At 38.2% G+C, this 72089-nt stretch overlaps 1 non-coding gene across 1 annotated transcript; it reads left to right on the forward strand.

The window, feature by feature from the left end:
• The first annotated feature begins 23108 nt into the window (after window positions 1-23108).
• Window positions 23109-23211, forward strand: LOC123462567. Its single transcript, XR_006638368.1, has one exon. It is a non-coding gene; the product is annotated as a U6 spliceosomal RNA (small nuclear RNA).
• The last annotated feature ends 48878 nt before the right edge of the window (window positions 23212-72089 follow it).

Here is a 72089-nt window from a genome sequence, read left to right on the forward strand (position 1 = left end):
GGAATTGTGTTAAATCTATATATTGCCTTTGGTAGGATTGTCATCTTCACAATGTTAATTCTGCCTATCCAGGAGCATGGGAGGTCTTTCCATCTTTTCAAGTCCTCCTCAATTTCTTTTTTGAGAGTTTTTATATTTTCATTGTATAGATCTTTTACTTCCTTGGTTAACGTTATTCCAAGGTATTTTATTTTTTTTTGTTGCTATTGAAAATGGGACTATGTCCTTTATTTCTTTTTCTGTGTCTTGGTCATTTGCATACAGAAATGCTACCGATTTTTGTGCATTGATTTCGTATCCTGCTACTTTGCTATAGGAGTTAATCACCTTCAGGAGTTTTGGGATGGAGTCTCTCGGGTCTCTTACATATACAATCATGTCATCAGCGAATAGAGCTAACTTAACTTCTTCCTTTCCAAATTGTATCCCTTTTATTTCCTTCTCCTGCCTTATTGCTTGGGCTAGGACTTCCAGAACTATATTGAAAAGCAGAGGTGAGAGAGGACATCCCTGTCTTGTTCCTGATCTCAATGGGAATTCCTCCAGTCTCTCTCCATTAACTATTATTTGGGCCTTTGGAGCTTTGTATATTGCCTTTATTATGGTAAGATGTGGACCGGCCATGCCGATTCTCTCCAATGTTTTGATCATGAAGTGATGCTGTATCTTGTCAAAGACCTTTTCTGCATCTATTGAAATGATCATGTGATTTTTATGTTTAAGTTTGTTTATGTGGTGTATTACATTGACAAATTTTTGTATGTTGAACCAGTCTTGTGTTCCTGGAATAAATCCCATTTGGTCAAGGTGGATAATACTTTGGATGTAATGTTGGATTCGGTTTGCGAGTATTTTGTTGAGGATCTTTGGGTCTATGTTCATTAGGGAAATAGGCTGATAGTTTTCTTTTCTTGTGGCATCTCTGCCTGGTTTTGGGATTAGGGTGATACTAGCTTCATAGAAGGAGTTGGGTAGCTTTCCCTGTTCTTCAATTGTGCGGCACAGTTTTAGGAAGATTGGTTTGAGTTCTCCCATGAAGGTTTGATAAAAGAAATACCTCTGGTTGCATCACCATACCCAATATAAAGCTATATTACAAAGCCATAGTAATAAAAACAGCATGGTACTGGCATAAAAACAGGAGTATAGACCAATGGAATAAACTTGAGGACCTGGATTTTGGGCCAAGCAACTATAGCTACTTGATATTCGACAAAGACCCAAACAATATAGACTGGAAAAAAGATAGCATCTTCAACAAATGGTGCTGGACAAACTGGATAACCACATGCAGGAAACTAAAACTTGATCCACACATTTCACCATGCACGACACTCAAATCCAAATGGATCAAAGACCTCAACATAAGACCAGAAACTTGAAAACTACTGGAAGAAAATTTAGGAAGTACTTTCCATGATATAGGAATGTAAAAAGACTTCCTGAATAAAACCCCAGTGGCTCAAGTTCTTAAACAGTCATTCAACCATTGGGATCATATGAAGCTGAAGAGTTTCTTTACAGACAAGCATATAATAAGCAAAGCCAATAGAATACCCACAGAATGGGAAAAAAATATTTGCAGGTTACCCAACTGATAGAGGCCTTAACTCTAGAATTTGCAAAGAACTCAACAGTCTAAACAATAAGAAGACAAATACCCCACTCACAAAATGGGGCACAGAGTTAAACAGGCAATTCATAGAGGAAGAGATACAAATGGCAAACACACACTTAAGAAAATGGTCATCATCCCTAATCATCAGAGAAATGCAACTTAAAACAACTATGAGATTCCACCTTACCCCAATAAGGATAGCCAACATCCAAAGGTCAAAAGAAAATAAATGCTGGCGAGGATGTGGAGAACCAGGGACACTCATTCACTGTTGGTGGGAATGCATGATGGTACAACCACTTTGGAAAGCAATATGGAGACTCCTGAAAAAGCTGACTATAGAAATACCAACAGACCCAGTTATACCATTACTGGGCATGTACCCTAAGACCTTCAAACCAAAAGCCAGAGAGATTTGCTCAACCATGTTTGTAGCAGCTCAATTCGTAATAGCTAAAAGCTGGAATCAACCCAGATGCCCATCATTAGAAGAATGGATAACAAAGATGTGGTATATCTACACAATGGAATTCTATACAGCAGTAAGAAAAAACAACATAAATAAATTTCAGGAAAAATGGTCGAACCTGGAACAGATCATTCTCAGCAAACTTACCCAATCACAGAAAAAAAATCGACACATAGTCTCACTCATCTGCAACACCTAACCTGAATCTGCCCAAGATGCCTTAAATACTCAGCAAGCACCTCATGGACTAGACAATAAGATGGATGGGAGGGCAGGGAGGGAATCAAAGGGTGGAAAACAGTAATCCAGACCCAAACGGCAATGGTACCATAAAATTCTACTTCCTAAAAGACAGACCAAATGGCTGAAACTTCACTAGACCCTTACAGGAAACACCTAAACCACAAGGCACTGGAGAGGGTAGGATCAAGACTGACCTAAATCTCCTACATCTTCCCTCCCTCCTTCTCCCCCTTTCCCCTCTATCTCTCTCCTCTCTAACTCTTGTACATTAGTTATGTTCTTCCTCAGTTTCTTAGTGGACACTGACCTGTAACCCCCACTTCCAGCTTGGGCCTACCATCCACAATGAGCTTTTGATCAGAGAAACCTACAAGGTTTCCCAAAACAATGAGACTTCTGTCAGAGTACTTGATGATCCACCAAAGGCCAGTGGTAAGACCCTATTGCTGAAGACTCCATACGCAGCTGACGTGTAAAATGGAATGACATGGCTGGAAGCCAGGAGAGAGTCAGTTCCCAGACAGTCAGCGTGTCTAGTGCCAGAAGGCGCTACATAGGCGACTGGGGGAATTGACCAAGATCTGTCCAAGCAACACATTGCTTAACCTAATTAGCAACAAATAACCTGATGTGATGCCCACACAAGTGCAATAGTGGTACACAGCCATGGTGAGGAATCAATTGCTCTTTATTTGGCTAACTGATCCACTCAGTGGTACTAGACCCATAGCTGGAGCTGGGAAACAAGTCAGAACCATACCCAAACACAAGCCCACTCTACAATATCAAGCTATCATCAATCATGGGGCATAAGAGGGCCTACACCTATCATACTGTCTATCAAAAAAGTAAGTGTTATCTCAATTTTCCGGGTGCTAACTTACTCTCTGTTGGAGAACCTGCTTCTCTTTTCCAGCTAGATGCAGATCCTAAGAAGAGAGCTGCCCCAACATACCTCACAAGGGGCCCAACTGAAACTAAGGACAACTGGTGAAATAAGCAAGGGTGATGTTTTCCTGTGAACCGAATACCAGCACAAAGGGGAAGGAGATCAACGCAGAGAAAAATCAACTCCTACCAAATCAGAGAGCCAGAGCCTCAGAGGCCCCCAACACCTCAGCACTGAAGCAGACCAAAAATGAACCCAACATGGCTCAGGGAAATTTTGTGGAAGAGGGGGCGGAAAGAATGTCAGAGTCACATGTTGGGTCATGATTTGCAGAGACATTTATCATACCAATAACTGTGGGCTAACTCCACAATGCAAGACCCATTTTCATTAACAAGGAGGGTCTAATGGTAGGGGGTCGATCACAGATGAGTCTAAATAATGGTACCAAACTGCCTGTATTTACTGAAAAGAAAACTAATAAATTAAATTAAAAAAAAAAAAAAGAAGTCTTGTGCGTAAGCTCCAGGAGATCAGAAGGTGGGGGTAAGCATAGCATTCATTGTTAGTTGGTGCTTGAGGTGACTTACTTGCAAGTGGGGACCCACACCTGTGCTGAGAGCTAGGTGATGGCCAAATACACAGAGATCAATGGGAAGCCAGGACAGGCAGAGTGCTGAAGTGTAAAAAGGAAACTCAATGACCCTGTCCATCTCCATTGACCTTAATGTAGAAGCTAGGTGAGGTGAGTGGTTTCTTTTTGTTCTGATTTCAACCAACCCTTCATCATGAAGTGTTAACAGAAACATCTAGCCTAATGCCTCAAACTGTATTCAACACAGAAAGCCTTGAAAATATTAAATGCTTATAATAATTTTCCCAATCTACTGAAACATCTTGCACAAAAAATGTCTTTCTGCTGAAGTGCTTTCTGAAATATTAGCTTCCATGTTTGCTTTTTGCTCCCAGGACAACTATTCTGCTGAACTGAAACATCTTTATTTTTATATATATTTTTTTCTTCTATTTTTTTAAGTTCTGAAATAACCCATTCCAAAGACATAAACAACTTGCAGTGATGTCTGGCCAAGACAATGTCCTGCCACAGATCTCCTCCTACTCTTCTCTTCTTTCTCTAAGGAGCAGTAAACATGAATCTGCACCCACAGTACAGCTCTAGAACAGAGAAGAGACTCACAGCAGTGAGCAGGAAGATAGAAATAAAAACAAAGCCTCAATTCAACAATATTAAATGTGCTGGGAAGACAGTTTCCAAGAGAGAAGATAAATAACCTACATAATGAAGAATTAGTTAACAGTGTTATGTAAATATTTTAGCAGCATCAATGAGGAGGTAAGAAGAAGTATTTTAAGACACTATATTATACAATGCACTGTGCACTGTTTCCTGGTGATAAGGTTTTTAAAGCATCTTTATAAGCTCTTCTTCTCTGTTGTGACAGGATTATTTTTGCACCTTTGGAAAGCAACTGAGAAAGTAAGCCAGGAAAAAAAAAAAAATCCTGCCTAACAAAGAAGCCATACTCAAATAATTTAAACTCCCCCCCCAAAAAAACTGATTCAAAATATAAAAACTGATTTAAGATATAAGATTAAACATAAGTATAAATGATATCTTCATCTTTTATTTCAATGCTGCATATCCTATCAGTGCAGTGAAATGTTAAAATGACAAAGGATGAATTTTGGGAGTTGTTATTGTACTGAATTTTAAACAGTCACTGAAGCAAGTATTTCATATAATAACATCCAGAAACAGTAACATATATAATAGATGGAATTGAGTGACTGGATAATGGAGTGTGTAAATTACCTAAAGGAAAACCATACAAGCTCAAGGAAATATTGTGGTAACTATCATCACGAAAGTGAACTATCCCATCAGACGTTTGCAAAAATAGTGACAATGAATTTCTCCTTACTTCTCCTCTGTAAATTGAACTTTGAGAATGAGAAAAAGTCAAATATCATGCAATTATATACATATTTTGTGTTTCCACAAGGGGTGCTATGTTTTGAGTGATAATGGTACAAAAATCACTGATATGCACAAATTCTAAGATCATGTTAGTCATCTGTCTATGAGATGTTAATGTTTCATTAATGTTAATGTACCATTTAGTGAAATTGTAAAATGTAAATACTAGAAAAAAGGAAAATAGAGGTATCTCAGATTATAAACAAAGTTAATAATAAGGTATAATTAATCCATTATATTAATACAATGAACTGTTGATGGTCTAGGTTTTTTTCTTAAATGTTATCTGGGAAGAATAATGAAAGATACATTGTTCTGATTACCAACAAGAATTGCATTTTCAAGAGAGGCAGGTAATGTTCAATAAGAGCTATCCTTTTGGCCAAGAGGCTGCTAGAGCAGGTGTGTATAAGGGAAGATAAGTTTGAGGAGTAAAATTGATGAATATTTGGAAATAAATAATGACATAAAGAAAATATTTAGATTGCAAGCACTTTAAAAGGCAGAGGATCACTATGTGTTGAAGGCCAGCCTGAGACTATATACTGAATTCCAAGTCAGTCTAGCTTGAGTAAGACCATACCTTGTAAAACCAAAGGAAAAAAGTCAGAGAGATAGCTCAGTAGTTAAGGCACTTGCCTTCAAAGCCTAAGGACCAGGGTTCTAGTCTCCAGTACCCACATAAAGCCAGATGCACAAGGTGTTGCATACATATGGAGTTCATTTACAGTGGCTCCTCAGGTCCTGACATGCCCATTATTTCTCTCTCTATATATATCTCACAAATCAATCAATCAATAAAGAAGAGTTTTTTTTTAAAGTCAGAGCAAGTGAAAATGCAGAAACATCATAGGTACAGTGTCAAAGCTAGGAGTTGTATCACATCCAATGGGGACATATGGATGCAGAATATATCGAGAAGCTAAGACTTGGTGTATGAAAAGTAATCAAATCTCTATAGGCTAGGACAACAAGGTAAAGGTAACAGTTTTATTGGGAAAAATCCTCCATATTATAAAATTCCTACTTCAGATGTTATGTATAAACCCAAACCAAAAAGCTATGGGATTTGATTGCTCATGTAGACAGCTAGTATGTATCAGGGCAGTCTCTCTGCAAGTACTCCTTGGCTATTTGCAGCTGGCTCTTGTTTCTTGTTCTGTGGTGGTCAAACCAGTGCAGAAGATTCCACATAAGTGGAAGCATTAGCTAAGTTCTCCATATTCCTCTATCAGCAAGATATTTGCCAAACTAACTTCAGAGTAAGTAACACAGTGGTTTAGTGCATTTCAGACAAATTTAAGTAGAGGAAGAGGTGGAATTACAGTGGGGCTAGGGAAGGCGTAGCTGAAGCCTGAAATGCACGGCCAGCTCATTGCTTGCTAGAGCTGGGACAGGATGGATAATTGGAATTGGCAGCAAGATCCACAGATTTGTTTTCTGGTGTCATGAACTAGGATTTGTTAGACATTTATGAAGAACACTGCCCTTCAAATCTTTGGGAAATCATTGCATTTTGGGTTAATTTTACCTAACAACTGCTCTTGCCTTGTAGAGTGGAACCTAATTTAACAGCAGACATTATCAAGAAAAGGCTGACGCAATCAATATTTCTAGGAAAGAAAAGACTCCAGGGAACATTTGGAAATAGCCATTCTAAAGAAACTGGGTTTGGTTAAAATCTAAGTATTTACTATAGTGTTGGGTTTAGAATTGTCAACATAGAACAAAAATGATTAATTTGGGCAAGGTGTCATATCTAAGATATGATATCCATGACATCTTAAATGTGAACAAATATTATCTATGGAATGCAATGTAACTATTAAATTCTTCCGTTTAGTTTCCCTCTCTACAATGGGAAACATTTTGTTTTGTTAACATTGTAAATATTTTTTAAACTATTTTTTATTTGAGAGAGAGACAGAGAGGCAGACAGACAGAGAGAGAGAGAGAGACAGACAGACAGCTAGAGAGAGAGAGAGGGAGTGACAGCATGGGTACACCAGGGCCTCCTGCCACTGCAAACAAACTCGAGATACCATATCTCCAGTCCCAGCCCTGGAAATATTTTAATATAAAGTTAGTATTCTAAAAATCTAACCCATGGTCACTTGTAATTGAAACCAGAGTTGGAGCTCTAGAGATCTGGTGTAGTCTCGTATATAAAGGAAGGCCTCTTGTTCTTTCCTCTTGTGTGCTTAATCTATTTTTTTGTGAGTCTGGGGTCATCTGCTCTACAGACTTAACTCCGTTTTTTGGCAAGAATGAAATCCTGAGTTGAAGATATACCTCAGTGGTACAGCACTTGCCCTGGGTTTATACCCAGCAATAATAACAACACATCTGTATATACACACACCCTCAAGAGGGAGAAAACAGTAAAAACCAGAGAGTAAAAGAAGAAGAGCTGTGAGGAGGGAGTCTAAAGAAGACAGATATCTAAGAGTGTTGAGAGTGTTAGTAATGCTGTTTTTTTATAAAATTTGCGCTACATTAATTTAAGTTTGAGATCAATTATTTGAATAGGGTGTCAAAATACAAAATATATTGTTTTTTAAAAATATTTTTATTTACTTATTTAAGAGGGAGAGGGGGGATAAAATGGGTGCATCAGTGCCTCTAAGCACTGCAAATGAACTCCAGATGCATGTGCCACCATGGGCATTTGGCTTATGTGGGTACTGGGGAATTGAATCTGGTCCATAGACTTCACAGACAAATACCTTAACCACTGAGCACTCTTTCCAGCCCACAAAGTACACTTTTTAAAGAGAGTTTTTCTACTATTAATTATGCCTAGATTTGTCTCCATCTATCAGTTCCTAACATTTAATTTAAAAGCTCTTAGATGTTAATGGTTGGCTTGACTTAAAATCTGTGCTTTTAAGGAATTGATTGAAACAAATAATGGTGTTGACAATATATAAAGTTTAACTTATTTAAGGTCACTATTATGGGATTTCTGGATTGCAACCAATCAAAAGAATACATTAAGACAATTATCTACATTTACATAAGTTTATGACCTCCCAAATTGATGTAAGAATGGTTTGTTTTAACATTTAAACATAAAAACACAATAAAAATAAAATATAGTTAGGATTATAAATATTGTGTTATTTTCAAAATTATACTTAAAAAACTATTTGATGTTAATTCTTCATTTTGATATGCTTCTTATGTGCTTGAAAGAAGTACATACACATGCTAAAACAGAAGTTTATAATAGGCTACCTTTCAGGTCAGCTTTAGATTCATAGCTATTGAACTATTTTTTCTTGGGGAAACACACCCCAAAATATATTCATTCAAGCAAGGCCACCAATGATAGACTGAAGTATGGTCACACCAAAAAGAATTCACAATATCATTTAACATACTGACAGTAGTGGCCTCCCCACTGGGACCTATGATCTCCACAGCAATGGGCTATTGCTTTAGTTTACAGTCCCAGATGTGAGTTCCCTCCTGTGGAGCAGGATTTAAATCCAGTTGGGAATTTGTTGGTTGTAGCCATTACAGTTTTACTATTGCATTTTATATTATATTAATTATATATGTATGTATTATATTTATATTACACTAGTTTGTCTGGCATGTTGGTGCTCTAGCACACAAGAGCCATAGCTGAAGAATTCTCTCCCAGTAGCCTGCATGGCGCCTGCTAGCATGCTGAAAGCCAGGCATTAGGGAGGGAGCTCCAAATTCAACCTCAGCTTAACTTTTCCATTTCCTTGCAACCAAAGCATCTGGAGCATCTTTAGCAACTAGCTCTGGAATGCAAATAACAACAGTGACAATGGCCTTTATCATTTTGAAGATTCCGGGGCTCCCTTGCACAGGAGCTCAATGGGCAGTGACTCACCTCTGGCACAAAGATTTCTGTGTGTGCCATTTTCCTACTCACAAAAGCTATCTTGTTTCAAAGTTTTTTATTTTATTTTATTTTATTTATTTGAGAGCGATAGACACAGAGAGAAAGACAGATAGACGGAGAGAGACAGAATGGGCGCGCCAGGGCTTCCAGCCTCTGCAGACGAACTCCAGATGCGTGCGCCCCCTTGTGCATCTGGCTAACGTGGGACCTGGGGAACCGAGCCTCGAACCGGGGTCCTTAGGCTTCACAGGCAAGCGCTTAACCGCTAAGCCATCTCTCCAGCCCTTGTTTTGTTTTTTGAGGTAGTGGCTCTCTCCCTCTAGCCCAGACTGTCCTGTAAGTCAATCAGTGGTCTCAAACTCACAGTGATCCTCCTATCTCTGCCTCTTATGGGCTGGGGTTAAAGGCATGTGCCTCCATGTCTAGCCCTTGTTTCAAATTTTTAACTACTGGTATTACTGTTTTTCACATGGTTATTCATACTTATGAAACACTCAAACATTTGCATTATATAAAGAGATCAGTTTACAGAGGTGAGCAGCACCTCTGAAAGCTCACTCCCTCCATTGGTCATTCCAAAGCAGTGCCAGTGCCAGTTGGGCACAAGTCAGAAGTCAAAGGAATACTAAAGGGAAATGTCAGTGGGGTCCAACGCAGCATGAAAAGATTTCATCACTTATGTCAGCTCCTTCAAAAATGAGCAATGTTAAGGGTAGCATTATGAATGAGCACTACTTCCTGTAGCCCTATGTGATTCACAGCCAGGAACCCTTCTGCTTCCTTGCCTTGAGGCACTTCCATCTGGATTCTGTAATCTCCCCATCCAAGATGTTTGGAGGAAGAATTAGGTTACTATTCAGTCTAATACTATATCTGCCACTCAGGTTGACTGCCCTGGCTGACACTGTGTCTGCAGCAATGGCCAGTAACCTCTTTCAACCGACGTGGTTGGTATGACAGCCTAGGCATACTTCCTTTATGTAGGAGAGAAATGAACAGAGTTCATTCAGAGAGCATAAATGACCACCCAGAACAAGCTTAGCCCTTTTCTTTTAACCTGCCCTGCTTTATTATCTATCCTAAGAACTGTTAATCTAGCTTTCCTTTCAGAGGCTATCACAGCATTTGGCTTTATAGTGATTGTTTTTCCCTTAGGAACCCTAGTTCCACACAAACATTGCTAGATTTGCGTTTGAATGTCCCAGGCCAACTCAGTTGCCAGCTTTTCTTTCTTTCTTCTAGAATGCCTTGCCCCTTCATGGAACCCATATCTGAGTCTGGGTCCCTTGGATCTGCAACAGCATGTGTTACTTTTGAAGAGATCATATGTCACCAAGGCACTCAGAAAAGCCATAAAACTCCATATTAAGTTCTTTCTTAATTCTGTGGTGAGTTACATTCAGCTTGGTGAACTGGAAATCAAGTACTATCTCTCACATGCCAAGTTCCCTCAGTACTGTCTGGCGCTCCTCTGCTGCTTGAAATCCCAGACATTCACAATGAATTCAGCAGAAAATGACTAGTGGCTACTGGGAGCCAGTGCCTCAGAGACTGGCTATAGTTGTATTGTCTCAAGCTATGCAGCTTTTGTGTCAAGGAAGCATGAGTAGTTACATACTCAGTTTCTCCACTTCCACATCACTTAAACAGTTCCCTTCTGTTCCCATGTCCCATAGCCTCGGGAGGCAATCTGTGGGAAGCACTTCTATTTCTCACTTAAAAGTTCTTACAACTTGGGCTGGATAGCTGGTTTAGTGGTTAAGGTGCTTGCCTTCAAAGCCAAAGGACCCATGTTCGACTCCACAGTACCCTTGTTAAGCCAGATTCACAAGGTGGAACATGCATATTGAGTTAGTCTGCAGTGCCTAGAGGCCTTGGCACACCCATTCTTCCTCTCTATCTGCCTCGTTCTCTCTCCCTCACAAATCAACCAATCAATAAATAGATGAAGGAAAAGTAGAGGGTCATTGCCAAGAACATCCCAAATAAAGAAAAACAAAAAACAAAAAACATTCTTCCCAATTGAAGCACATGAGAGACAAAATACTCCCTAACATTCATGATCTTGAGTACCAGACCATTATTAAAGCTCTTGTTTACCTTGGGAATTAGGGATTTTCCTTTCCTTTTAATACAAAAGCATTAAAAGTTGGGCATAAAAGATGTCTTCTATCTCCTTGTTTACTCCCTGCTCACTGACTGATTTTTCAATGGTTTCAAGCTTTTGGCTCTCAGAAAGGATTCTTTAGCACTAGTATAATTTGCACTCTTGTTTTCTGGCCTCTCAGGTAAGAAATGCAAGTCAGCACACATGTATCATCATCTTTATCACCGAATTCATCTGTCAAATAAGAGGCCAATTAAATGCAAAGATGTCTAAAAGACATGAAGATACACTCTGTAGGTTTGTGAGCTAAAGTTCCCAGAAAAGAACTGTATCTGTTGCATCCACTTCCAACAATGCTGAATGGACTAACAGAACTCCCATGGACTCAGAAAGATGGAATGTGGCAAAATCAGAGCCAAATTACCTTGTACTACCTTTATCCCCTAATAGTCATTTATCGTCCAACTCTGTATCTGACCTAATATCCTAGTGACATCAGTTGATCATGTGTGACCTTTCTGGAATGCAGGAACAGACAACCCAAGAACTAAGAATCTTCAGATCACATCTGAAGACTATGCTGGAGATTTCCCTACTTTCTTCTACTAGACCTTCCTGATGGTCAATGTATTTGAAAATTGCCTTGATTTATTTTCTTGTGTGCTGTACCTATAAAACCTTCATGAAATTCTTAACATGTTGGAACATGGAACTGGGGAAACCTAAATCTATGTTTCTAGGCCATGGCTATTCATATCTGGCTCCAGAATTATCTTATTCCCTTTGAGGTCAGAGCTGTATATTTTTCATGGATAGCTTCCTAAAAAATATTCTCCTATTATTTAGGAATAGAACACAGGATAACTAAATACTCTATATTTTATCTCTTTCCCTTCATACAGTTTTGGTTAATAAGACAGACTAGAAATATGTGTGTATTGTAGGACTATCTTAAAGTGAACAGGCCTATTTACTTCTTTGTTGTTTTGTCTTTTACATTTTATTCTCTAACCTTACTGTATGCAACACCAATAGTTTTGTAAATACAGTAGTCAGTCATCTTTTGGTATGAATAAAAAGAAAAAACTGAAGAAAAAAAGGAAGACCCACAAGAGTTTCTTGTGCAGTTTAATCATACTTGAATTTCATTTTTATGTATAATAATTGCATGAACAAAGTCATTCCGTGCTTCAGTAAACTATTCCTAATTCAGACATCTTCCTTTGTCTCCAGGGAGAATCCTTTGCATGTTGTTAGCAGCATTGCACCTGCTATTTTCAAACTAAGATATACATTAATAGGAAATTTTGTGTGGAGCATAGCACTGGAGCTATATTCTCACCAATGCTGGCTGCTGGCTGAATCAGTGCTGTCTTAGTTGGCATGTGTGGCCTCTGTGAAATAACATTAGTAACATCATTCATTCATGTAAATCAACATAAAATCAGTGCTCATTGGTTGATAACTTTATGTTCCTACATTATTTAGAAGCTTCTTTAATGGAAGGGTTTTTCTGGGACTGGTATATGATTTACCTCTATTTGAGAACTTACTAGACATGTGGTAAAGCTAGCATTTTAATGCAACCCATGTCGTACACATGACTTCTTATTCTTAGCAAAATAATCAAAGTGTCTGAGGAGAATAGGGTGGAATAGCACCAAGAGAGACTGTTTATGGAGAAGACAACATGAAGACATTAGGAAGTGCCATAGGAAATGAGAAAAGTACATTAAAAGGGCTGAATTTATTTGCAAGAGAGCAACTTCTGCCATACTGGCTGATCAGGGCTGGAGAGGTACAGAACTCTGCAACTGTGCTAAGTAAAATGTTTTACAGTCTTTCAGCTCCCTTCAACAGTTTTGAGAGCATTTTTGCACCATTTGCTTTTAAAAATCATTAAAAAAATTCTGAATGTGTGCACTTCAATTTATGCTCAATGTATCTGATTATAGTTTCATATATTAAATTAATTTTAATTTTAAGCATACACTTAATTCCATTTACAACCAAGACAGAGAAACTGGTGGCAAAATTATTTTCTACTGTAAATAACTCTAAAAGTGCATAAGATATATGATATTTTCTGTTTTCTGGAGTGGGTCTATATAGGCAGTGCAGGTCTACAAAAAAGAGTAGTATGCAAAGTATGTTTCAGGTCTGTGCATCTTTCTTCTTTGCTCTCACAGAGTAGCACAGGAAGCCTGGACACATCACAGTGTCACTGAGATGGACACATGGACATCAGGATGGAATTGCTGGTATTTGTCAGAAAAGCAGCTACACAGAGTGGTACGGCCGAGAAATCTGTGAGGGTCACTGAGGCCCTCAGCTATGTACATTGCTACACCCATGTAGGCACAGACAGTGAGGCCTAGAAGAGAGTTCATCCAGCTGAGCTGATAATTGAAGGGAGGGGCCAGAGGTCATGTTATACAGGCCATGTTCTTAGGATCAGCCAGGATGCTGAGACCTTGATCAATATCTGTGATGTTTTCCTGAACACTAGAAAATCGGTCTGGAGAGATGCTTTAGCAGTAAAGGGGCTTGCCTACAAAGCCAAAAGACCCAGGTTTGATTCCCCAGGACCCAAGTAAGCCAGATGCACATTGTGGCACATGCATCTGGAGTCCTTGTGCAATGGCTGGGGGCCCTGGCATGTCCATTCTTTCTCTCTCCCTTCCTAGTTGTCTCCCTCTCTCTTTCAAATAAATAAATAAAATAAATTTTAAAAGCTAGAAAATCCACAATAAGAAATAAAAACCAAAAATAATTACAAATAGCCATAGCCTAGATCTTTACTTATACAAATCCTTCTATGAAGAATAAAACAAATTTTAGCAAATCACAGAGTATGCCAATAGTTATCTGTTAGCCAGGTCACAATTCTTTCTTAAAAGACAATATAATGCAACTAATTCAGTCCAAACCTGAGTCAGGCCTGAGTTAGGAGAGAGCTCAGGTTACAGTGATAATGTTAATAATTGGCTTTGCATGAGGTTTTGACCCTCAGGGAGTCACACAGCAAGACTTAAAACCTTCCCAAGTAAGGAAACACATGTGGAAGCAGCCCATTGCTGAGTACAGTGGTCTGAAGAGACATGACAACTCTGCAGAATATGTGATCCTGCTTTAGGCCATTTCACAGAGTAAATCCCTAAGATAGTCAAGGAAGCTAGAATGATTCTTTGGGGTGAATCTATGGAAATTCTGGCAACTTTTCTGCTAATTTACAATTGCTCCAAAATAAAAGTTGTCAAAATATCCAGGCAGAGAAAATGATATTTTTAAACACATTGAAACTATACTTTTTTTTTTGGATAGTATTAGAACTGAGCATAGCTATGAAATAAAATGTGACAATTCTCAAGATTATTTTTTGTATAATGTAATGTAGAAACCTTTTTTTTTTTTTTTTTTACTCAATGAGCATGCTTTTCATCCTTGGTCTACAAAACATATCATTTTTTAAACACATTTTATTTTATTTACTTGCAATTATGTGATACTTCCCTATAAATTGCTGGTCAAGGTAACTTCTGAGGCCCTACCCCTGTCACTAGAGTTTATTGTCACTGACGTTGGTTATTAACAACAACTTTTGTTGCGGAACATGGAGAAATCATGGTGGAACTGAAATGAAATCTTCACTCTACGATTTAGCTTTTATAGTGCCAGAAGGTGCTATGCAGGTAGCTAGGAGAGAAAATTTATCAAAAGTTTTCTCCAGCTGTTTATCCCTATGAACTACACTACCAACCTTCCAAGAAAGGTGTGCCTTGTGGCACATTGGTAGCATGACTGTTATGGAGATAACTATCCATTTTATAATTAGATTTGAGGCCCATACGTAGGAGGAAATTCAAGCCTAGGACTGTAACCCTAGTCAAACCTAGTCAAAAGCATATGGTTGGAAGGTTATGGGCATAGAAGCTGTTACTGTTATTTTGATAAGTAGACATACTGTGCTTCTCAAGCAGCTTGCTAAATATTTATATGCATACCCATAGATTAGTGCTATTCTCATGTTCATCCACAGAAATGTCTTTTTCTAGTGCATGGCAGTTACTGCTGAAATTCATGACTGGTCAAAATGCTGAGAATAAGTAATTGCTGAGCACTCATCCAGAAAGAGGAAATCCAAAGCTCAGGAGACTTGAATAAGAGGAAGCAGAAAGAATGTACGAGGCAAGTAAAAAGGAGTAGTACTGTAGAATGCTGTCTTCTGAACAGGACCTGGCTATTGCACACATGAAGTCAAAGCAGTTTCGGGTATCTGAAAAAGCCTTTACAAGACTGGTTCTGTCAACATTCCCTTGTGCATGATAGAGAAACTCATGAGTCTGTACCCTTCCCTGGGGACTTATTGTCATTTGTTATAGATGAGGGGGCACAGATATTTTCAGCAGTGGGATAGCCTCTGATAAGTTTGTCATGCTCCAGCAAATAATCCCCCACCATGCTCATGTAAACAGCTCCAATTAAGCTCATTAGGTCACCAAAGCAGGCAAGTAAGCAAACAAAAGACATGAAAGTAGAAAAAAAACTAGTTGGGAAAAAGTAGGTACTGTGTTGAGTGAGCCAGAAGAAATAATGAGAGGTTAAGAAATATTATTATATTATATAAATGTATGAAATTCTTAAGAAATTAAAAAATTGCAAAATTTCTTTAATTTATTTCCAAGGAAAGATAGAGAGGGAGGGAGGGGGGGAAAAAGTGGGCAGACCAGGGCTTCTATCCACTGCAAAAGAATCCCAGATATGGGCTGGAGAGATGGCTTAGCGGTTAAGCGCTTGCCTGTGAAGCCTAAGGACCCCGGTTCGAGGCTCGGTTCCCCAGGTCCCACGTTAGCCAGATGCACAAGGGGGCGCACGTGTCTGGAGTTCGTTTGCAGAGGCTGGAAGCCCTGGCGCGTCCATTCTCTCTCTCTCCCTCTATCTGTCTTTCTCTCTGTGTCTGTCACTCTCAAATAAATAAATAAATAAATAAAATTAAAAAAAAAAAAAAGAATCCCAGATATGTGCACCCCTTTGTGCATCTGGTTTTACACAGGTGCTGGGGTCATTAGGCTTTGAAGGTAAGTGCCTTAGCCATTGTGCAATCTCTTCGACCAGCAATCCATAACTTAAAAGATCTCTATCATTTCTAGAATGAAATAAACTGAATTTATAGCCAGAAAAGATGTAAATTTTCTTTATTCCCATTCAAGATTATGCATTAGAAGTCATGCAACTCATTAGGAGTCATTAGAAAAAAAAATAACTAGATAGTAGAAAAAGTTCCTACCTCACCTCTAGGAATCCCTGAGGTATAATCATACTCCTTTCCTGCCATCATAAGTGAGGGAAAAGATGCTGTTACTTCACAGCTACATCTCCACTATGGACAACAGCTTGTTGCCCTATCTTGAGGAGCGTGTACTATGCACATGCTTTTAATTTGTGATTCATGGCACTTATTGTGTAGATTCCTGTCAAATCTCAGAGTAAAGGAGACCTTCCAGCTTTTTACCTGCATCTTAACTTATGTCCAGACATTAGATGTAGAGGCTAGAAATTTCTGGCTACATCTGAAACATTCTACTTAACAGGGAGATGAAAAACAATGGCCCTTTCTGGCAAACTTATATCTGAAAATCGTTGAAGAATGGAAATGGAATGTCGACTAAGGACTCATGGTTTAAAGTTTGTTCTTTGGAAATGTGGACATTGATTAAAAATTTATTTTTAAATAATTTATTTATTTGTTAGATAACAATTGTGTTGCCACTACACCAGGGTGTTGCCCTATATCAGAGGACTGAGGCTAAAGAAAAAAGAATACGAAACTAAGAGTTTTAGAAATTTGCAGGAATAATTTAGAAATGGAAGTGTCTGGTAAGAGGAAAAGAAAGAATTAGCTGGATATTATAGTATTAGTGGTAATTTGAATCTAAAATGTCCCCCTTAGCCTCATGTGTTTGTGATTAAACCTCATGCTTAAACTGTAGTTTTTGGAGCTTTTCAGAACTGTAGCCTCAGTGGCAGAGGAATGTCACTGGAGGCTGGTCTTAGAGTATTATAGCACAGCCCCTCTTGCCTCACTGACCACCTACTAGTTCCCTTGTTGGGATGTGTAAAGATGTGATCCCTGTCTATTTACTGCTACCATGCTTTCCCCACCATAATGAAGCTACCTCTTGAAACTGTAATCCAAAATCAAGCCTTTTCCTTCCATAAGCTGTTTCTGGTTGGATGTTTTGTCCTCAGAAAGAAGACAATAACTATAATTTTAGGGTACTGATGATTAATACTGATAAAAGCAAGACTAATGCATAAAAGACAGAAGATATTTGTGAGATAATTCAAAGAACATGCTGAAGAGGCTAGTGTCAATGAATGATGCTAAAGGGTGACAAATTTAAGATAGTTCCTGGAAATTTAATTTCTTTTCAAACTAGATGGAAATGCCTGTTCTCGAAGTTATGCCTTTGGAGATATAAAATTTAGGTACTGCGATAACAAATAACATTTTATGTATCTATGTGCATGTGTGAAGGTGAGAGATAGAAGCACTAGCCTAATGAACCTTTTCTCAATGTCAATTTTGGAGACATAATAAAGCCTTTTTCTAAATCCCAGAAAAATCCAAATGCTTCTAGAATATTTTCCTAATGTCCAAGTGAAAGGAATGAATGGCAAGTGGTATGGAACTATCAGGAAATCCCACTTATTAATACAGCATGACAGATTGCTGTCTCTCCCTGTGTTGCCTTTAGTTTGAGGAAGGCATGGCAAGAGATTATATGATGATGATCAGATGTGTAGAGCATGAGATATCTATTCACTTCCTAATCTTGTAGATAGCCAACTCTATTTCTGGAGTTGTTCTATAGTTCTAATACTAAATATTAATAACTGACTGACAGGAGACCAATAAAACTGAAAAGTTAAATCCAATAAATCATGTATAGACTGTACTGACCACACATAGGAATTCATAGCAAAGACAAAGAATTCACTCACTCAACAGAAAGTGCCTGTCTGGATTTCTTTTGGCCATTGTTGGATATACCAATAGTTTGTGAAATAGTCATCACAGAGTGGGGACAATGTCAAAAGTACAAATGTTTTTTTTTAATTTTTTTTTCCATAAGCAAGTGTCACACCACTTACCAACAACAATTTAAAGAAGTCTAAGCATGAGTTGAGTAGAATACATTCCCAGGCCTAGGCAATATGCTCTTTCATTGACATACAAGTGGGTTCTGTGTCTTTATAAAGTTTCTTCAGGTAAGTTCCAGGTGTGCCACTGCTCAACACAAGAACAAGGGAAACTGTGAACTCTTGGGACAGTCTCACTGGAAGCTTTAGAGCTAATTTGTGACGGTAGTCACAGAAGAAAACTGAATTGATGCCTTTAGCAAATGCACCATTTAGCAAATGTACCATGCATTTCAATATTTCTTCTGATACTGAAGCTGAAAAACTCACAGCAGTGTTGTCCTTGTGTAAAACCAGAGGACAGTATTATATTTCTATGCTGCCAAATCCTAGGGGTTTTGATTTATGTGCACACTAAAACTATCAGAAGACTGTTCTAATTTGTGAGTCACTTTTAGAAATGTCAGTGGTCATAGATAATTTCCAAATGGTGAAAGTTTTCTTCACTCAACAAACATTTGGCTAAGGAAAAGCTAAACAACATCCACTGATCAATCAAGCAAATGAAAAAGTCCACAAACAGACAAGTAGCTGAATCTATAGTGCATCCTGTCCTTGTGAAGCTTGCATGACTACTACCTGGATTTCCTGTCTTTTGAAAGTCCCATCAGTGTCTTCTCATTCCTTTTTTTATTAATTAGTTTTGTACTCAGCGAATACAGTCAATTTGGTACCATTGTTAGGCTTATCCATTACCTACCCCCTCTCCTTGGCCCCTCCTTGTTGAAGTATATGGGTCATGTATTCTGGAGTTAGCCCACAGTTATGGGTAGGATAAATGTCTGCATATCATGACCCAACACGTGGCTCTTCCACCCCCTCTTCCACAGAATTTCCCTGAGCCATGTTGGGTTCATTTTTGGTCTGAGAATAAGATTTATCAAACTCCCAACCATCAGTGCTGAAACAAATCACATTTATAGTGATAACATATATGAATTTCCACAGATCAAGTTCCTTTCTTTCTATTTAATTTATTTATTTGCTTTTTTTGAGGTAGGGACTAATATAAGCCAGACTGGCCTGGAAATTTCAAAATTGCCAAGACTGGCCTTGAACTTATGATGTTTCTACCACAGTCTTCCTTATACAGTTCTTCCTTTCATACTCTACTAGGACAAAATTTTAAATTATCATCTTTTCAAACTGTGCCACAATTTTTTTTTGCACAACATGAAGTTAACATTTTTTAATGTTTTGAGTCTGAAAATTATTACTATCTTTTTAAGTATTTGGCTAAATTTTAAGGAGCATTTTCCTTTCTTATGAGAGTCTAGAACATCCCATTCATGGCAGAGTTTGACAAGGAGCAGTGCATTATGGGTTCATTTTTTTGGCAAGTTATTTTGTTACAGAGATAAGGCAAGTCTTCTGATCCAAGGCCCTGTCACCACCTGTAATTCTTTTTGAAAATAAGCAGATTTGCTATTTTTATTCTGGGAGAAGAGAATGCAAGCTGAGAAACACACAAACATTGTGATTCCAGAGTAAATGCTTCTAAAAAAGCCTATAGTTGAAAGTGATGCTTTTATCAGTTCTTGTATTAGCAGAAGTCTTTGTACCTATAAAAGTACTAAAACATTTTCTAATAGTTTCCATAGAGCTGCTGACCATATATTGAAATATGGATTTAATTTTTTTCTTTCTGAAATAGATAAGGATCATTAATACAGATTTTACCAAAGGTGATGTTATTGACTTGGAGAAATGATGAGATTAGAATTTTTTTCAAAGGCCCTTGGACAATGCCTTTTTCTACACATAATTCTATCCTTGACTGGCAAGAAGAGTATTACTTACTCAAAGTTTGTATAATATGGCAATGCTATTTCACATATTGAGTTAGTGTTCACTAGATGTGTGTGTATATGTGTGTAGTGAGCATGTTAGTGTGTATAAGTGTGGGTCCATATGTGGACAGATGCACATGTACATGTGTTCTCGTGGTTGTGGAATCTGGAGGTTGTGGCTGGTTCTTCAATAACTCCACTTATTTAATGAGACAAGATCTATCACATCAACTGAGAGTTCACTCCCTTGGCTATTTTACCTAGCACCTTGTCCCAAGAATCCTGTCTCTAGCTCTGGAATTACGGGGATAATTTCCACCTTGGCACTTATGTGGATGATAGCGATTCAAACTCCAATTCTCACAATTTTATGGCAAGCACTTTATCATCTGAACCATCTTTCTAGTCCCTTCAGTATTTTGTGATCTTAGACAAATACAGAGTTATAAATTGATGGAGCAAGAAACATTCTAAAACTTTCAAATCTGTTGAAATGCAATACTGATACTGTATTTTCATAATATTATTTATCTTTTATTATAGAAAACAGTCTTTAGATTTTGCCTGAAAAATATGATATAGAGAACTATTTACTGGCAATTTTTTTGTTGTTGTTTTTTTGAGGTAGGGTCTCACTCTAGCCCAGGATGACCTGGAATTAACTATGTAGTCTCAGGGTGGCCTCAATCCTCCTACCTCTGCCTCCCAAGTGCTGGGATTAAAGGAGTGCACCACCACGCCCGGCTCTGGCAAAATATTTTAAAAAACATTTTTATGAAGTGAGAAAAACCAGTTCATGATCAAGTAAAGTTGATATAAAAATATTAATATAAGGCATTATGTTCACATTTTTAGAGTAGGCACTCTTAGTTTCCTCATTTTAAAAATAATATGGTAAACAAAAACTTTAAAATCCTGCTTTATTTAATGATATTTTTACCATTTCAAATTCTAATGTCCCATGATTCTGTTTTAGAGTACAAAACCATACTTACATAGGATCTTAATCTGTATTTGGTCTACCATCAAAACCAGTACTTAAGTATTATGTTAGCTTCCTAAGGTAGCCATGCAGAATGCCATACATGACAAGAAATATTTTTTTTTTCACAGTTTTTGAAAACCAGCCCAAGATCAAAACCTTAGCAGGGTTTTTTTTTTAAATACTTTTTGTTCATTTTTTATTTAGTTATTTGAGAGCGACAGACATAGAGAGAAAGACAGATAGAGGGAGAGAGAGAGAATGGGTGTGCCAGGGCTTCCAGCCTCTGCAAACAAACTCCAGACGCGTGCGCCCCCTTGTGCATCTGGCTAACGTGGGACCTGGGGAACCGAGCCTTGAACCGGGGTCCTTAGGCTTCACAGGCAAGCGCTTAACAGCTAAGCCATCTCTCCAGCCCCTTAGCAGGGTTTTGATTGGTAGGGCTCTTTCCTTTGCTTTCTTCCCATATCGTGACAAGATTTTCCCTCCAGGTTTCCATAGCTTTGCTGTTTCCTTGAGTCTGAATTTCCTATTCTTATTAGGATACCAGTTTGAATGGATTGAGGTACACTTAGAAGCACTGATTTTAACAATAATCTCTTCAAAAGAATTATCACCAATTAGATCCCATTTCTGAGGTACTGGGGAATAAAATTTCAACATAAAAAGGGGGAAGGGCAAAATTTGTTGCTTCTCGGTATAACCCAGAAATGGCTGCGGTATAAAAATGGAAACTTAAGAGGGCAGTCTAGAATCATGAATTTTCTTCAACAGGAAAGATGTTCATGCATGACTTTACTAAGTATGCCAGAGGCAAAAGCTGAGCTATAAGAAAATTATAGAAGTGGAAAAAATAGAAAATCTTAAGATGGTTTAATTAGGCATGTAAAATTATGAGGTCAGGTAAGTGGAGTGTACCAATTGTCTTAGCTCTGAGAAACATCATAATAAAAAGAAAAGTATGTTCAAAATAATCTTGTTTTCTGTTTATTTGTCTGGTACTATGACAGTGTTTAGTAACAATTGAATTTGAAAAGTTTCTTACTTCTGTCTCACCAATTCCTCTTAGTATATCTGTTGTTTTTGTTGTATTTCTTTGAAATATTCATCCACATTTTCTCTACCATCTTTAATACTTTGTCTTTTAAATATAATGTATTCATTTACTTATTTATTTGCAAGCAGAGAGAGAATGAACATGTCAGGGCCTCTAGCAGCTACAAACAAGCTCCAGATACATTCACCCCTTTTGTGCATCTGGCTTTACATGAGTACTAGGGACTCAAACTAGGGTGGATAGGTTTTTCAGAGAGATGCCTTAATGGCTGTGTTATCACTCCAGCCAAATACTATGCCTTTTATGCTAAACTGCTACCTATGTCTTTCTGACTTCAACTATAAAATGTAGTGAGGTTTCAAGTAGAACATTTCTACTCTACATGAAAACAATTGACAGGAGAGGGGGATAAAACCTATAAATTTCAATAGTTTAGATTTGTATGTGAGGGGCAGAGAATTTTGGTAAGTGGGATAAGAGTGAACATGAGAATAGGTTTACCCAAGTTAAAACTAAGAGAGTGAAAAAAGGAACAAACATTATTCCTTCATCTAAGTATAGTGGCTCTCATTCCTATAATTCCAGTGAGACAGCTGGCCAATAGGACCTCACAATGAATAGCTTTCTCTAAGGCCTCTAAGGAAAAATCTAGGTCATTATACTTTACTTCCTATCAGAAATTTCAGAAGGATCTAGTCTTTCCTTATTTCTGCCTCCTACTCCCTTCTAAGAATATCTGTACTTGGAGAATTAAGATTTCTGGGAATATTGCTGTCTTCTAGAAATTTTGACCATAGATACCTGATGTCAAAACTAGGCTGGCTAAACCAGTCACCAGTCTAGGAATCTCAACATAAAAACAACATCAAATGTGGCAGCCTCTGCAGCACATATACTAAAATTAGAATGATACAGAGTACACTATCATCACCCGTGTGCAAGCATGACAAATTCATGAAGCATTCGTATTTTTTTTTCTTTATGGTCCCAATAATGTAGACTGGAGAAAAGACAGCTTCTTCAACAAATGATATTGTACAAATTGGATGACCATATGCAGAAAAATTATATTAGACCCACTCATTTCACCATACACAAAAATCATAGTCTCACACATCTACAGCACTTAACCTGAATCTACCCCAGATACTGACATAACCAGAAAGCATCCTGAGGACCAAACAGTAGGGTAGGTGGGTAGGGAGGGGTGGGCAAGGGAGGGGTGGAGGACACAAATCTGGACCCAGAGACTTCTGGCCAAGATGGCGACCACCTAACTGCGCTACACATCCTCTGGAAAGAAAGGCAAGACATTAAGCGTTCACTGGGTCTGTTATGGGAGACAAATCTCCAATAGATTGCCAGTGGGAGGGCACAGAGGGGAAAATCAAAGATTTCCCTCTTGTGTGGGTAACCCACCCCTCCCCCCAGGCAGCCGCCATACCCATAGTCCCAACTTCAGGAAACTCCTGCACTTACTGTAGGAAAGGGGTCCCAGGCAAAGATAGTTCCACTCGCCTCACTGCACAGGGGCGATTTCCCTGCTACCCCTGCCCACAAGTGACCTTGGCCAGGCTACGCCAGGGTACATTGGAGCTCAGGCTTCTTTGACCAATTTGCCCACCAAATGCATGTCACCTCGCTAATCCCTGCTTGTACAACCTTAGCCTGCTTGGCCCATTTGCTCACTTACTGCTCTGGTCTCCACACATTCACACACGAGCCCAGGCCCATTGTAACTGCACACGTGAGCTCAGGCTGTCTGTGTCACTTGCACCAGCTCAGGTGCCAGCCCCTCCCTGTTTGCCACACTGGCCAACCACGATTGTACCTGTTGTGGGGGAGCTCAGACTGCTTCTGGGTCCCAGTGTTCCTCAATGCCAGAGTTTGGGCTGCTTTGGTGCCTGATGCCCCAGTGTTCCTCCTCGCATGAGCTCAGGCAGCTTTGGCACATTACTGCATGAGATCTCAGGCAACTATGATGCCCCTGCCAGGCAGGAGCTCAGGCAGCTTTGGCAAGTGAGAGCCAAAGCCCAGACTGCTTGACAACTGCCTCAAGCTGCTTCAGCTTCCCACTGTGATTGAGCCCAGGCTGACACACCCTGTATGTGCCCATACACTGTGATGGCAGACCAGAGCACAAAAGAAATAACATGAAAAATCTAATGCAAGAAAATCCAGTTATATAACCCAGTCCTACAAAGAACATCTCTAATCAAAACATAGAAGAGTCATTAGGATCAGAACACCGAAATGAAGCTATGAGCAATGCAACCCTGAACAAGCTGCTGGTAGACCTTGCAGAAAAGCAACAAAGGACTGATAATCATGTGGATGCTGCCATCACTAGGCTAGACTTCATAGATAAGAAAATGGAAAGGAATTCAAAGAGAGTTAAGAGATATGAAAGAGACTGAACAAAGAGGACCTCAAAAATCAGCTAGTGATGCTAAATGAAGACATAAAGAATTGTAAGGATGAATTCCAAGAAGCATCAAGAAAACAGAAAATGGTGTGAAAAAGGAGCTTGACAGAGGGATGGAAATTATACATAGAAAAGTAGTAGAAAATGCAAACCTAATTGAACAATTCCAAAACATTCTAGAAGCTCTCAAGCATAGAGTCAGCCATGTGGAGGATAGAAACTCTGATCTGGAAGACAAAATGAAAGAAACAGTATGTGAGTTCAAAACTTTCAGTAACTTCAAACATTTCAGTGAACAGAACATGAGGGAATTGTGGGATACACTTAAACAACCTAATATCAGGATCAATGGAACACCAGAAGGAGAAGAACTTCAGGCCACAGGCATGGAGAACTTATTTAATGAAATAATTGAAGAAAACTTCCCCAGTCTCTTAAAAGAAAGGCCCATCAAGATACAAGAAGCTAACAGAACTCCAAACAGACTGGACCAAAGGAGAAACTCTCCAAGACATATTGTCATTAAGACTCCAAACATTGACACCAAAGAGAAAATTCTAAAAGCAGCTAGGGCAAAACAGCACACCACATTTAAAGGTAACCCCATAAGAATTACTCCAAACTTCTCAATAGAAACCCTTAAAACTAGAAGGGCTTGGAATGAAACACTGCAAAGATAAGAACCTATGGCTTTCAACCCAAACTACTCTACCCAGCAAAAGTATCCCTCATAATAAATGGGGAAGGAAAAACTTTCCATGAAAAAACTCAGCTTTACAATTATATGAACACAAAACCAAACCTACAGAGAGTATTTCAGGAAATTCTCCACAGAGAAGAATCAAATAATCAAACTCAAACTGCCTACAAGAAGCAGATCACAAAAACCAAACTCAGAGATAGCACACAAATCTTCAAAGTAAGTATAAACACAAAACCACATATACCATTGCAATATAGCAGGGATCAAATCAAATCTTACAGTCATTGCCTTAAATATAAATGGCCTTAATTCACCCATCAAGAGACAAAATCTAACAGGATGGATCAAAAAATTAGACCCCTCAATCTGTTGCCTTCAAAAAACCCACCTCACCACTAATGACAGACACCTCCTCAGGGTGAAAGGGTGAAAAACAATATTCCAAGCAAATGGGAATAAGAAACAAGTAGGTGTAGCTATATTAATATCAGATAAAAATAGATGTCAAACCAAAAATAATTGAAAAAGACAAAGAGGGCCACTTCGTATTTATCAAGGGTACAATCCATCAAGAGTATATTACAATCATAAATCTGTATGCACCAAACACAGGGGCAGCACAGTTCATAAAACAAAACCTACTTGACAATAAAACATAAATAACCACCAACACCATCATAGTTGGGGACTTCAATACACCATTATCAGCTATAGACAGACCATCCAAACAGAATCTCAACAGGGCAGTAAGAGAGCTCAACAAAACCATAGATCACTTAGACCTAATAAACATCTACAGAAATTTCCATCCCAAATCCACAGACTACACATTCTTCTCAGCATCGCATGGACCATTCTCTAGAATAGATCATATACTGTGTCACAAAGCCTGTCTCCACATATTTAGGAAGATTGACATAATTTGCAGCATGATATCAGATCAAAATGTTATATTGCTAGAAATTTAAAACAGAAGACCCAACAAGAATCCCAATGCACTTGGAAACTGAACAGCACACTTTTAAACAACAAATTTGTAGTGGATGAAATAAAAAATAAAATTGCAAAATTTCTAGATATGAATGACAATGAGAACACATCCTACCAAGAATTATGGGACACCATGAAGGTGGTCCTCATGGGAGAATTTATAGCAGCAAAGTCCTTCATAACAAAGACAGAGAAAGCCCAAATCAATAATCCAACCTTCCACCTAAAGGCACAGAAAAAGCAGGAAAAATACAACCCAAAAAGCTCCAGAAGGAAGGAAATAATTAAAATCAGAGCAGAAATTAATTAATTGGAAACTAAGAAAGCAATTAAGACAATTAAAAAAACAAAGCATTGGTTCTTAGAAAAAATAAGCAAGATTGACAAACCCCTGTCCAATTTGATCAAGTAATAAGAAGAGATGCTTCAAATTAACAGAATTCAAAATGAAAAAGGAGAGAAGACAACAGACATAAATAAAATTGGGAGAATCAGCAGGACTTACTTCAAAAACCTCTACTCCACAGAACTGGATAATGTGGAGGAGATCGACAAATTCCTGGATGCATACCATCTATCAAAGCTAAACTCAGAGCAGATTAATCTCCTAAACAAACCTATCTCACTCATTGAGATTGAATAAGTAATAAAAAAAAAAATCCCCAAAATAAGAGAACAGGTCCAGATGGCTTCTCCGTTGAATTCTATCAAACCTTCATGGAAGGACTCAAACTTCCTCAAAATGTGCCACACAATTGGGGAACAGAGAAAGCTATGCCACTACTATTATGAAGCTAGTATCACTCTAATTCCAAACCAGCAAGAGATGCCACAAGAAAAGAAAACTACAGGACTATTTCCTGATGAATGTAGATGCAAAGATCCTGAACAAAATCCTCACAAACCGAATTCAACAACACATCAAAAGTATTATGCACTTTGACCAAGTGGGATTCATTCCAGGAACACAGGGGTGGTTCAACATATGGAAATCTGTCAATGTAATACACAACATAAACAAGGCTAAACACAAAAACCACATGATCCTTTAGATAGATGCAGAAAAGGCCTTTGACAAAATACATCACTTCATAATCAAAACATTGGAGAGAATTGGCATGGTTGTTTCATATCTCAACATAATAAAGGCAATATACAAAGCTACTAAGGTCCATATAATACTTAGTGAAGAGAGACTTGAGGAATTCACATTGAGATCAGGAACAAGACAGGGGTGTCTGCTCTCATATATATATATAGGACTGGAAGTCCTAGCTCAAGCAATAAGACAGGAGAAAGAAATAAAAGAGATACAATTTGGAAGGAAGAAGTTAAGTTATTTCTATTTGCTAATGACATGATTGGATATGGAAGAGACCTGAGAGACTTCATCCCAAAACTCCTGAAGGTGATTATTTCCTGTACCAAAGTAGCAGGATGCAAAATCAATGTACTGAAATATACAGATTTAATGCAATTCCAATTAAAATCCCAACAGTGTTCTTCACAGAGATAGAAAAAATGATCTCAAATTTCATATGGAAAGGCAGAAGGCCTCACATATCCAAACATACCCTCAGCAAAAGAAATACCTCTGGAGGCATCACCATACCTGATCTAAAGCTATATTACAAAGCCATAGTAATAAAAATAGCAGTATAGACCAATGGAGTAGACTTGAGTACCCAGACGTTTGGTCAGGCAACTATAGCTACTTGATATTTGACAATGGCCCTAACAATATAGGCTGGAAAAAAGACAGCATCTTCAACAAACAGTTCTGAACAAACTGGATAAACATGCAAGAAGTTGAACCTTGAACCACACATCTCACCATGCAGTGCACTCAAGTCGAAATGGATGAAAGACCTCAATATATGGCCAGAAACTCAACTAGTACTGGTAAAAGATACAGGAAGTACTTTCCAAGATATAGGAATGTAAAAATACTTCCTGAACAAAACCCCATTAGTTCAGGATCTTAAACAGTCACTCAATAAATGGGATCGGGGCTGGAGAGATGGCTTAGCGGTTAAGCGCTTGCCTGTGAAGCCTAAGGACCCTGGTTCGAGGCTCAGTTCCCCAGGTCCCACATTAGCCAGATGCCCAGGAGGTCGCATGCATCTGGAGTTCGTTTGCAGAGGCTGGAAGCCCTGGCGCGCCCATTCTCTCTCTCCCTCTATCTGTCTTTCTCTCTGTGTCTGTCGCTCTCAAATAAATAAATTAATTAATTAAAAAAATAAATGGGATCACATGAAGCTGAAGATTTTCTTTACAGAAAAGCATAAAATAAGAAAAACCAATAGATTACCCACAGAAGGGGATAAAATAATTGCTGAATATCCATTTGACAGAGGCTTAATCTCTAGAATCTATAAAGAACTCAAAAGCCTAAACAATAAAAAGTCAATCAACCCACTCACAAAATGGGGCAAAGTGCTGGACAAGCAGTTCACAGAGGAAGAAAAACAAATGCAAACACACACTTAAGAAAATGTTCATCACTCCTAATCATCAGGGAAATGCAAATTAAAACAGCTATGAAATTCCACCTTACCCCAGGAAGGATAGCAAACATCAAAAAATCAAATGAAAATAAATAAATAACTTTTGGTAAGGATTTGGAGAATCAGGAACACTCATCCACTGCTGGTGGGTATGTAAAATGGTACAACCACTATGGAAAACAATATGGAGACTCCTGAAAAAGCTGACTATAGAGCTATGAACAGAACCATTTATTCCCTTACTGGGCATCTACCCTAAAACCATTAAACAACAATCCAGAGAGATTTGTTCAACCATGTTTATCATGGCTCAATTCATAATAGCTAAGAGCTGGAATTAACCCAGATGTCCATCACTAGAAGAATGGATAACTAAGATGTTATATATCTACACAATGGAATTCTATACAGCAGTAAAAAAAAAAAAAAAAAAAAAAATTGATACAATGAAATTTGATGAGAAATGGTGGAATCTGGAACAGATCACTCTCAATGAACTTACCCAATCACAGAAAGACAATCACCACATGACCTCACTCATCTATAGGCACCTAACCTAAATCTACCCAAGATGCCTTACATACCAAGCAAGCATCTCATGGACTAGACAATAGGCCAGGTGGGGGAGTGAGGGGAGGTTAAGGGAGGTGGTGGGAAACACAAGTCTAGGTCCAAATGGCAATAGCACCATAAAATTCTACATCCTAAAAAGGCAGATCAAGTGGCTGAACCTTTACCAGGCCCTTAAAGGGAACACCTGAACCACAAGACAGTGGAGAGGGTATGATGAAGACTGACCTTAATCTTCTACAGCTTCTGTCTCTCTCTATTTATCACTGTCTCTTCTCTCTAACTCTTTTATATTTGCTATCTTTTCCTCCCTTTTTTAGTGGGCACTGACTTGTAACTCCAAGTACCAGCACGTGGCTATCATCCACAATGAGCTTTTGGTCAGAGAGACCTACAAGATTTCCTAAAAGAAAGACAGATTTCTGTCCAAGTACTTGATGACCAACCAAAGGTTAGTGGTAAGACCCTACTGCTGATGACACCTTATGTGGTTGACACATAAAATGGAATGGCATGGCTGGAAGCTGGAAGAGAGTCAGTCCCTAGACAGTCAGTGTGTCTAGTGTCAGAAGGTGCTACATGGGCAACTGGGGGAAAATGACCAATATTTGTCCAAGCAACTCATAGTCTAACCTACTTAGCAGCAAATAACCTGTTGTGATGCTCACACAAGTACAACAGTGGCATACAGCCATGGTGGGAAGCCAACTACTCTTGATTTGTCTAACTGATCCCCTAAGTGGTGCGGGACCCTTAGCTGGATCTGGGAAACAAGCCCGAACCATATCTAAACATAAGCATGCTCTCCATTATCAAGCTATCACCAATCATGGGCTATAAGGGAGTCTACACCTATTAATTATCTATAAAAAAGTAAGAGTTATCTCATATGTCAGGTGCTAACTTACTCTCCATTGGAAAATCTGCTTCTCTTTTTCAGATAGATGCAGATCCTAAGGAGAGAGCCACCTCATCATACCTCAAAATGGCCCCAGCTAAAACTAAGAACAATTGGTGAAAAAAGGAAGGGTTCTATTTTCTTGGTGAACAGGGTACCAGCACAAGGGTGAAGGAGATCAACACAGAGAAAATTCATCTCCTACCAAATCAGAGATCCAGAGACCCAGAGGCTCCCAACAACTTATCACTGAAGAAATCCAGAAATGAACTCAACTTGTCTACTGGGAAGTTTTGCAGAAGAGGGGGCAGAAAGATGTGAGAGCCACGTGTTGGGTGATGATATGTAGAGACACTCCTACCCATAATGGTGGACTAACTCCAGTATGCATGACCCAGATACCTCAACAAGGAGGGGCCGGGGGGGGAGGGAATAGGACATGGATAAGCCTAACAGTTGTACCAAATTGACTGTATCCTCTGAGAACAAAACTAATTATTGAAAAACAAAAATTCACCTGTGAATCCATCTGGGCAGGGACATTTTAAATTGAGAGTTGTTTTTTTTTATAACTACTTGGATCTCCATACTTGTTATAGGTCTAATTCAGTGGTTAATTTCATATTGATTTAATTTTGTTAAGTCATATAAATTAAGGAAATCATCCATTTCTTTCAGTTTTCCAAACTTAGTGGTGTTTCTATTCTTATAGCATATACCTATGATGTTTTTTAAAATTTGTCCATTATCTTCTTGTGATGGTGACTTTTTCATATCTAAATTTATTAATTTGTGTCTCTTTTCTCTTTCTTTTGGTCAAATTTGCTAAGGGTTTATCAATCTTGTTTATCCTTCCAAAGAACCAACTCTTTGTTTCACTGACACTTTGATTTTTTTTTTTTTACTTGCAACTTTTCTAATTTCTTAATATAGGCACTTAAAGCTATAAATTTACCTCTTAATACTGCCTTCATTGTGTCCCAGAGATTTTGATATGTTGTGTTCTCATTATCATTTGACTATATACATTTTTTTGATTTCCTTCTTGATGTCTTCATTGACCCATTCATCATTTAGTAGTGTGTTGTTTAATTTCCACGATTTTTTGTATGCTCTATAGCCTTTCTTTCTATTAATTTGTAGTTTGATTCAATTGTGGTCAGATAGAATGCAAGGCATTATTTTATTTTTCCTGTATTTGTTAAGATTTGCTTTGTGTCCTAACATATGGTCTATTTTAGAGAATGTTCCATGTGCTGCTGAAAAGAAAGTATATTATGCAGCATTTGATGAAATGCCCTGTAGATATCTGTTAGGTCCATTCCTTCTATGACTTCATTTAGTCCAGATGCCTCTCTGTTTATTTTTTCCCAGGATGACCTGTCAATTGATGAGAGTGGGGTGTTAAAGTCACCCACTACCACTGTGTTTGGTGTTATTTGTGACCTTAGTTCTAAGATATTTTGTTTGATGAATTTGGGATCCACCATGTTAGGTGCATATATGTTTAGGATTGTAATGTCCTCCTTCTGGAGGGTACCTTTAATCAATATTTAGTGACCTTCCTTATGTTTCTTAACTAATGTTGGACTGAAGTTTACCTTGTCAGATATTAGGATAGCAACCCCTGCTTCTTTTCTAGGTCCATTTGCTTGAAACACCGTTTTCCAACTTTTCATCCTAAGATAGTCTCCATCTTTATAGAAAGGTGGGTTTCTTGGAGACAACAAATTGAAGCATCATGCTTTTTAACCCAGTTTGTGAACCTATGCCTTTTGGTTGGGGCATTCAGGCTGTTGATATTAAGAGATAATACAGAAATGTGTGTATTCATTTTTGCCATTTTTTTGTAGTTCTTACAGTATTACCTTTGCTCTCTTGTGTTAACTAGTATTTAGTGTTGTTTTTTTTTCCCCAGTTCCTTATATGTGTTCTTTTCTTTTTCTTCAGCATGGAGGATTCTTTCAAGTATTTTCTGTAGAGCTTGTTTTGTCTTCAAATACTCCTTTAGTTTGCTTTTGTTGTGGAAGGTCTTTATTTCTCTGTCTGTTTGAATGGATAGTTTTGCAGGATAAAGTAACCTTGGTTGACAGTTGTTATCTTTCAGGATTTGGAATAGATCACTCTACGCCCTTCTGGCTTTTAAAGTTTGTGTTGTGTAATCTGCTGTAATCCTGATGGGCTTGCCTTTGTAGGTAACTTGATTTTTCTCTCTAACTTCTCTCTCTATATGTAATTGGTTTGTGTGTTTGGTAGTTTGATTATAATATGGCAAGGAGAGGTTCATTCCAGGTTTTGTCTGGCTGGTGTTCTAATGGATTCCTGTACCTGCATTGGCACGTCTTTCCCAATTTGGAGGAAATTTTCTTCTGTGATTTTGTTGAAGACACCTACTATGCCTTTGGAGTGAAATTCTTCTCCTTCTACTATGCCCTGAGTTCTTATGTTTGATCTTTTCATAGTGTCCTGAATATCATGAAATTACCACTCATACCTTTCTATTAGTTTCTCTTTCTCTTTGTTGGACTGTATTAGATCTTCCACCTGGTCTTCTAGCTTAGAAATTCTGTCCTTTCCTTCATCCATTCTACTGGTGAGATTTTCTACAGAGTTTTTTACTTCATTAACTGTGTTCTTCATTGCTAGTAATTCAGACTGATTTTTTCTTTATTATTTATATTTCCTTATTTACCTCTTTATTTCATTAAATTGGTGTCCTGTGTTTCCTTTGATTTCCTCTTTCATTCTTTAATTTCTTCTTTTACTTTTTTGAACTTATTTATAATCATTGTATTGAAATCTTTCTCAGGCATTTCCTCTAACTTGTTCTACTGGAGGTCATTTCTGATGTATTAATATTTTTTGGTGTATATTGTCTGGATTTTTGGTGTTTCTTGTGTTATGATGTATATATTTTTGCATCCTGGATTATTTAATGATTGGATTTTGTAGTTATCTGTATATTATTAGATGTATCAGACAATCTGATGTTATATAACTTCAGGATAGGAGATTAAGGCATTAGGTGTAACTCTCAAGACTCTCAGAATATCTACAAAAATGACCCTAGGTGTTGGGTTTGCCTATTACGAGAGTCTTCAAGTAGGCTGTGTGGAACAAAATACAGGCACATTCTAAAATTTAACTCAAAATGTACACTTTTAATGAAAAAAACAGCTCAGAGTATTTGTTAAGAGTAGGTATTATGACAGCCAGATCCTCTAACTGTCCCTTAGGGTGTGTGGTGCCCCACCCACACCCTTAATCCTGAAAACAAGGAGGTTAAGATTTCTGATCTGTTGAGGGTACCAAGTCAGCTTGTGACCAGGTTAGACCCTTCCCTTGTTTAATCCCAGTTACCTCTGCTCCTGCTTGTGTCCCACTGCCCGCTGGGTCCCTGGACCGCTGCTTCATTTGCTGGAGCTGGGCATTGGTGGTGGGGGAGGGGTGGCTGCTGATTCTGCTCTAGTTCTCTTGCTGTTCCACATGTTCTTATGTTCTTCATGTGATCTTCCACATGTGATCTGCTCCTCTATTGTTCACTGCTGCTCTCCCTTCATGTTTCTTGAGTTTGCAGAGAGGTCTGGTGTGAGTGGAAGCTCCCCCCACCTGGCTTTTCCTGTGGCTGAAGCCAAGCCTGGCAGCTTTCTGGTGTGACACTGCCACAGTCAGTGGACCTGCTGGAGCTGCTTCTGCCCACCTGTGTGGGCTCTGGATGCTCTGGATCTCTCCTACTTCTCCACTGCCATTTCAAGTTCCTATACACCTCACTTTTTACTAAAAGTGTGTATTTTACTGAGGTTTTTTTTTTTTTTTTGCTTCCCCCCTCCCCCAGGCTGCTTTGGGTGGTACCTACACTGCCTTCTTAACCACAAGTCCAATTTTTGTTGTTGTTGTTGTTGTTGTTGTTGTTTGTTTCTCTTTCATTAATTTCTGCCCTAATCTCTATTATTTCTTCCCATTTACTGATTTTCGGTTTGTCTTGTTCTTTTTCTAAGGCCTTAAGAAGAAGCATTAAGTTTTTTACTTGGAACTTTCTAATTACTCAATATAGGCACTTAAAGCTATAATATTCCCTCTCAGGTCTGTCTTCATTGTGTTCCTGAGGTTTTGGTTTGTTGTGTTCTCATTAGCATTTGATTGTATGAATATTTTGATTTCTTTCTTGATTTTTTTCATTGACCCATTCTTCACTTAGTATTGTATTATTTACTTTCAATGATTTTGTGTATGCTCTATTAGCTTTTTTTTTTTTTTTTTGCTATTGATTTGAAGTTTGATCCCATTGTGAACAGATAGAGTGCAAGGAATTATTTCAATTTTCCTGTATTTATTAATATTTGCTTTGTGTCCTAATTTATGGTCTACTTCAGAGAATGTTGCATGTGCTGCTGGAAAGAATGTGGATGAAATTCTCTCTATATATCTGTTAGATCCATTTGTTCTATGACTTCCTTTAATCCAGATGCATCTCTGTTTATATTTTGCTGATATGATCTGTCAATTGATAAAAGTGAGTTGTTGAAGTAACCCACTACAACTATGTTTGGTGTTATCTGTGACCTTAGTTCTAATACTGTTTATGTGATGAAATTGGGAGACTCCATGTTAGGTGCATATATTTTTAGGATTGTAATGTCCTCCTGTTGGAGTGTTCTTTAATCAATATAAAGTGCCCTTCCTTCTCTTTCTTCACTAATGTTGGTCTGAAGTCTACCCTGTCAGATATTAGGATCTCTAACACTGCTTGTTTTCTAGGCCCATTTTCCTGAAACACCATTTTCCAACCTTCTATCCTAAGGCAGTGTCCATACTTTGTAGAAAGGTGAGTTTCTTGGAGACAACAAATTGAAGCATCATGTTTTTTAGCCCAGTCTACAAACCTGTGTCTTTGGGTTGGGGCATTGAGGCCATTGATATTAAGTGTTATTATTGAAAGGTGTGTATTTATTTTTGCCATTTTTCTTGTTTTGTAGTTCTTCCAGTTTTACCTTTGCTCTCTATTAACTTGTAATTGAGTATGTTTTTTTTTTTTTTCCAGTTTTTTATGTGCATGCTTTTCTCTCTCTTTAGCATGGAGGATCCTTTCAAGTATATTCTGTAGAGCTGGCTTAGTGTTTCTATATTCCTTTAGCCTGCTTTTTTTGTGGGATGTCCTTATTTATCATCTATTTAAATGGATAGCTTTGTAGGATAAAGTAACCTTGGTAATACATCACTCCAAGCCCTTCTTGCTTTTAACATTTGTGTTGAGTAATCTGCTGTGACCCTGATGGGCTTGCCTTTCTATGTGATTTGAGTTTTCTCTCTAATTGATTTCAATATATTTTGTTTGGTTCGTGTGTTTGGTAGTTTAATTATAATATGGCTAAGAGAAGTTCATTCCAGGTGTTGTCTGTTTGGTGTTCTAAAGGTTTCTAGTATCTTCATTGGCATCACTTTCCCAATTTAGGGGACATTTTCTTCTATGATGTTCTTTGAAAACAACTACCATGACTTTGGAGTAAAATTCTTTTACTATACTCTGAATTCCTATGTTGTTATTTTCATTGTGTCCTGGATATCTTGAAATTCCCATTCACACCTTCTTATTAGTTATTCTTTCTCTTTGTTGCACTGTATTAGATATGTTACCTGGTCTTCGATGTTAGATATTCTGTTCTCTCTTTCATCCATTCTACTGGTGAGATTTTCTATATATATATATATTTATTTGTCTGGCTGAGCTTTTCATTGCTAGTATTTCTGACTGGTTTTTCTTTATTATTTCTATTTCCTTATTCATGACTTGTATTGATCTCCTTATTTAATTAAATTGTTTTCCTGTGTCTTCTTTGATTTCTTGGTTTTCCTCTTTGATTTCTTAGAGCATATTTATAATCACATTTTTGAAATATTTCTCAGGCATTTCCTCTAAATTAGTGTCATTGGAGTTCATTTCTGATGAATTAACACTTTTTGGTGGATTTGTATTTTTTTTGTGTGTGTTTCTTGTATTATAATGTAGATATTTTTGCATCTAGGATTAATATAATGTGTGGGTTTTCTAATTATCTGCAGTATTATTAGATGTATCAGTCAATCTGATGTTATGTATCTGGAGGGTTGGAGCTGAAAGTGCTACATGTGGCTCTTAAGAACCTCAGAGTCACCACAAAAGTGGCCCTAGGCATGGGGTTTGCCTGCTGTGAGAGTATTCTAGTAGGCTGGGTGGAACAAAATACAGTAAAATTCTAAAATTGAACTAAACAATATACACATTCATACACATTAAATGAAAAAGCACAGAGTAGTTATGCAAGAGTAAGTATTATGACAAACAGATCCTCTAACAAAGTCACAGTCTTAAGGATGTGTGTTTCCCCACACCCTTAATCATATCAACTGGGAGGCTGAGCTTTCTGGTCTGTAGAGTGTTACAAGGTCAGTTTGTGACTAGGTAAAACACTTCCCCAGCAAATGACAGAAGAGGAGACAAAGGCACTATAAATCAGGAAGCAAGAAGTGACAAGCCCAAAATATAACTTATGTAAGAATGGCAAATCCAGCCATCCATCAGATTTAACATATAATTTACCCTTATATGGAAGGTGCAATTAGCACTTCCAATGCAAGCCTATATGCCAGGCTTCTTTGGCAGGTACTGACATGGTGCAATCCCAGTTACCTTTTGGGATGGCTTTGGTATCAGCTATGCTACATGCCCACTTGGGTTACTTTGCTGTGCAGTAGACTCAGGAAGGCTGGCTGGGTTAGTGGGTAACTGCTCTGATAGCCTGTGCTAGATGCTGCATAGGTGAGTTCCCTTCCCCAGGTCTCTGGTGCTTTCTGCCACTTGCAGTGGTGGTGGGTGGAAGGGATTCTATTGATGGTGGCTGAAGTTCTCCTGCTGGTCCTCACATTTCTCTTCCTCAGGAGTCATACCATTGGTCCCTGCTTCACATTTCTTGAGTTTGGAAGGAGGCTGATGTGAGTTGAAAAATCCCCTCACCTGGCTTTTCCTGTGGCTCAGGCCGAGCCTAGTTGCTGCTGCTGCATGAACCTGGTGTTGAAGCTGCTGAAACTGCTTCTTGATCTCTCCTACTTCTCTGATGCAGTTGATAATTTCTTATATACCTCACTTTTTAGTAGAAGAGTTTATTTTGCTAGGTTGTTTGTGTGTGTGTGTATGTGTGTGTGTGTTGTTTGTCCATTTGTTTTTCTCCCCTAATCTGCTTTGGCATTGTTCTTATGCTGGCATGTTGACCTGAAATCAGGAAATGTCCTGAAACCCTTCAACTACTGGAAGAAAAAAATAGGAGGCTCTCTCCCTGATATAGGACTTGGAAAATACTTCCTGAATAAACTACAGTAGCCCAGGAAATTAAACAAGCACTCAACCAATGAGGTCTCATGAAGCTAAAAATCTTCTGCATAGACAAAAATACCATAATCAGAACCAATAGACTGCCCACTGAATGGGAGAAAATCTTTGTGAGGCATACCATTGACCAAGGCCTAATATCTATAATCTATAAAGAACTCAAAAAACGAAATAATAAAAAGTCAAACAACCCACTCCAAAAGTGGAGCAGAGAAAACATCCCTAACCAACATCCCTAACCATTAGGGAAATGCAAATTAAAACAACTGTGAGATTACAACTTATCCCACTAGGGATAGCAAACCTTAAAAAAATAAAATGAAGGGCTGGAGAGATGACTTAGCAGTTAAGGCACTTGTCTGCAAAACCAAAGGATCCCACTTCAACTCTCAGGGACCCATGTAAGCCAGATGCACAAGCTGTCACATGCATCTGGAGTTTGTTTTCAGTGGCTAGAGACCTTGGCACAACTCTCTCTCTCTCTCTTTCTCTCTAATAAATAAATAAAAAGAAATGTTTTTTAAAAATCTAATGAAAATAAATGTTGGTGAGGAGGATTAGAAATAGGAACACTCATTCCCTTTTGTTGTGAATATAAGCTGGTACAATACTATGGAAATCAATATGAAGACTCTTGAAAAGCATGAATATGGAGTTACCAGCAAATCTTGTTATTCCCTTACTGAGCATTTACCCCAAAAGCTCTACATTTCCGTTCAGCGATATTTGTTCAATCATGATTATAGCAGCTCACTTCATAATAGCTAAAAACTGGAAGCAACCCAACTGCCCATCATTGGATGAATGGATAACCAAGATGTGGTATATCAACATGATGGAATTCTATTCTGTAGCAAGAAAATATGACACTATGAAATTTGTAGAAAAATGGTCACACTTGGAACAGATCATTCTAAGTGAACTCATACTGATTTGAGAAAGGCAACTGTCATATGGTCTCACTCATCTGTGGTCCTAACCTGGACCAGCCTTAGTTGCTAACATACCTGAATAGCACCTTGAGGCTTTGACAACAGGGAGGTAGGGCTAGGGGGAAGGGTAAGGGTAAGGGTGGTGGGGAAGAACACAAAAATGAACCCAAATTGAATTGGTACCATAGAATCCTATATTCTGGTAGTCAGACTAAAAAGTTGAACCATCAAGAGGACCTTAGGCAGAGCACCTGAATCAAAGGGCCTGGAGAGGGTGAGATGAAACCTAACCTCAAATTTCTCCTGTTTCTGTTTCTTCTCTGTCTTTTTCTTTTTTTATTTTTCCTTGGTGCTGACCTGTCATTTCCTATACCAGGATGTGGTCTACATCCACAATGAGCTGTTGATCAGAGAAACCTACTAGATCTCCCAAAACAAACAATACAGACTTCTGTCAGAGCACTTAATTACCCACCAGAGGTAAGTGGTAAGACCCTACTACTGAAGACACCATAAGCTGTCGGTATGGACCATGGAGAGACCTGGATGGAATCTGGAGGAGAGCCAGTCTCCAGAGAGTTAGCCTGTCTAGTCCTGGAAGGCACTCCATGATCTACCGGGAGAAAGTGACCAACATCTGCCCAAAAATCTCAAAGTCTAAGGTGATTCAGAAGCAAACAACCTGATGTGGTGTAATAGTGGCACACAGCCATGGTGGGTAACCAACTGTATTTTGATTGGCTAAGGGAGCCACTCAGTATAAAGGAAACCATACCTGGAACTGGGAAACAAGTTGGAATTATATCTAGATAATGATTCTGATTTCCATTGTCAAGCTTCTACTAACCCTGAGCTATAAGACAGTCTATAACCTTTAATTTCCATCTAAATTAATAATGCTTATCCCATTTAACTGGTGTTGACTTCATTCTCATTTGGAGAATCTGCTTCACTTTTTCAGATGGAAGCTGGACGTGAGGAGATAAATGACCCAGCACATTCCACCCTGGCCCCAGCTGAAATGACAGAGGCATTAGGGAAAGGAACAATAGTGCTGATTTCTCAGTAAATCGGATATCAGTACAAGGGTGATAGAGATAGATACTGAGGACACTCAACACCCACCACACTAGAGAGCCAGAGGCTTCTAGATTGCCATCAATGAACTAAACTTAAAGTGCTCCCAGCATGGCTCAGGGAATTTTGTGGAAGAGGGGGCAGAAAGAATGTCAGAGCAACAAGTTGGGACAATTTGACCAGAGACATTGCCTCTTCCCCATAACTGACTCTCCCCCACATAATGCATGACCCACAATCCCCATGGAATTGGCCTGAAACCCCAACATGGAAGTCCTTTTCAGAAAACAGGCAGGGATGAGGGAAAGGATGGTACCAACATGTGTTATTTCCATACAAAATATGTCCATATGTAATTTAAAAAAGAAATAACTCAAGTCTCTAGGTCGGCTTCTCAAATCCCATCTTGTCTCCCTAGGCAAGAACTGTGCATTCCCTCCTCTTTTAATTTCTGTGCTTCTTATATCCCTTTGGTGGTTTGAATCAGATGTCCCCCAGTTGGAGAGGTGGACCCTTATTGGAGGGTTATCTTCTTTGGGTAGACTTCTGGGTAGTATTAAAATCAGCTCCCCTTGCTAGAGTTCTGCTCACTCTCCTCCTGCTATTTTTAACCTACTGTGGTGAATAGGTTATACCCAGCCTCTGCTCCAATATCTTCCCCACTGCCATCATAGAGCTTCCCCTTGATACTGTGATCCAAAATAAAAACTTACCCACAACCAACATCTTTTGATCAGGCTTTTGTCCTAGCAACAAGAAGGTAACTACAACATCCCCTCTTGTGTCTTTGGGAAAGAGCTATATATTCTTCTTTTCCATTAAGGTCTCCTCTTAAAGCTTTCCCTGCTAAAGGTGGAAATTAGAACAAAATATTTCTGAACTTTATGCTCTGATGTGCAGATTTCATTTGTCAAGTTTATAAGAAAAGAACTTGGAGCTGGGTGTGGTGGTGTACACCTTTAATCCTAGCACTTGGGAGGCAGAAGTAGAAGGATCACCATGAGTTCAAGGACACCCTGAGACTACGTAGTAAATTCCAGAATCTCAGGTCAGCCTGAGCTAGAGTAAGTCCCTACCTTGGGGGATAAAAAAGAACTTAGGCCATACCAAAATTATCAGTGTGTTGGCATATCATACTGGTATGACAAGGAATCCAGTTATTCCCATTTAACCATACTTGGGAGGGAGAAGCAGAAGGATTAAGAGTTCAGGGCCAATGTGTACCACATAAAATTTTGTCTTACAAACCATAAATCAGGGCTGGAGAGATGGTTTAGCAGTTAAGGTGCTTTTGTCCAAAGCTGAAGGACCCAGATTTGATCCCCTGGGACCCATACAAGCCAGATGACAAGGTAGTAAAAGGTCTGGGGTTTCTTTACAGTGGCTGGAGGCCCTGGTGCACTCATTCTCTCTTTTTCACTCTGTCTCTTTGTCCCATAAATAAATAAATAAATAAATAAATAAATAAATAAATAAATAAATAAATGATTTAAGAGAAACCCACATGTGAAAGATGGCTCAATGGCTAAAAGGTGCTTGTTTGCAAAGCCTGATGTCCCTGGTTCAATTCCCTAGAAACCACATAAAGCCATATGCACAAAGTTGTGCATGCATCAGTAGTTTAATTGCAGTGGTCAGAGGCACTGGCATTCCCATACTCACTCTCTCTCTCTCACTTTCTCCCTCTTTCTCTGTGTGTATCAAATAGATAAATAAAAATATAAAGCCCAAACCACATAATTATTTTTTTCAAAATAAGAATCTTTAATGGAGGAATGAATAGAACAACTGCTGGAGGAAAGCTAGAGGAACACACAAGGTACAAGTATGTCTTTATGCTTACATCAATGAGTGCAATATTACTTCCAGAGGAAGTGTCCAATATTCAGAGGACGGGCATCAAGGCATAACAAAGACCAGAGGGATCATTATCTCCTGTAAGGTGCTGATGTGCAATATAGCAAGTTTAAGGTCTGAAATAATGACACATCTTTCAGCAGGTAAAATGCAATCATGAAGGAAGTAAAAGAATGATTTCTTTAGAGAGAAAGGTGTAGAAACTTGGGAAGGATGATGAAATTTTAAGATATTTGAGTCAATAGCAAAGGAAGTCAAAGTTCGACTCAGAAGAATCTTAGTTTTGAAAGTAGAAAATGAAGCCACTTCAAGAATCTTAGATTGAGAGTTGGTTTTATGGATCTATAATTAGATAATCATAGTCAAATAAAAGTTCAAAGAAAGACTATATTTTTTCATCTTGAAATTTGATTGTGATATGCAGCATCTTAAATTAAATTGTTTCAATCTGAAAACTGAAGAGATACTTTAAGGCTAAGAGTTAAAACCAGTAATGTTAGCTGCCATAACAACTGGGAGGACTTCTCGTTTGCTTCAAGTGTAGGAAAATGAAGGGTATGAACTGTGTTTTATTTTTATGATTCTAACTTTCATGCAATGTCAGCTGTTTTTAGGTGGAGAATAAAAATTCTTATTTCTGGAAGAATTACATTCCATAAACTTTTGTCCTCAACTTATCTATTCAAAGTATTTTCCTTTGTGGAATTATTTGGAATGGGAGAGAGAGCAAGAATCTGAACAACTGCTAAGGCAAGTATTTAATGTGATTGCAACAGGGGGACACACACCATAGACACAGAGAAATTATTTTATACTGATACTTTTGTTTTGCATGGAATATGATCATAGTGGGTTTTTACAATGACTCCTTTTAGAGGAATACTCATCTATTATGTTTTCATGCCCATGGATATTGTTTTTTTATATACTCTTTGTCTTTTGACAAAATATGTTAGTATTGGATATATATGTATATACATTTTTAAGACATGTACTTTAAGCTTTTGGAATTTCAAGTATAACACTAAATTATCAGTATGCTATATCATCCTTGCATTAATTAATCCCATCATCAGCACCTGTTTACTGAATGTCTACTATAAGGAAGGACTTGTTCTGTGGAGTTGAGTATATGGAAATGCATGCAAATTGTAGTTTCTATTTTCATGGTACTTACCATGTAGATACTACTTTGTGTACAGAATAGATATATAAAATATTTTTCTGTACTAAGAATTAATCTGTCTAGTTGACACAGAGAATCAAATTATAAGGTTCTCTGTGTATCACCAATAGAAATGAAAAATAGATGTTTTTATAAGGAATTCTTGCCATATTAAGTAGATCAATCCCATCACAATCTTTATGAAGTAGGTTTTACCAGTCCTAGTTATGTATGAGTTATTTTTCTAAGGTAATTCCCAAGTGGTAAAGAGAAATTTCACCCCAAATATTCTAACTTATGGAACTATATTTACTACTTTTTCTATATATTACTTTAAAATAGTAACCCCACAAAATTATAGTAATGCCATATTTAGGGGCCTTCGGGGGGGGGGGGTCCCCCAGAAATGATGAATGCCAAATATTGGGTTCTGTATTACCTTTAACAAAGAACTCATAAAGACAAACTCCAGAAGGATAAGTTTTATGAATTATTTTTATTTAGGGAGAAGTCACAATTTGTGAGGTTTACTTAGGGGAAATTGAGATATAGGAAGAAGTCTAGAGCAGAGCCATAAGTTTGTGGGAGGCAGGAAACATACTCATGTGGAAAACAGCATAGTCTGTGGAATTCATTTAAGAGCATGTGGGGTTTTTAGGGAATAAACATGTGAAGGAGAGAATTTAGGAGCTTGTGTAGGGAGATTTAGAAGAACCATTCATAGCATCCACCCTGAGTTTCCCCATGGATGAGAGTTAAAAGGGCAAATATTGGTAATTTAAGGAAGAAGAACAGGTAAAAGAGAGTGATAAAGAGTGTTATATCAAGGGTTACCCCAAGTTTAGAGTAATCACACAGGTAACAGGCTTAGAGTTAGAGAAAACATCCACTAGAGTCTAAGTGAAATAGGCAACATGGTAGATTCAGAGATCAGAGGAAAACCATACAGGTAATTGAAGTCAGAAGTTAACCCAAACTACAAAGCAAAGGCAAGCAGGAAAACCACCCATATCAAGAAGCACTATTCTCTTCTGAATCCCACCTCCCCACACACAGCCAGGATGAGTGAGAGGGAAGCCACTCACCTGCATCTAAGAAGGGATGAGAGGAAATCCAGAGAGAGCTCCACAAAGAGGAAAAAAAAAAAAAAAGACAAGAAGAAGATGAGAGCTTTATATGCAAGGTGAAGACCCAATTGTCTTGTAGATTTTGAGGGAGAACCCCAGAACCAGCACACCTGGGTCAGCTCACTTGGGTCAGTCCATCTAGATAGTGTACTAGACTGTGGGCAGCAGAGGCTGCTATAGATCAGCCTTGATCAGGCACAAGTTAGAGTTCCACTTCTGCCAAGAGTTCGACTCATGTGGCAGGGCAAGGTGACATGTGGTGTGGCATCTCGTGGTTCTTTCTGGGCCTCAGTCTGTAACTGAAATTGACGGAAACTAGCTAGCATTCCCTTAATTTTTCAATAGAATTTAAAACCTACATAAGAATAATGGTGCACAAGTGTAGGTTATTTTGGTCCAGTGGGGGATATTTGGCAATGCCTGGGAGAATTTTTAGATCTGTTGCAGCTATGGTGAAAGGTCTGAGAAGCTACAAACCATCCATACTGAAAGGAGCACTCCTTGTATTAAAGATCCAAAACGTAAAGGGGGACATAGTTGAGGAATCTTTCCTGGGAGAGTGTAGTTAGAAGGCCAGGTCCCAGAAAGAGAGGGTGACATCAAGTTACCACATCATCTGAGGATCTCCTAATAGCTAAGTCACCTCCCACACATCTCTTCTCTTCATTTTCTTGTACCACACTGGATTTCAAGGTTGTTGTGCTATTGGGAAATATTTATTTAATTATATGATTTATTCATTTTAGGAAGAAGACTAAGCTACTGTTCAGAAGATAATGAAAGTTCACACATGCTCACCTCCTTGTCTAACTTCCATTCTTCTTTCTTTCTGGTCACCTACAATTCTCTCATTAAATAAATATGTTCTCATTACTTTTGATTTTCCAGAATTCCATACACATACGCCATTCTTGTGTGTTGCCTGAAATGCAAAATTACCTCTCTTTTACTAGTCCCTTTCATCATAACTCTTTCAGTGATGCTTATCTAAATATTAGGAAGGAATCAAAGTAATTATAATTAACCTAAATTCAGATCTTCAGAAATCATCCCATAGATAACATTATATTTTGGGGGTGTTTCTTTCAAGTTAATTATTATTTAAATTAATGTGGGGAAAACACTATAATCAGGAAGCCTCCTTATTGTGACTTACACTTCACGACTGCCTCATTTCATTCACAGCACTTGTTTGGATTTCAGTACATGTTACTATGCTCTCCTGGATGTAAGAAAGTAATCACTATATTCTTTCACTAGTAAAGAAGTCTATCTGAAGTCATCTTGATTTGGAATTCCCAGCCCCCAAACTGTGAGAAATAAACATCTGTTGATTTTACAACATCCAGCTGATGCACTTTGTTATAGCAACTAAATTTGACTAATTTACTAAAAAAAAGGTGGAGGAAATTTCAAGACAACATATCATCCAGGCTGTTGCATGGTTACTGCTTAAATCACCAAAGGGAGAGAAAGCAGAAATACCTAAAACATTAGTGCACTTTGGCCAGAAAAGGAACATCTGTCTGTATAGAGAGGCAGATAAGGTATAAATTGTTAAGGAGATTGGTGTCATTAAAGAAAATAGAAAAGGTACCCTGAAGGCAAGATGCTACCCATCTGTGATAGTTAATATTGATTGCCAACTTGATTCTCTTCTGAATCCCACCTCCCCACACACAGCCAGGATGAGTGAGAGGGGGAGCCAGTCACCTGTATCTAAGAAGGGATGAGAGGAAATCCAGAGAGAGCTCCACAAAGAGGAAAAAGAAAAAAAGACAAGAAGAACAACATCCAGCTGATGCACTTTGTTATAGCAACTTGATTGGATGTACAATCAACTCAGATGTGCCTCAGTATAGGTTTATATAGCCATCCTGAGAAGGATTAACTAAGGGGAGAAGACCTTTGTCAGTGCCCAAAATATAAAGAGGTTGAGGACAAAGCAGAGCTGAATTTTTCTTGAGCCCCCTTCATGTCTTTCTTGATGGTAGGCATGATCTAAGATTTTTAGGGTCAGGGAAGCCCTCTAGACCAGTGAAACCCAATCTTTGGGTTCTTTCCCACTTTAACAAAGAATTGAGAAAGCATACTTGAAGGAGTGTAAATTATGAATTATTAAGTTTATTCAGGTATAAATTATAAATTTATGAGGTTTATTTAGTGGAATTAAGATTCAGGAGTAAGGGTAGCTGAAAGACTTAAGACAGGAGAATTATTCTCCTTGTCCTGCTGGATGAGAGGATGTCCATCACAGAGAAATCTCTCAAGAAGAAAGCCTATAAACACACATATGGGAGACAACACATGAGAAACCATGCCAAAAGATGCAGAAGAAACACATGCATATACACATGTGGACCAAAAAATAAGACGAGAGAAGATTAATAATGAAGGATTCAAAGATAAAATATCATACATATAGCAGAACAAGAAAGCATATAAAAATATAATGATGTAGGATTTTGAGGTTCTGGAGGGGACACTCCAAATTTATGGACCCTAAGTTTTGGTTCAGACCTACCTCTAACATAGAGTTAGTAAAGACACATGGCAGAACAGCAGACATGCTAAAGCAGCCTATGCATGCAAGTAAGCAGTATAAGAGCAAAATATACTCTTTTACCAAAAAGTGAAGGTGAATAAGTTATTATCAACTACAGTGGAAAAGGAGAGACTCGGATATTCTAGGAAGGAGGAAACCAACCAGAATCCTGCTAACGTGCCTGCAGCCTGAACTGCATGCCTACCTGCATGGCCAGTGCAGAGCTGCCGGACCAGAAATCAAGTAGTGGGATTTTCCACTCATATATGCAGCCTCTCAAAGTCAAGAAACCTGAAGGGAAGATAGTAGAGACTAGTTGAGCAGCTGCTGAAGAGGAACACATATAAGACCAGCTGAGCAGCTCCAATACAACTTCAATCATGCTGCACAGTCTTCCATCCCCCAGCTGACAGTGCCATGGCAGACTACCAGAGAACTCATTCATTTCCCTTCCCTTATCTCCAAACACATGGCGTCAAGCACAGCCAATCAGAACACCAGATTCATAGTGAAACAGAGACAGATCAAGGTAGGCTCTCCGCATTAGTGGGATGGGAAGCTGTCCCCAAAGGTAATAGGGTCTACTTACACAAACGCAGGTACATAGTCCTGCACTGGAAGTGCTAATCTGTTTTTCCATGACAGGGCACATTATGTGTTACATATACTTGGTTGTTGTTACCATTTTCAAATAAGCTGTACTTTGGTGTTGACTATTGTTGCATTTGACACTTCTTGATTTATAGGGCCTTTTTTTTTTCTATCATTATTGGGAGCAGGGTCTGACTTGGCCACAAGATGACCTAGAACCCATTTCAGACCAGAAATCTCAATCCCACTGTTGACAGGATAAAAGGTGTGAGGAAACAAGCACTCTTAGGAACTTTGGATTTATTAGGTTATTTTTTTGGTTTAAACCTCACTATTGCATAAATCCTCTGTGTTGGTGTGAATTGAATGTTTATATTGCTCAGTTGAATTTTAGAATGTACCAGTAAATTGTTCCACCAATTCTACTAGAATACTTGAATAGCAATCAAACTCAACAACTAGGGTCACTTCTGCTGTTTCTCTTGAAGTATAAGAACTACACCCGGCATCTTGAAGATATATAAAATCTGACTTATACAGACAAGAACACTGCAGATAACTCAAGATGAAAAAAATCTCTATATGATACTACAAGAAAGACAAAATAACAACATAATACAATCCCACCAAAAATATAAATCCATCAAAAAATACCTCAAGTGACACTGGTTTAAATGAAATGCCTGACAAAGATTTCAAAAGAAAAAAAAATGATTATATCCATGTTCAAAGCAAACAAAAAAGAAATCAAAGGAATCAAAGAAGAAAACAAACTCCTGAAGGACTACCAAGAAAACGCAGGAAACCAGCTTAATGAATAATGAAGTCAATATAAGACATGAGTAAGGAAATAGAAATAATGAAAACATAACAATCAGAAATACTAGAAATGAAAAGCAGAGTAAGTCAAATAGAAAATTCTTTAGAAAAATCTCACCAGTAGAATGGATGAAAGAGAGGACAGAATATCTAACCTAGCAGATCAGGTGGCAGATATAATACAATCTAACAAATAGAAAGACAAACTAATAGGAATGAATGGATGGGAAGTTGAAGACATTCAATACACTATGTAGAGATCAAACAAGAATTCAGGGCATAGTGGAAGGAGAATTTTACTCCAGTGGCATATCAGGTATTTTCAACAAAATCATAGAACAAAATTCCCCCTAAATACAGAAGGTGATGACAATACAAATACAGAAAGCCTATAGAAAGCCAAACAGACAAAATCAGGAAAGTTCCTTTGACAATCATATTATAATTAAACTAAAAACACCCAAATCAATGAAAATGAACTGAAAGCAGTTAGAAGGAAAAAATCAAGTCACATACAAAGGCTAGCCCACAAGGATACCAGGAGATTATTCAACACAAACGTTAAAAGGCAGGATGAGTTAGAATAATGTATTCCATGTTCTGAAAGATAACAACTATCAACCAAAATGACTTTATCCACCAAATCTATCCAACCAAATCGATGGAGAAATAAGGACATTTCACAACAAAAGCAGGCTAAAAGAATATAGGAACTCTACACCAGCTCCTCAGAAAATACTTGAAAGGATCCTCTATGCTGGAGAGAAAGAAATGCACACATATAAGGAAACAACAACAACAACAAAAACATACTCAAATAAGAGTTAATACAAGACTGTAAAGGAAAAACTGGAAGAACTACAAAAGAAGGGGAATGGCAAGAATGATTACATACCATTCAGTAATAAGGTTTTTATTTTCTTATTTTAGAAAGAGAATGAGAGATGGAGAGAGACAGAAACATAGGAGAGATAGAGAACTGGCAAGCCAGGGCCTCAGCCACTGAAATCAATCCCCAGACACTTGGGCCACCTAGTGGGTATGTAGAACCATTCTCTTACCTCACCTTTGTTCTTCTGGTTAACTTGCAATCTGGAGAGTAGAAATGGGTTTTTAGGTTTTGCAGGCAAACACCTTAACTGCTAAGCCATTTCTCCAGCCCTCAATAATAATTCTTAATAAGAATGGTTTCAATGACCCAAACAATGTTACAGGTTTGCAGATAGTGTTAAAAAGCAGAATCTTTCTATTTGTTGCCTCCATTAAAAAAAAAAAAAAAAACCTTTCCATAAAAGACAGACACTATGTTAGGGTGAAAGGATGGTGTGGTGCTTAGATTCAGCTGTCCCCCATAAACTTAGGTGTTCTGATGGCTATTTGAAATTAAAGCATCCAGGAGGCAGTGCACAATTGGGGGCAAGCGTATGGGTCTTATATCCTACTTCTTCTTGCAAGTGTTTGTCACACTCTCCTGTTGTTGTTATTGTCCATGAAGTAATGTACACCCTCTGCTTTTGCCATCATTTTCTCCTGACATCATGAAGCTTCCCTTAAGTCTATAAGTCAAAATAATACCCTCCTTTTCCCCACAAGTTGCTCTTGGTAAATTTTTTCCCCCAGCAATGTGAAGTTTCCTGTAGCAGTAAAATTGGTACCAGAAGTGGGGTCATTGATGCTAGAAACCTGACTGTAGGACTTTGTCCTTTTGAAGTTGATTTGTAAGAGGAATATGGAGGAATTTGAAACATTGCTATTAGTACAGTTTGATGGACTATTCTGGTCAGTGTTGAAAAGCCTGAATAGAGTAAAAACTATGGACTGTGAAGTTTGGCTTGTGAGGGTAAGAAAGAACTTTGCCTGGACTGGACTACAAGTAGTTTTTGTGTGAGGCTTCCTGTTATGTCTGTATTCTGTGAACTTGTGCAGTGCTGCATTGCACAGAAGTGGACTGGTTGAGCAGGGGAAGTATGGTACCTAAAATATGAAATATTTGGGCCAAAACTTTTGCCCATTTAGCTGCAATTGTATGAGACATTACAAACACGGAGTGTGGGCCAACTGACCTGCATTGGGACAACAGGAAGAATGCAGACTCTTTGGAAGGGGCCTGAATGCTGATGGAATATCCTGTTATTCAAAGTCTGTTTATTCACCCCTGGATTAAAAATTTGGTAGCCCAACTACTATTATGGAGCATAATAAATGCAGGAAAGAGAGTCATTGAATTTGCAACATGGCTTTTTGTTTTGGGAAATGGCCATTAGTAGTGTGAAGAAGGTTTGTTGAATTTCATGCATGGAGACCTGATGGCTGCCAAGAAGGGCTGCCTGTGCCAGAAGAAATTTGCTGGGGCTGTGAAAAGATTAGCTGGAGGAGCAGACTTGGAACTCCTGAGACTTGTGACTAGTTAGAATTATCATATTTGGACACTTGTCACTGACTAGAGTTGTTTGACTTGGAGCTACAGAATGTGATGTTTGCCCTGTTTATATTTATATTGGCTGATTGTTTCTTAAAAATATGCAATGTCGTCATTTGCAATGGTAATTTTTATTCTGCACCATTATGGCATTTTTTTGGGGGGAAGTATTATGGCTAAGTTAAAAGATCTTGTATTATGGGGATGTTTTAATATCATTGGGATTGATAAAAACTGTGAGGACTTTTGAAGTTGGACTGAATGCATTGTATTTTACATCATGTATGGTTACCAGTTTATAGAAGTTGGAGTGGAATGTGGTGGTTTTATTCAGGTGTCTCCCATAAACTTGTGTTCTGAATGCTTAATTTCCCAGGTGATGACAATTTGGGTATTGAATTCTCCTGGAAGCAATGCATTTTGGGGGGGGAGGGGCAGGCTTATTGGTGTTATAGCCAGCTTCCCCTTGACAATGTTTGGCACACTCTCCAGCTATGGCTTTTCACCTTATGTTGGCCAGGAGGTGATGCCCACCCTCTGCAAATGCTATCACTATCCTTTGCCATAATGAAGCTTTCCCTTGAGTCCATAAGCCAAAATAAACCCTCTTACCCACAGGCTGCCCTTTGTCAGGTGTTTTCTGCCAGCAATGCAAAGCTAACTGCAACAGATGGATAATGGTACTTCAAGCAAATGTACCTAGAAAAGAAACAGGTGTTACTATGCTAATATCTGCCAGGGTAGACTTCAATCCAACATTAAGTAGAAAGGATAAAGAAGGCCATTTTGTGTTGATTAAAAGAACATTCCAACAGATGGACATTACTATTCTAAACATATATGCACAAACAGGGGCTCCCAGTTTCATTAAGCAAACTCTATTAGATGTAAGGTCACAGATAACACCAAACATAATTGCAATGGGTGACTTCAATGCCCTACTCTGATCAAACCACAGGTCAACACAGCAAAATAATGATGATGATGATGATGATGATGATGATGATGATGATACAAATAATCCGAGAAGCATCAGGATTAAATGAGTTCATATGATAAATGATATCAAAACATATATCTACAGAACATTTCATCCAAGTGCTGCAGAATATGTACTTTTCAGCAGTACATGGAACATTCTCTAAAATAGACAATATATTAGGACACAAACAAACCTTATTATATACAGGGAAATTGAAGTAATTTCTTGCACTCTATCTTATCACAAGAAAAACTACAGAGGATACACAGAATCATAGAAACTAAACAAAATTGTGCTTAATAATGAATGGGTCAATGAAGAAATCAAGAAGGAAATAAAAAAGTTAATAGAATCAAATAATAGTGAGAACACAACATACCAAAACATTTTGCACACAATAAAGACAGTCTTAACAGGAAAATTTATAGCATTAGGTGTCAATATTAAGAAATTAGAAGGCTGGAGAGATGGCTTAGTGGTTAAGCGCTTGCCTGTGAAGCTGAAGGACCCCAGTTTGAGGCTTGATTCTCCAAGACCCACGTTAGCCAGATGCACAAGGGGGCACATGTGTTTGTTCACAGTGGCTGGAGGCCCTGGTGCACCCATTCTCATTCTCTCTCTCTCTCTTTCTCTGCCTCTTTCTCTCCCTGTCACTCTCAAATAAATAAATATGAACAAAAAAAATAAAAAGAAAAGAAATTAGAAAGGTCACAAGTGAAAAACGTAATGCTTAAAGGCCTCAAAAAAAGAAGAACATGGCAAGCCAAAACTGAGTAAAGGGGAAAAACAATAAAGACTAGGGCAGAAAACAATGAAATAGAAACCAATAAAACAATACAAAGAATCAATGAAACAAAGAGTTGGCTCTTTGAAAGGATAAACAAGATTTGATAAACCCTTAGCAAATTTGACCAAAAGAAGAAGAGACACAAATTAATAAAATTAGAGAAGAAAAAGCCACCATTACAGAGCATGGAGAGACCTGGCTGGAATACTTGAGAAAGTCAGTCCCCAGACATTACCCTGTCTAGTGCTGGAAACCATTACATGAGCTTCAGGGGGAAAGTGGCCAACACTGGTCTGAGCAACTAGAGGTCTAAACTACTCAGGAGCAAACACCATAAAAGGATGTGCGCACCAGTGCAATAATGGCACACAGCCTTGTTGGGTAATCAATAGCTTTCTGATTGCTAAAAGATCTGCTTAGTATAAAGTAATCCATATCTGGAATTGTAAACCATATCAGAATCCTATGGAGATAAAGATTATGTTCTCCAGTGTCAAGCTCTAACTAGTCTTTGGCTAAAAGAGGGGTCACACACATCAAATTCTCCAAAAATTAATAATGCTTATCCCATTTAAACTAGGCTGACTTCACTCTCCACTGGAGAATCTGTTCTTCTTTTTCAGAAACTAGTGAGACCTGAGGAGATAAACTACCCCTCACACTTCAGCCAAGCTACAGCTGAAACTACAGAGGAATTGGGGAGATGAGCAAGAATGCTGTTTCCATGCTGAAATTGATAATCAGTGTAAGGGTGTAAGAGACAGATCCCAAGGATACTCAACACCTACCAAAGCAGAGGCTCCTAAGAGCTCATCACTGAAGCAGGCTTAAAATTCACTCATCACAGCTCAGGAAATTTTTTGGAAGAGAAGGTAGAAAGATTATAAGAGCCACAGGGTGAGACTTCATATGCAGAAGTATTCCCTTCTCCCCAAAATAACTAACTGCTGCTCCCGCAATGCAAAAACCACAAGTCCATGGGGAATACCTGCAACCCCACTGAGAAAAGCCCCAGTGGAATGGGGGCAGGGTTGAGGGAAAAGCAGGTATCAATACATGATGTATCCATAAGAAATATGTTATTAATAGTAATAATAATACTACTAATAATAAACATAAATAAAAAGAAGATAATAATAAGTATATAAAAAAAACTTTGGTAGGAATTTCTGGCATTTTGATCAGAGAGACAAGTTTTCCTAAAAGAAAGACAGATCTGTCAGAGTACTTGATGACCCACCAAGGGTTAGTGGTAAGTCCCTACTGCTGAAGACACCATATGTGGTTGACACATAAAATGGAATAACATGGTTGGAAGCTGGAAGAGAGTCAGTCCCCAGACAGTCAGCGTGTCTAGTGCCAGAAGGTGCTACATGGACAAATGGGGGAAAATGACCAATATTTGTCCCATCAACTCATGGTCTAACCTACTTAGCAGCACATAACCTGTTGTGATGCCTCACACAAGTGCAATAATGGTGCACAGCCATGGTGGGAAACCAAATGCTCTTGATTTGGCTAACTGATCCCTTCAGTGGTATGGGACCTATAGCTGGAGCTGGGAAACAAGTCAGAAGCAAACATGAGCCTGCTCTCCATTATCAAGCTACTACAAATTGTGGGATACAAGAGGGCCTACACCTATTAAATTCTCTACAAAAAAGTAAGGGTTATCTCATTTGTCTGGTGCTAACTTTCCTCTCTGTTGGAGAATCTGCTTGTTTTTTTCAGATAGACACAGACCCTAAGGAGAGTACCACTCCATCATACTTCTAAAGGGCCCCAGCTGAAACTAAGAATAATTGGCAAAACAAGCAAGAGTGCTGTTTTTTTTGGTGAACCTGCTACCAGCACAAGGGTGAAGGAGATGACACAGAGAACAATCAACTTGTACCGTATCCAGATATCCAGAGACCCAGAGCCCCCAACACCTCATCACTGCAGCAGACCAAAAATGAACACAACATGGCTCAGGGAAATTTTGTGGACGAGGGGCCGGAAAGAATGTCAGAGACACATGCTGGGTCATGATGTGCAGAGACATTTCTCCTACCCATAAACTGTGGGCTAACTCCATGATGCCTGACCTATATACCTCAACAAGGAGGGGCCAGGCGGAGGGAGTAGGACATGGATGAGCCTGACAATGGTACCAACTTGACTGTATTCACTGAGTGCAACACTAATTAATAAAAAAATTAATAAATTGAAAAATGAAAAGAACAAAGAATTTGAACTTAAAATTATAAAAATGATATAAATTTGTTTATTTTAAAAAGTTAAAAGAAAATCTCTCAACTTAAAAAATCTTCAGGCCCAGATGGACTCAATAGGGTATTTTCCCAGACTTTCATGGCAGACCTAACACCAGTGCTTCTCAAACATTTCCATAAAAATAGAAAAGGAATGAATTCTACCAAACTTCTACAAAGTCAGAATCACCCTGATACCAAGACCAGGCAAAGACAAAACAAAACAACAAAAAAGAAAATTACAGACCAATCTCCCTCGTGAACATAAATGTAAAATTCGCAACAAGATATTGGTAAACAGAATACAAGACTATATCAAAAATATCATTCACTCTGGCCAAGTAGGCTTTATCCCAGAGATGCAGGGATGGTTCACCATACACAAATTGATAAATGTTATATACTATATAAATAGACTGATGGGCAAAATCACACAATCATCTCAATAAATGTAGAGAAGGCATTTAACAAAATCTAACATTCCTTCACGATAAATGTTCTGCAGGAACTGGGAATAGAAGGAACATATCTCAACATAATAAAGGCTATTTAAAACAAACCTAAAGCCAACATAATACTAAATGGAGACAAACTTGAAGCTTTTCCAATAAAGTCAGGAAGAAGACAAGGGTGTCCACTGTCCCCATTTTTATCTAATATAGTACTGGAAGTCTTAGCCATAGCAATAAGGCAAGAGTCACACACATAAAATGGATACAAATTGGAAAGGAAGAGTTCAAATTATCATTATTTGCAGATGATATGATTCTTTATATAAAGGCCCCTAAAAGCTCTACCTGCAAACTGTTAGAGTATCATGGCAGGATACAAAGTAAACACAAAGAAATCAGTACCTTTCCTGTATACTAACAACAAACATGCTGAGGGTGAAATCAGGAAATCACCCCAATTCACAATTGCCTCAAAAAAAAAAAAAAAAGTAAAGTACCTTACAAAAAATTTAACCAAGGAATTGAAGGATTTCTACAGTGAAAAGCTTTAAAACAGTCAAGACTGAAATTACAGAAGACATTAGCAAATGGAAAGACATCCCATGATCTTGGATTGGAAGAATAAATATTGTGGAAATGGCTATGTTACCTATAACAATCACCACATTTAATTCAATACCTATCAAAATTCCAATGGCATTATTCATGGAAATAGAAAGCACAATCTTAAAATTCACTTGGAAGCACAAAAACTCAAATATCCAAAAAAAAATTTTTTTTGAGCAATAAAAATAAGGCTGGTGGTATCACCCTACCTGATTTTAACACATGTTACATAGCCAAGGCAACCAAAACAGTATGGTACTGTCACAAAAACGGACACATGCATCACTGGAACAGAATAGAGGACCTAGATATTAGTTCAGGCAGCTACAGCTACCTGATCTTCGACAAAAATGCAAAAAAAAAAAAAAATACTCATTGGAGACAAGACAACTTCTTTAACAAATGGTGCTGGGAATACTGCATATATATATGTACAAAAATAAAAATAAATTACCTATTTCCATGCACAAACATTAAGTCCAAATCTGAGACTCTGAAACTTCTGGAAGAAAAAAAAATAAGGGAAACCCTTTAACATATTGGCATAGCCAATGAATTTATTAATATAACCCCAACCACTCAGGTAATACAATAATTAATCAACCATTGTGGCCTCATGAAATTACAAGACTATTGTACAGTAGAAGACACTGTGAATAGAGAATAGAGGCAAGAATAGAATACAGAATAGGAGAAAATCTTTGCCAGCTATACATTTCCAGAGGATTAATATCCAGGATATACAAAGAACTCAAAGAATTAAATAATAAGAAACCAAGAAAAAAACAATTAAAAATTAGCATGGAAGTAAATAGCTCTGGAAAGAAGAAATACATATAGCCTATAAATATCTAAAAAATATTTTGCATCCTTGACCATCAGGAAAATGTAAATTAAAACTACTTTGATATTCAATTTCAATTCTGTCAGAATGGATATAATCAAGAAAACAAATAACAATAAATGCTACCGAGAATGAAGAAAAAGAGGAACCCTTCTACATTATTGGTAGGAATGCAATTTGGTACAGCCATTGTAAAAATCAGTGTGGAGGCTCTTGAGACAGCTAAAAGTAGATTTATCATAGGACCCAGCTATACCACTCCTAGGCATGTATCCTAAGGAGTCTTCTCACTACCTTAGAGATACTTGCTCATCCATGTTGATTACTGCTCTAGTCACAATAGCTCGGAAATGGAACCAGCCTAGATGTCCCTCAACTGATGAGTGGATAATGATGATATGGTATATTTATACAATAGAGGTCTATTTGTAGTAAAGAAAAATGAAATTATGCAGTTTTCAAGGAAATGGATAGACCTGGAAAGGATTATACTTAACCAGGTAACCTAGACCCAGAAAGCCAAGCACTGCAGGTTCTCCCTCATATGTGGAGTCTAGCTACAGATGTTTGGACTTCTAAGTGACCTGGACTAAAACTTGGTAGCAGAGACTACTAAACTAGAAAAGGGATATAAGTGGGGGAGGAGAGGGGAGAAGAGGGGAGGACTTAAGGGGATGGTATTTTATATGAACAAGTAGATGAACTTATTACTGGGGGATAGAAAGGTCTAAGTGAAGTCAGGGGAAACAATTGTTTAAAGGAAAGTTGGGGGGAGGTTTAATAAAAATCTAACAGTATATGTATAAGTCATATGGAAAAAATACTTTTGTGGACAATGGTGCATCCCAAAGCCATAGGTTGCTACTAGAAAAATTTCATTTCCAGGGATGGGAGATCTTCCAGTGAGTTTTTGGAATGGAAGTTTCCTGATGCCTCCAAAACATTACAGGCTGTTGCCCACTCTCTTTGTTTCTTATCAGGAATAGATGGTAAGAACCTATTGCTGAAAACTCCACATGCTTGGGCAGCAAGATCACTTGGAAATCTTACCGTAACTGAAATGAAAACCTCCTCTGTGTAGACAAACTGACAGGAAGTTGGGAAAAGCCATGCTGCATGCAGCTCCATGGGAGAGAGAGAAGTCATCAGTGGATATAAACACCAGTGAACACTGCAAGCCTTAAGTTTAGCCAGCCAAACCAAATGAGCCTACAGGTGCAATAGTTGCATGTCTGTTAAGAGGAGAAATCAACCACACACTAATTGCACTGGAATTTTGCTCCATGGGAGGGAATACATTCCTGATACTGAAAAACCTATGACGGGAAGTCATGAGCCCTTGGGGTATAATACCTGCTGGTTTCTGGCTAAATCCATGTATTATGCTAACCAAACTGCCCAGTAAACACTTCTATTAATGCCACTCTTACTTTTGGTTAGAGAAGCTTCTTTTGCTCAGATGGTAGAGACCTCTGGGATGACACAAAAGGCGCCTTACTGCTGAGAAGTGACAGCACTGAAACATCTCTGTCACACATTCCAAGGCTCAGGGTCAATTTCAGAAGAGGTGGAGCAAAGAATGTAAGAGCCAAAGGAAGGGTAGGGTTCCTTATAATGCCCTCTTGCAGACACAAAATGGACTGGACATCCATGGCTTTGCAGTGCTGGGCACTAACTGCACAAGACCATCATAATAGAAGAGAAAGATGATGAAATAAAAATAAAAGAGAGGCTTATTGAGGGGTGAGGGGATATGATGCAGAGTGGAGTTGTGAAGGAGAAAGTGGTGAGAGGGAATTTTCATGGTTTATTGTCAATAATTATGGAAGTTGTCAATAATAGAAAGAGAAATAAAAATAGAATTGGTATGATAAATGTCTCTGCAAATCATGACCCAACATGTGACTCTGACATTCTTTCCGCCCCCTCTTCCACAAAATTTCCCTGAGCCATGTTGGGTTCATTTTTGGTCTGCTTCAGTGCTGAGATGTTGGGGGTCTCTGAGGCTCTGGATCTCTGATTTGGTAGGAGTTGATTTTTCTCTGTGTTGGTCTCCTTCCCCTTTGTGCTGGTATCCGGTTCACAGGAAAACATCACCCTTGCTTGTTTCACCAATTGACCTTAGTTTCAGTAGGGCCCCTTTTGAGGTATGTTGGGGCAGCTCTCTTCTTAGGATCTGCATCTAGCTGGAAAAGAGAAGCAGGTTCTCCAACGGAGAGTAAGTTAGCACCCGGAAAATTGAGATAAGACTTACTTTTTTGATAGACAGCATGATAGGTGTAGGCCCTCTTATACCCCTTGATTGATGGTAGCTTGATATTGTAGAGTGGGCTTGTGTTTGGGAATGGTTCTGACTTGTTTCCCAGCTCCAGCTATGGGTCTAGTACCACTGAGTGGGTCAGTAAGCCAAATCAAGAGCAATTGATTCCTCACCATGGCTGTGTAACACTATTGCACTTGTGTGGGCATCACATCAGGTTATTTGTTGATAATTAGGTTAAACAATGTGTTGCTTTGAACAGATCTTGGTCATTTCCCCCAGTCGCCTATGTAGCACCTTCTGGCACTAGACACGCTTACTGTCTGGGGACTGACTCTCTCCTGGCTTCCAGCCATGTCATTCCATTTTACACATCAGCTGCTTATGGAGTCTTCAGCAATAGGGTCTTACCACTGGCCTTTGGTGGGTCATCAAGTACTCTGACAGAAGTCTGTCATTGTTTTGGGAAACCTTATAGGTTTCTCTGATCAAAAGCTCATTGTATCTTTTTATTAGCTCTAGTCAAACTGTTTTTTTTTTTCTTTTAATTTTTATGTATTTATTTATTTGAGAGCGACACAGAGAGAAAGACAGATAGAGGGATAGAGAGAATGGGTGCGCCAGGGCTTCCAGCCTCTGCAAACGAACTCCAGACGTGTGCGCCCCCTTGTGCATCTGGCTAACGTGGGACCTGGGGAACCGAGCCTCGAACCGGGGTCCTTAGGCTTCACAGGCAAGTGCTTAACAGCTAAGCCATCTCTCCAGCCCTCAAACTGTTTTATATGTCCTACAAAATGCCTTATCTTGTTTAAATTTCTTTTAAACTTCATTATCTTTTTGATGATACAGTATTTTTTCCACCTTTATCTCTCTTCAGTTGAAATATTTATTTTGCCTGTCTTTACAACTATGAAAGCTCTTATCCATTTGTTTTGGTAACTTTTAATGGAAAATTCAGTTTCTACCAAATATATGCTATTATTTTTAGAAGTATTTAATAACTTCTTGAAAGGTCATGTGAGTAGATTATATAAAAACTATGTAAATGTAGCAAAAACCCTTTCTTATAAGAATCTACCAGGGAGTATTAGGAATGAGGAAGTGACAAATTGCATTAAAATGATATTTTATTTTTTCATTTATGTCTTCTCAAGCAATTTTTTCTTCCTCACGCAATCTTTAATATGAGATTTAAATTTAAGGTTTGGAAATATTCATGTATATTAAAGTGAGACAAGCATTATAAGCAAGAAAAGATGAGGAAACATCAAAACAGACAGTCATAATGAGAATTCAAGATAATATACTGAATGATATTTAAACATCTTTACCAGCAATTTTCTGACTTGTGAAGCAAATCAAAGACCTATTTGGTCTGTAGTTATTCAGATTCACCAAACACCTTGCTATTGTCAAAAACATTCATTTGAGAGATGGGAAAACTACTGTATGCCATTGCTCATCTTCATTATTTCTTTCAGAGCTGTGTTCTGTGATAGCCATCTTTCCCTTTCTGGCTCTTTTCTATCCTTTTAATTATGGTTATACCATTGAGATAAGAGAAGACAATCACATATGCAAGTTATATTTGCATATATACTCAGATTTCTTCCTAGAGACTCATCATTCCTAGTAAAGTTTAACTAAAGGAGAATAGAAATGGGAGGATGGATAGGTGCAGGATCTCCTTTGTCACAATTTACAAGTTGATACATAGACACACATGCATGTACATGTATTTGATGCACACATTCATTGTACTTCCATATAGATGAATATTTGAGAATTCCTGAAGAAATCCTAATTTCTGTTAATATGTATAAGTAAAAAGGAGGGCTAATGAGAATTAAACATTTGCTCTATTTATATGTGGAAAACCCTTATAAGATTCACACTTATTGGCATTCTCTGATCTATACTAGACACCTCAAATCTTTAGAAAGAGAGATAGTAAGCCAAGTAAATGAAATAGAAGGGAACATGACTGAATCACTTCAAACAAGAATGAAGAAAAGTTTGCTGAGGGTGTCACCACTAAGGTTGGGATGTGGCAAAGGAAGTATAGTGGGATTGGTAGGAATTTGGTTTCTGTGGCAGGAAAACTTTCCTTTAAAATAAGTACTTGGGTCCAGGCATGGTGACTCAGGCCATTAATCCACTTGGGAGGCTGAGGTAGAATCATTATGAGTTTGAGGCCACACTAAGATGACAGAGTGAATTTCAGGTCAGTCAGACACTACCTTGAAAAAAATAAGTGCTTGGTGAGTACATGGTTTGTTCAAGTTTTCACCAATCCTATCTTGCAGAGTACCCACATTTTCATCTGTAAACAGCAGAGAAAAAAGCAGACCCCATTTCATAGCGCTTATCAGAGGATCAAAGGGAAATGGCATATATCAAGGTTTTCATTCTGTATCTGATGCTACTAACACTAAACAAGCATGGGTCACTAGATGTGCCAATCTTATAAGGGTTTTCCATGGACAAATGGAAAAGTTGCTCGCTTCATATTTGCCCTCCTTTTTGCTTATACATATCAAAAATTAATATTTCTTACAGGAGATCTCAGATATTCATCTTCATAATGACAAAATATATGTGTGAATCAAATATATGTACATATGTGTACATGTTTGCATGTTTATGTGATTACATGTATATTGGCCAAAAAAATGGCAAGAAAGAGCTGAAATGTTCTAAAATTTATATATATATATATATGTGTGTGTGTGTGTGTGTGTGTGTGTGTGTGTGTGTATAGCCATACAACCCTGAACATTACATCTGAGGTCATCCGAACCTCTTAGTGGTTAGATTCACTATTGTTAGTGTTTAATTAATGTAGATTGCTAACAAACACTTTAAATGCTGCCTCAGCACACACACACACACATACACACACACACACTCACATGTGTATATATGTATATATACACACTGTGTTTTTATTTTTAAATTAACTCAATTCCAGTGAAGGCAATTTTCCCTTCAACTTCTGAAGAATATGGTAGTATAAATGATGATACATGAACAGTCAATTCACGATTTAGGCATGACTGGATGGAATGGGCTGGAGAGAGGTCTGAGCAGTTAAGCACTTGCTTGTGAAGCCTAAGGACCCCACTTCGAGGCTTGATTCCTCAGTATCCACATAAGTCAAATGCACAAGGTGGTGCATGCATCTGGAGTTCATTTGCAGTGGCTGGAGGCCCTGGTGCACCCATTCTCTCTCTCTCTCTTTCTCTCTCTCTCTCTCTCTCTCTCTCTTTGCCTCTTTCTCTTTCTGTCTCTCTCAAATAAATAAGTAAAAATAAACAAATTTTATTTTTTTAAATTTTTCCCAAGCATACTTGAATATATATTTCTTTCTAGAAGAGGAAGCTGGGAATGCTAAATGCTCTGAAACTCTCTTCTTACAAATGAGATCAATTGAGATATATGTTGCTTACATCACTCATGGTAATCAGGCATGACTATTCCTGTCACGCCTAAATTATGAACTGACTGTTCATTTATCTTTGCTGCAGATAGTGACTTCAATTAGTTGTTAACTACAATATCCCCTTCAAAATCTTGTCATTTTATATTTTCTGTTAAGTAATATTATCAGCTAGAAATCTAAATAAATATTTATAAAGATCAATTTATTGTTAAAAGATCATCATATACTATTGATTACCAGCGTCAACACCTTCAGATGTCATCAATGTCTTTGACATTTACTTCTAAATTTCAAGTCATGTGACAATGACTATATCAGTGTAGAATAAACTCCTCTCGTGTCTTTGCTTTTTTTGATCTGAACTATAAGCCCAAAGTATAGATGACTCTTGTCAATATTGTGTCTCTTCAATTTCACCAAAGTGAAATGTTATCAGTTTTATTGACCCAATTCATAGCCTCTAATTTATTAATTTTGGCCACTAGTATTACTTCAATTTGCTTTTTTTACATTTCTATTTCACCCAGTTTCCAGAAACTATAGTAATACCCCAAAATTTTCTGATAATTTCTCTTTTGAGTAACTCAGTATGATATTCCCATAGGTCTTATGTCTTAGTTATGATTGATCTTCTCATAATACATCAGTAGAAAGAGTAAAGATCCTCATTCTGACTTTTCAGATAAGATAGCAGCTGCTGCATGATATAAATTGTGAAAAACAGTGCTAAAAAGTTATCCTTCAATTCCAATTCAAGTGATATGTTTGAGTAACATAACTTATGTTATATGTATTTGTGTGGTGTGTGTGTGCATGCATCTATGAATATTCAGGAGAGTATGGGTACATGTGCACGCGTTTGTGTATGTGTATGTGTGTGCACAGGTCATAGCTTGATGTCAAATGTCCTCCTTAGTGCTGTTCAGTTTACTTTTTCAGACAAGGTTTATTACCTAACCTAGAGCTCACTGATTGAATTAGTCTAGCTAGTCAGTGAGGGCCAAGGACTCCATCTTTACCTCCCTGGAACTGTGATTACAGACATGTACCCCCATTCCTATGGCATGACTGCTGGAGATTCAAACTAACTGAGCCATCTCCCCAGCACTAATGTAGCTTTTTATTATATTTTCTGAAAAAAAAAACTATTTAAATTTAGTTGAAACATGTAACACTAATGAAAATGGCTGTTTTATTGGTTTGCAGGCATTTTAAGTGGCATCTACTACATTATATTTATTGATTTGTTTTCGTATATAAAAAATAAATTCAAAGAAAATATTTTCTATTTTAATTATACCAGTTATGAGAGGTATATGAAATATGGTGTGGTGGTTTGAATGTAAAATGGCCCCAATAACCTCATGAGCTTTGAATACATGGATGACATTTGGGGAGCAACTGGGAGGTAGAGTGTTGCTAGAGGTGAGATCTCATAATCCACTCCCACATGCTACATATGTAGCTTATTCTTCCTACTTCCTCCCTGTTGATGTAGCAAGATATGGTTCTCAGTTATCTGCTCTGCCATGTCTTCCCCATCATGATGAAACTACTCCTCAAAACTGTCAGCCAAAATAAGTCCTTTCTTTCCATCAGGTGTTTTGAGTCATGTGTTTTGTCCCAGCATGTAAGTGTTATATATGGTAAAAATACTTAGAATATTAGCTTGATGATTTGATTAAGAGTAAAGAAGATTTATATGAAAATTCTAAAAAACATTAAGTAATAGTTGTACATTAACAATTTAAGTTATTATTTCACTGAGAGCAATTTTTCATTTACTGAAACATTGCAAGTTTATTCTGTCATTATTTTTCTTTCAATGAGATTATCATAATTTGCAATCACGTATATTTATAATTTATGTGTTTAATGTTTTTCTTTGAACTGATTTGCAAGCTATCAAAACTTGGGAATTATGTACTTTTAAAAATAGTGTAATCCTGAACAAAGTAGAGGAAATAACAAAGTGTCTGACATATAGTTGGCATTCAAACCATGATTGTTAAAGGAATTAAACACCAATCATAGTTAACTGGATGAAAGAAGAAGAGGAAAAGCTTGAAGAGGATAAGAAAGAGGAGGAAGAAGAAAAATAGAAGGATGTATAATTTTTATGCATTATTTTTCTGTGCTGCCCCTTTAATCTTTATAATGACTTTACTTAATAATAAATTTCCCATTTCTTTCTTTTCTTTCTTTTTTAAATTGTGAAATTAACTGTATGAACATATTGCAAACTGTCTCTATTTCCCTCAGGTTATATCCTTATGTTTCCTCTCCTAACTCCCATTCGACTGAGAGCCCTCCTCAGCTTCCTTATCTGTATTCATTGCAGGGTCATGAATGCACCATTCAGTTTCTGTGGAGCGGGGCAATGCTTCAGGACACTCTTTTCCATTCTGTGGCTGGTACAATCTTTCTACTCCCTCTCTCAAAGTGTTCTAAGAGCCTTGACGGATGTATTAACTGACTCTTATAGTGGTGCACTCTCTGCAACCTTTCATTTTCTGTTTTGATGAGTTTTGAGTCTCCTCAGCGTCTGCCACCATCTCCCTGGAGGAGGTTCCTAGTAAACCTCAAAACAAACCAATTGGGTAGGTTCCCAGGAAGCATAAGAAGTTGGTGACATAACTAGATTTTAAATTCAAGCAGTTCTATTTAAATCGAACAAGGCGAATGCACATTATTTTGAACAGAAAAGCTGTGGCATTTCTCCAAACTGTATATTTCACTAGTGACATCTTTTTGTATGGCAATTAGGGTTTGTGAAAATAGGTTGCATAAACATCATGGCATGATACTACACAAGCCAGGTTTGGTTGTTGTTGTTGTTTGTTTTTGTTTTTGTTTTTTGTTTTTCAAGATAGAGTTTCACTCTAGTCCAGGCTGACCTGGAATTCACTCTGTAGTCTCAGGGTAGCCTTGAACTCACAGCAATCCTCCTACCTCTGACTTCAGAGTGCTGGGATTAAAGACGTGTGCTACCACACCTGGCTCAGGTTTTCTTATGTACTGTACAAATCACTTCCTTTTTTAATGAAAAGATATTTTTAAGGGTGGTAGCTGTAGAGGCAGGGGTTGTTCCCCTTGGGGTCCATTTGTCCTCTGTATTCTATGGTCCCAATTTTGTCAGATAATATTCAACCCAAAGCTTTCAGAAGTTTCCAAACGATTTTGTGATCACTGAAAGCATCCATGTATTTCTTGAGGACTTTGATCTTTCTAGTGCCACAGAAGGAGAGACAGGGAAACATACTGTCCTCTATATCTATATCCACATCCTCCTTCTCCCCTCTTTTTTTGTCATATCCCTCCTCTTTTCCTTCCCTTTTTCCTCCCTTTTCTGTTTGCTCTTCCTTCTCATTCTTCTTCTCTTTGATGACCTGCTGAGTTAAATTGGAGTTTAATTAATGGACGTAAAGTAGAAAAGTGATTAGTTGGAAAGAAAAAGTGGTTGAGTGAGAGAAAGTAGGAATGGATAAGAGGGTAATGTTGGGAAATTATATGATATATTATGTACATGTATGGCATTGTGAAAATTAAAATTTTGAAAAATCCTTTCCTTCTAATAAAGTAGTAAGTCTTTCCTTTCTATTTTTCCTGCTTTACAGAAAATTTTATATTTCCAAAACCAGGTCTTCTGTCCTTAATGGATTACGTTATTGTTTTTGTTTTTAGAATTCTTGACCTATTACTCAATGTAATTTATATCTCTGTGTACATTTACTAGAGTTTCTTCAGTTAAAAACGGCTCTTAAGCCTCTCCTGTGCAAATGTAAATGAAATAAAGAAAAAAAATTATTCCAGAGGCCCAGTCTAGGGATGCAATTATTACTGCTGTCTTTTCTTTAGCTTTATTACTTTTTTGGACTTACTATTTCTTTAGCCCTCACTGAAATATATCTCTAGGGTGTCTACCTTTCATATGTCACTGAAGCTGCTGTTTCTTAAATCACTTGTGATGTAATGATTGCCGTTTCTAATCATCATTTCCCTCAAGTTGGACCATTATTGGTCAGTCTTCATTATTTTAACATTCTGAAGCATTGATTTCCCCATATTTTTTTTCAGTCTTCTATTCTCAAAAAAATATACTATGTACTTTGTTCCTGATTGAAAATGTGTCATTTTCATTTTTACCATTGTTATCTTTGTTCTTATCCTTTATTTTATTACATTAAAATTTCAGCTTTCTTCAAAAACTCTCAAATAAGTCATCTTTCCCTTTATTTCAAAGATTCATTGGTTTCTATCCCTCCCTTTTAGGAAACACCCTTCCCTTTGCCTTTCATACAGCTTCCAGATTTTACTTCTTAATGATGTGGGTCAAAGTGCATAACACTTTAAGAGAGAATTCATGTGATTACATGTGGTAATTATAATTTACTAAAGCTGACTTTCCTGTGTATTCACCTCACCTCCTAGTTATACTCTTCCATTACCATTTGCATGTAGTCATTTGCCTCAGCACACAGGGTACTTTCATGCCTTTTGATTTTTAGTTCTAATTAAGACAGAATATTTCCTCCACTTTCTTTCTGTCAGGGGAAGCCCATTTATCCTTAAAGCATTAAATTTGTTTATTCTACCTTGCATCTTGATTGAAAATCAACTTTTTCTATTTCATAAATACTGGTAAATCTGAAATAATTTCATTCAGAATTTGTCTTTATGGTTGCAGAGTTGCCTCAGTGTTTAAGGCCCTTGCTGGCAAAGCCAAAGGACCCAGGTTTCATTCCCCAGTACCCATGTAAGCCAGATGCACAAGGTGGCATATGTGTCTGGAGTTCATTTGCAGTGGCTGGAGGACCTGGCCTCTCTCTATTTACTTCTCTCTCTCTCCCTTCATCTCTGCCACTCAAATAAGTAAATAATATATTTGAAAAAGAAAGAAATGTTTTCTTCTAAATTATGTCTCTCTTTCTCTCTATCTCTCTGTTCCTGCCTTTATCTCTCAAAAAGAAGAGGTTAAACATTTTTTGAGCATTACTGTAAAGATATGATATCTATCCATCAATCCATCCTTTACTTTAAGAGCTTGTGTAAAATGCCTGATATTTACATAGAAAATCCATCTAGATTCTTCAGTAAAGCCAATTCTTTCCCAATTTATACCTGCAACCAACAATTTCTGGTGAAATTACCTACTAGAACCATTGAAGCTCAGAGAGGGGATGTCTTGGATGTCACTTTGCATATATCATATATGTATGATATATATTATATACATCTTAATTAGTATGTATTTATATATGCATGCTGGTATAAAATAAACTTCAAACTACTGATTTAAAACTTTCGGATGACTCAGAGCACAGTTCCAGACATCAGAAATGAAATCTCAGTCAGTAACATTTAAATGTTAAACTGTACTTCATTATTAATGCAAATAATATTTTTATAATACATAAAAAAGGGATCAGAGTTCACTCCTTCTTTCACTAATTAAACAGAGCTATAGCAATCTTACTGTATCTTTAGAATAAAAGGAAAAGAAAATGGTGAAAATTATAATTTTCAATGTACAAATTAAGAAATAGAGGCAATTTGGGTGGTCCAATAACCCAATCCAAATAACTTCTATGCCTGCTTCTCTTTTAGTGCCAGGTTGATCTGAATTGCTTCAGTGTAACTTGATTTGTCTCTAAGTTGACTACTCTCCTTCCTGTGCTTCAAATACATTCTATGTCCTGCATCCACATCTGCCAGCTTGCTGCTCTTTTTTTGCAGAAGGGGAAACATGAAGGTAATAAAAACCAGCAAATAAGGTATCCTTTCCTCATTCTTTCCCCAGTTTTTTTGTAAACTATATTTTGAGGTTGGTTGTGGTAGATTAAAAAAATATTTTATGGACTTCCAGTTAAGATGGTGGCTTAGGTACCACGCCAAAGCAGCCTGGGGGGAGGGGGGGAAAGACCGAAAAACCTCAGCAAAATACACACTTTTACTAAAAAGTGAGGTGTATAGGAAATCAAAATGGCAGTGGAGAAGTAGAAGAGATCCAGAGCCCACACAGGATCGCAAAAGCAGCCTGGCAAGTCGCCGCCCACAGAGGCGGTAGTGCACCAGAAAGCCACCAGGCTCAGCTCCAGATGCAGGAAAACGCAGGTGAAGGGAGCTTCCATTCACACTGCGCTCTCTGCAACACAAGAAACATGAAGGGAGAGTGGCAGTTAGCAACAGAGGAGCAGATCACACAGTAAAAGAACACGTGGAACAGTAAGAGAACTAGAACAGCTGCAGCTCCCTCCCCTCCCCCACCACCTGAGCCCAGCTCCAGCGAACAGAGCAGTGGTACCAGGACTGGCCATGCCAACTTGAGCTGACAGCAGGACCCAAGCAGGAGCAGAGTCCGGCAGTAACATCAGCGGCTCCAGCACCAGCAGCAGTGTCCCCAGCAGTGGCAGATCCAGCAGAAGCAGCTTCAGAGGCAGCAGTAACAGATCCAGCAGCAGCAGCAGAAGATCCAGCAGCGGCAGCAGTAGCGGTGGACCCAGCAGAGGTGACAGACCCAGCAGCGACAGTGGCAGCGGTGGCGACACATCCAACAGCAGCAGCTTCAGGAGCAGCAGCGACAGACCTAGCAGTGGCAGCTTTAGCAGCAGCAGTTCCAGCAGCAGAGGTGCCAATCTGCAGGGCCACACTTGCCAGGCTTGGTTTGCCCCACAGGAAAAGTGCCCAGATCCAGAAATCAGAATAGCAGCCCAATGACCCAGCCAGCAACTTGACTGGGACTAAAATCATCCAAAAAGGTAACTGGGATTGCACCAGGAAAGGGTGTTACTTGGTCACAAGCTGACTTGGATCCCTCAAAAGACTAGAAATTTTAACCTCTTTGTTGATAGAGGATCTGGTTGTTATAATAACTACTCTTGCATAAGTACTTGGTGCTGTTTTTGATTGAATGTGAGCAGTGTTTAGTTAAATTTTAGAATCTACCTGTATTTTATTCCACTCAGCCTACTTGAATAGTCCCATAGCAGGGAAACTCAACCCCTAGGAGCAACTTTGTAGATACTCTGAGAGTATTAAGAGCCACACCTAACACCTTAAGCTCCTACCCTGAAGATATATAACATCAAATCAATTGATACAACTAAGAATACCCAGCTAGCTAGAAAATCCAGCATTAACTTAATCCAAGATGCAAAAATATATACATTATAGCACAAGAAACACTAAAAATCAAGACAATATAAATCCACCAAAAAATATTACTGCATCAGAGATGACCTCCAGTGAGAATGAGTTGGAGGTAATGACTGAGAAAGATTTCAAAAGAATATTGTAAACATGTTCAAAGAAGTCAAAGAACAAATCAAAGGAATTAAAGATGAAAACAAAGAGGAAATCAAAAGAATCAAAGAGGAAATCAAAGATGATGCAGACACCAATTTAATGAAATAAAGAAGGCAATACAAGACATAAATAAGGACATAGAAATAATAAAGGAAACCCAGTCAGAATTACTAGCAATGAAGAACACAGTTAATGAAATAAAAATCTCTGCAGAAGCCAGGCATGGTGGCGCACACCTTTAATCCCAGCTCTCAGGAGTTAGAAGTAGGAAGATTGCCATGAGTTAAAGGCCACCCTGAGATGACAGAGTTAATTCCAGGTCAGCCTGGACCAGAGTGAGGCCCTACCTTGAAAAACCAAAAAAAAAAAAAAAAAAAAAAAAAAAGACACTATCAGAGGAATCTCTCCAGGCAGCCACCTAAAAAAACTCTGTAGAAAATCTCACCAGTACAATGGATGAAGGAGAGGACAGGATATCTCAGCTAGAAACCCAGGTGGCAGGTCTCATACAGTCCAACAAAGAGAAAGACAAACTTATAGAAAAGTATGAGTGGGAATTTCAAGATATTAGGGACACTATGAAAAGATCAGATATAAGAATTCAGGGCATAGAAGAAGGACAAGAATTTCAATCCAAAGGCATAGTAGGCATCTTCAACAAAATCATAGAAGAAAACTTCCCCTAAATTGGGAAAGAGGTGCCAATGCAGGGACAGGAAGCCTTTAGAACTCCAGCCACACAAAACCTAGAAAGAACCTCTCCTTGCCATATTATAATCAAACTACCAAACACACAAAACAAGGAAAAAATATTGAAAGCAGTTAGAGAGAAAAATCAAGTTACCTACAAAGGCAAGCCCATCAGGATTACAGTGGATTATTCAACACAAACTTTAAAAGCCAGAATGGCTTGGGGTGATATATTCCAAGTTCTGAAAGACAACTGTCAACCAAGGTTACTTTATCCTGCAAAGATATCCATTCAAATAGAGGGATAAATAAGGACATTCCATGACAAAAGCAGGTTAAAGGAGTACTTGAAGACAAAACCAGCTCTACAGAAAATACTTGATAGGATTCTCCATGATAAAGAAAAGGAAAAGCACACATATAAGGAACCTAGAAAAAACAAGCAATACTCAGATACTAGTTAGCACAAGAAAGCAAAGGTGGAACTGGAACCACAAAAAAAAAAAAAAAAAAAAAAAAGAAAAAAGGCAAACATAAATACACACGTTTCAATTATGGTTGAACCTGGAACAGATCATTCTCAGTGAACTTACCCAATCACAGAAAAAAAAAAAAAAGCGACACATAGTCTCACTCATCTACAACACCTAACCTGAATCTACCCAAGATACCTTACATACCCAGCAAGCACATATGGACTAGACAATAGGATGGATGAGTTGGGCGGGAGGGCATCGAAGGGTGGAAAACAGTAATCTGGACCCAAACAGCAATGGTACCATAAAGTTCTACTTCCTAAAAGACTGACCAAATGGCTAAAACTTCAGTAGACCCTTACAGGATACACCTGAACCACAAGACACTGGAGAGGGTAGGATCAAGACTAACCTAAATCTTCCACATCTTCCCTCCCTCCCTCTTCCTCTCTCCCTTCTCTCTCTCTCCTCTCTAACTCTTGTACATTAGTTATGTTTTTCCTCAATTTCTTAGTGGACACTGACCTGTAAGCCCCACTACCAGCTTGGGGCTACCATCCACAATGAGCTTTTGATCAGAGAAACCTACAAGGTTTCCCAAAACAATGACAGACTTCTGTCAGAGTACTTGATGACCCACCAAAGGCCAGAGGTAAGACCCTATTGCTGAAGACTCCAAACGCAGCTGACATGTAAAATGGAATGGCATGGCTGGAAGCAAGGAGAGAGTCAGTTCCCAGACAGTCAGTGTGTCTAGTGCCAGAAGGTGCTACATGGGCGACTGGGGGAAATGACCAATATCTGTCCAAGCAACTCATTGGCTAACCTAATTAGCAACAAATAACCTGATGTGATGCCCATACAAGTGCAATAGTGGCACACAGCCATGGTGGGGAACCAACTGCTCTTGATTTGGCTAACTGATCCCCTCAGGGTACGAGACCCATAGCTGGAGCTGGGAAACAAGTCAGAAGCATACCCAAACATAAGCCCACTCTCCAATATGAAGCTACCATCAATCATGGGGTATAAGAGGGCCTACACCTATCAAACTCTCTATCAAAAAAGTAAGTGTTATCTCAATTTTCTGGATGCTAACTTACTCTCCGTTGGAGAATCTGCTTCTCTTTTTCAGATAGATGCAGATCCTAAGGAGAGAGCTGCCCCAACATACCTCACAAGGGTCCCAAATGAAACTAAGGACAATTGGTGAAACAAGAAAGGGTGATGTTTTCCTGATGAACCGGATACCAGCACAAAGGGGAAGGAGACCAACATAGAGAAAAATCAACTCCTATCAAATCAGAAAGCCAGAGCCTCAGAGGCCCCCAACACCTCAGCACTGAAGCAGACCAAAAATGAACCCAACATGGCTCAGGGACATTTTGCGGAAGAGGGGGCGGAAAGAATGTCAGAGTCACATGTTGGGTCATGATATGCAGAGACATTTATCGTAGCAATAATTATGGGCTAACTCCAAAATGCATGACCCATTTACATCAACAGTGAGGGTCCAATGGGAGGGGGTAGATGATCGATTAGCCTAAACAATGGTACAAAACTGCCTGTATTTGCTGAAAAGAAAACTAATAAATTAAACTAAAAAAATAAAATAAAATGAAAAAAATAATAAAATTGATCACTGACAATTTATCTTTAATAAATTTGGATTGGTCTAATTTGTTATTAAATAAAGTAGGTGCAGCCTTTTTGAATCTGATAAAAAAAAAATATCTCTTAATATCAATGGCCTCAATGCCCCAACCAA

The sequence above is a fragment of the Jaculus jaculus genome, chromosome 7 (assembly GCF_020740685.1).
Source record: "Jaculus jaculus isolate mJacJac1 chromosome 7, mJacJac1.mat.Y.cur, whole genome shotgun sequence".
NCBI lineage: Eukaryota > Metazoa > Chordata > Mammalia > Rodentia > Dipodidae > Jaculus > Jaculus jaculus.